This window comes from Hypanus sabinus, unplaced genomic scaffold, assembly GCF_030144855.1.
Source record: "Hypanus sabinus isolate sHypSab1 unplaced genomic scaffold, sHypSab1.hap1 scaffold_118, whole genome shotgun sequence".
In the NCBI taxonomy this organism is placed as follows: domain Eukaryota; kingdom Metazoa; phylum Chordata; class Chondrichthyes; order Myliobatiformes; family Dasyatidae; genus Hypanus; species Hypanus sabinus.
In genome coordinates this window covers 477,473-549,561 of record NW_026779240.1, presented here as the reverse complement: position 1 = coordinate 549,561, position 72,089 = coordinate 477,473, and the positions used below count along the sequence as shown (strand labels likewise).

General features: G+C 47.2%; 1 protein-coding gene across 1 annotated transcript; it reads right to left on the bottom strand.

Moving 5' to 3' along the window:
- Positions 1 to 51,248: 51,248 nt before the first annotated feature.
- LOC132386495 (NACHT, LRR and PYD domains-containing protein 12-like) lies at positions 51,249 to 68,661 on the bottom strand. The gene is made up of 8 exons (XM_059958787.1): positions 68,608 to 68,661; positions 68,430 to 68,495; positions 62,437 to 64,172; positions 53,129 to 53,215; positions 52,803 to 52,973; positions 52,477 to 52,647; positions 52,154 to 52,321; positions 51,249 to 51,992 (listed from the first exon to the last, which is right to left on the bottom strand). The coding sequence occupies exons 3-8, from the start codon at positions 64,170 to 64,172 to the stop codon at positions 51,833 to 51,835; spliced, it is 2,493 nt and encodes an 830-aa protein (XP_059814770.1). The 5' UTR covers positions 68,430 to 68,495; positions 68,608 to 68,661; the 3' UTR covers positions 51,249 to 51,832.
- Positions 68,662 to 72,089: the final 3,428 nt, after the last annotated feature.

The following is a 72,089-nucleotide window of genomic DNA, read 5'->3' as shown; positions in this document are numbered from 1 at the left end:
ACACACACACACACACGCACACACACACACACAGAAACACAGATACACACAAACACTTAAAAACACACATGCACTCACACACATGTAAACTTACATACATACATATACACTATGACATACACACGCACATACACACACGCGCATACAGATTCACTCGCTCACACACACACACACACTCTCTGTGCATTTCATACAGCATATACCAGTTTTTCCTCTCGTGCGACAGTGTGGGGTACATTCTGTATCTGACAGTCTCTGCCACAGTGTGAGACGGTGGGGTTTCAATTTGTATTTCTCAGTCTCTGCTATAGTGTGAGAGTGGGGATTTCATTCTGTATCTGTCAGTCACTGTTACAGTGTGAGAGTGTGGGTTTCATTCTGTATCTGTCGGTCTCTGCTACAGTGTGAGAGTGTGGTTTTCATTCTGTATCTGTCAGTCTCTGCTACAGTGTGAGAGTGTGTGATTCATTCTGTATCTGTCAGTCTCTGCTACAGTGTGAGAGTGTGTGATTCATTCTGTATCTGTCAGTCGCTGCTACAGTGTGAGAGTGGTTTTCATACTGTATCTGACAGTCTCTGTTACAGTGTGAGATTGTGGGTTTAATTATGTATCGGTCAGTCTCTGCTACAGTGTGAGAGTGTGGGTTTCGTTCTGTATCTGTCAGTCTCTGTTACAGTGTGAGAGTGTGGGTTTCATTCTGTATCTGTCAGTCTCTGATACAGTGTGAGAGTGTGGGTTTCATTCTGTATCTGTCAGTCTCTGTTACTATGTGAGAGTGTGGGTTTCAATCCGTATCTGTCAGTCTCTGTTACAGTGTGAGAGTGTGGGTTTCATTCTGTATCTATTAGTATCTGTTACAGTGTGAGAGTGTGGGTTTCATTCTGTATCTATTAGTCTCTGTTGCAGTGTGAGAGTGTGGATTTCATTCTATATCTGTCAGTCTCTGTTACAGCGTGAGAGTGTGGGTTTCATTCTGTATCTCTCAGTCTCTGTTACTATGTGAGAGTGTGGTATTCATCCTGTATCTATTAGTCACTGTTACAGTGTGAGAGTGTGGGTTTCATTCTGTATCTGTCAGTCTCTGCTACAGTGTGAGAGTGTGTGTTTCATTCTGTATCTGTCAGTCTCTGTTACAGTGTGAGAGTGTGAGTTTCATTCTGTATCTGTCAGTCTCTGTTACTATGTGAGAGTGTGGTATTCATTCTGTATCTATTAGTCTCTGTTGCAGTGTGAGAGTGTGGATTTCATTCTATATCTGTCAGTCTCTGTTACAGCGTGAGAGTGTGGGTTTCATTCTGTATCTCTCAGTCTCTGTTACTATGTGAGAGTGTGGTATTCATTCTGTATCTATTAATCTCTGTTACAGTGTGAGAGTGTGGATTTCATTCTGTATCTGTCAGTCACTGTTACAGTGTGAGAGTGTGGGTTTCATTCTGCATCTGTCAGTCTCTGTTACAGTGTGAGAGTGTGAATTTCATTCTGTATCTGTCTGTCTCTGATCGAGCGTTAACTGTGTCCTCTCAGTCCTGTAGCCGGAAGCTACTCTTTCAGTGGGAGCGGGTGTATTTTTTCTCTTAATTCTCAAATCTGGTAACTAATCTTAAAATAGTTGCTGTCTTCCCCGAGCTACTTTTGGAACAAGAGTCTCCTACGTTTGGTTTATGCTATAGTTGTGAGATAGAGAGTTCGTCAATGAATAATGTCAGTTGTCGCAGTACATTCAGGATAATAGAGTCATGGGCCAAACAGACCATTCGGCCCGTCTTCATTCTGCATGTTATTTCTTACTCAAACAGATACAGCCAAATAGAACAGCAACTGGTCTTTAATTGTCTGTGGCTTGGCAATGCAACTTCTTCAATGTTGAATGAAAATAAACACTTTAGATAAGTGCTGCAATTTAAATATATAAGTGCGTAAGTAAATTCATAAATTGTTAGATATAAAACAAACAGAGCCAGAATGTTTCATATTCCAGCAGCATGTATATCAATAGATTTCCCTCAACAATTCTAAATTGCTTCCTTCACCGAGTATCTTCTCTCTTAAGAGTTTGCCGATTCTTGTATCCGTCCCTCAAAGTGCACAACTGTGTGAGTTTGTTCCAGTGATGTCCCACTCATAAATGATGTGATATTCATTTTGATTTTCTTATGTTAGCTTCAGATTGGTCATCCATGTTTTATTGATTATACCGTGACAGCCTTGTTCAGTGGGGTACTGAGAGAGTTTGCGAGTAGGAATGTGAGGGAAGCTTAGGTTTCACATTTGAAATAATCCAGTGCTCCACATTGCAGCATGCGGCTGACTGATGAATTACTGAGAAACTGGCGTCTCTGCTCAGGCCCAAAACACACCCCACCCCGCCCCATTATGTGCCACCAGATATAAAACATCCCCGCTGTGTCACAGACGCTCTGTCCAGTTCCCCTTCAGCCCTGGGCGGCATCGATGTTTACGTCATTTAGATCAGCCTCCCCTGTATCATTCTTATTTTCGATACCTTGAGGTCCAAATGCAGGGGATCACTGCATCTCTTAAACTATCTCCTGCTATCATATTTGACCAACCAAAGTGCATCCTATCAGTGTCCCGTTGTAAGTTCTGTCAACCCACCGCGCTATCCACAATACCCCCAACCTTTGTGTCATCAGCAAATTCTCTAAGTTATCCCTCTACATCCTCATCCAGATCAATTATAAAAAAGCCCACTAAGAATAGGGGTCCCAGAACAGATCCCTGAGGCACACCACTGGTCACCGGCTTCCATATTGAATATGACCCGTCTACAATCACTTTTTGCCTTTTGTGGGCAAGCCAGTTCTGGATCCGCAAAGCCATGCCCCTTGGATCCCACGACTACTTACTTTCTCGATAAGCCTTGCATGGTGTTCCTTATCAAATGCCTTGCTAAAATCCATATACACTACACCTATGGCTCTACCGTCATCAATATGCTTAGTCACATCCTCAAAAATTCAAACAGGCTCGTAAGGCACGAACTGCCTTTGACAATGCAATGCTGATTACTCCGAATCATATTATGCCTCTACAAATGTTCATAAATTCTGCCTCTCAGGATCTTCTCCATCAACCTACCAACCACTGAAGTAAAACTCACTGGCCTATAGTCTCCTGGGCTCTCCCTACTCCCTTTCCTGAATAAGAGAACAATATCCGCAACCCTCCAATCCTCCGGAACCTCTCCCGTCCTCATTGATGATGCAAAGATCATTGCCAGAGGCTCAGCAATCTGCACCCTCGCTTCCCACAGTTCCCTGGGTGTACATCCCGTCCGGTCCCGGGAACTTATCCAACTAGATGCTTTCCAAAATCTCCGGCACATTCTCAAGCTTTTCAGTCCACTGCAAGTCATCCCTACAATCGCCAAGATCCTTTTCCGTAGTGAATACTGAAGCAAATTATTCTTTAACTACCTCCGTTATTTCCTCGTGTTCCATAAACACTTTTCCATTCTCACACTTGATGGGTGCTATGCGCTCACATCTTATCCTCCTGCTCTTCACATACTTGTGGAATACCTCGGGGTTTTCCTTAGTCCTGAATTATATGTGTTTTTGTTTTCTTTAAGCGGGTTTTTGATTTGTGGCCGCCTGCAACAAGACGAACCTCAAGGCTGTCTACTGTACACAGACTTTGATGGTAAATGTGCTCTGAACTATGAACAATGTTAGGAAGGCGTGCTGGCCTTCATTTGACTGGAATCGAGCTCAAACCTGCTGAGAAAATGTTGCAGATCTGTAACGCACAGGTTAGACCACACTTGAGATGTTGAGCTTAGGAAGAAGGTGGAAACGTTAAAGGGGGTGAAGAGCAGATTTACCAGGATACCACCTGGGCTACACGCGCGGTGTTGTACAAACAATAAGTGGTTGTGATTGGAAGGTGCTGCCTGCTCCTGTGGTAGAGATGGGGTCACCAGATGTCAAGTGTAACTGCACACACAGATAACGGGCGAGTCATGTGCAGACACCGAAACGATACAGGAAGCAAAGTTAACGAGACGGCTCATATAATAATCAGCGCAAAGCAGTTAAGGCCATAAGGACATTAAGAATAGGAGCAGAATTAGTCAAGTTGGTCGCTCGAGTCAGCTCCGCCATTTAATCATGGCTAATCCAATTTTCCTTTCAGCCCCAATGTCTTGTTTTTTTTTTTCTATCCATGACCTGCAGAATGAAGAATCTATCACTTTCCGTCTTAATTATACATAAAGACTTGGACTCTGCAATTACCCTTGGCAAGGAATTACAGGATTCAGCCCTCGCTGGCTAAAGCAATTTTTTTCTGTTTGCCGTTCTACAAGGACGCTCCTCTATTCTGAGGCAGCGTCTTCTGGCCCTAGACTCTCAAACCATAAAAAATTATCCATCCCACATCTATTCTGTCAAGATTTCCCCTTGGGGATCAATAAGGTATCTATCTACCTATCTATCTATCTATCTATCTATCTATCTATCTATCTATCTATCTATCTATCTATCTATCTATCTATCTATCTATCTATCTATCTATCTATCTATCTATCTATCAATCTATCTACCTATCTTTCACCATTCAATATTTCCAATGACGTTACACCTCGTTTTTCTGTTTTCCAGTGAATTCCGGGCCAGAGACTACAAACCCTCTTCATATGACAAGCCGTGAAATCCGGAAATCATTTTCGTAAACCAGGACTGAGCACTCTCTAGTTTCAGAATATCCTTTCTCACCGCAGAGTCTCAAATCTGCTCACAACACTCAAAGAGCAGCCCTAATAGTGCTTTATAAAGTCTCAATGTTATATTGGATCGGGCAAGTGACCTCCTTCTATAGCGCTCTCTGGGTTATTTCTGTGCTGGTCTGGGATACTGGTTTTCCAAAGAATGGCCCTCCCTCTTTCTTTCCTTTCCCCATTCGGTATCAGCCTATTCTCGCCCTTAACACTTTGCTAAACGTCACTTGTGCTGATGCAATCAACGTCGACTTTTCCTGCCGACGGGAAACTGCAGAACCTCGCGCGAAGCAGCACGAGGTCCAAATGGCGAAAGGCGTCCTCCCGAGGATTCACAAATACTGGATCCCGAGGGAGCAGTGTGCGGTCAGTTAGATGACAGGGGGTGGGCCAGAATGCCGAGTCATCCTCCCGAGGATTCACAGATACTGGATCCCGAGGGAGCAGTGTGCGGTCAGTTAGATGACTGAGGGTGGGTCAGAATGCCGAAAGGCATCCTCCCGAGGATTCTCAGATACTGGATCCCGAGGGAGCAGTGTGTGGTCAGTTAGATGACTGAGGGTGGGTCAGAATGCCGAAAGTCATCCTCCCGAGGATTCACAGATACTGGATCCCGTGGGAGCAGTGTGCGGTCAGTTAGATGACTGAGGGTGGGTCCAAATGCCGAAAGGCATCCTCCCGAGAATTCACAAATACTGGATCCTGAGGGAGCAGTGTGCGGTCAGTTAGATGACTGAGGGTGGGTCCAATTGGCGAAAGGCGTCCTCCCGAGGATTCACAGATACTGGATCCCGAGGGAGCAGTGTGCGGTCAGTTAGATGACTGAGGGTGGGCCAGAATGCCGAAAGGCATCCTCCCGAGGATTCACAGATACTGGATCCAGAGGGAGCTGTGTGCGGTCAGTTAGCTGACTGAGGGTGGGTCCAAATGGCGAAAGGCAACCTCCCGAGGATTCACAGATACTGGATCCGGAGGGAGCAGTGTGCGGTCAGTTGGATGACTGAGGGTGGGTCCAAATGCCGAAAGGCATCCTCCCGAGGATTCACAGATACTGGATCCCGAGGGAGCAGTGTGTGGTCAGTTAGATGACTGAGGGTGGGTCAGAATGCCGAAAGTCATCCTCCCGAGGATTCACAGATACTGGATCCCGTGGGAGCAGTGTGCGGTCAGTTAGATGACTGAGGGTGGGTCCAAATGCCGAAAGGCATCCTCCCGAGGATTCACAAATACTGGATCCCGAGGGAGCAGTGTGCGGTCAGTTAGATGACTGAGGGTGGGTCAGAATGCCGAAAGTCATCCTCCAGAGGATTCACAGATACTGGATCCCGAGGGAGCAGTGTGCGGTCAGTTAGATGACTGGGGGTGGGTCAGAATGCCGAAAGGCATCCTCCCGAGGATTCACAGATACTGGATCCCGAGGGAGCTGTGTGTGGTCCGTTAGATGACTGAGGGTGGGCCAGAATGCCGAAAGGCATCCTCCCGAGGATTCACAGATAATGGATCCCGAGGGAGCAGTGTGCGGTCTGTTAGATGACTGATGGTGGGTCCAAATGCCGAAAGGCATCCTCCCGAGGATTCACAGATACTGGATCCCGAGGGAACAGTGTACGGTCAGTTAGATGACTGAGGGTGGGTCAGAATGCCGAAAGTCATCCTCCCGAGGATTTACAGATACTGGATCCCGAGGGAGCAGTGTACGGTCAGTTAGATGACTGAGGGTGGGTCAGAATGCCGAAAGGCATCCTCCCGAGGATTCACAGATACTGGATCCCGAGGGAGCAGTGTGCGGTCAGTTAGATGACTGGGGGTGCGGGTGTGCTCTGGGTTGCTGTTCGTGTGGATGTTTCTGGAGGGTGGTGGGGTTCTGTGGTGGTTGAGCAATGGGCGTCTGCTAAGCGTGAGGAGTCAGATGGGTGCTGTGGGAGTGGCTGATGTGCGGTTATGTGCCCGTAGAATCAAGATTAGATACAGGGATATTGTTTTGCTGGTCAGGCCAGTGCGGGAGCGGAGATGCAGGCGCGGGGCTTGTGAGGGAGGGGGTGTGTGTCGACGGCCTCTGGGTCTGACGGCTGAGATATGGGCTGGCTGTGTGTTCAATAGAGGCCTGTTGGTCAGTGCCAAATCCCTGGGAGCCGTGGAGTCTGCTGGGTAGGAATAGCCGCAGTGTGAGCTGATGGGGAGGAGTGGAGTCAGCGAGAATGTGGGCGGTATGTGGTCATTGGAAAATCAGGAGTCAGTGGAAAACAACGTATTGGGATTTGTGTCCATCGGGGTCATATGGGCGGTTGACATTGAGTAGGGGCTGCTGGGGAGGGCTGTGATCACTGGGGATGTGGAAATATTTGAGGGCAGTGGGAAATGGTGAAGGTGTTGTAATGTCAGTTGTAACGCGGAGGAAGGATGGCGTCGCTGGGAACGAGTAGGTGTGTCGGGACATTCCGACTTGGGCCGTAAGTAGAAACAACCGGGTTTGTGTGGACCCATCCGGGACACTGCAGTGTCCGGCGTCACTGGGGACTGGTGCGGGAGTTGTGGTGTTAATCGGAACGTGAACGAGGTGTGCGGTCATTGGGATGTGTTGAGTTTCTGGTCATTGGGGGCGTGGAGCGACATCGGGTCAGTGGGAACAGCTGGGCGGATCTGCTCTTCTTTGGACTGTGGAGAAAGTATGCTGTCAGATAATCTACCGGGAGGGGGTAGCCAGTCGAGGTTGTTGGAGCGGTGTGGGGTCAGTGCGAACTTCGGGAATGAGTGGGGTCAGTGGGTAATCGGAGGTCGGTGCAGAGACTGTGTTCTGGTGCGGAGGTAAAGGGCTCAGAGGAGCTGTTGCTAATGAGCTCGGTCAGAGGAAGCGTGCGGAGGTGAGGGCTGTGGCGGCTGGGTGAGAGGTGGAGGCCGTGGAAGCTGGAGTTGAGTTACAGGTCGTGATGACTGTTTGGGAGGTGGAGACCGTGGATGTTGTTGCAGGAGCTGGAGGCCGTGATGACTGTATAGGAGGTAGTGTCCGTGGATACTGCTGAAGGCGGTGGAGTCCCTGCTGACTGGTTGGGGCTGTGGAGTCCCTGGTGACTGGTGGGGTGGAGGAGTCCGTGGTGACTGGTGGGGTGGAGGAGTCCGTGGTGACTGGTGGGGAGGTGGAGTCCGTGGTGACTGGTGGGGAGGTGGAGTCCGTGGTGACTGGTGGGGCGGTGGAGTCCGTGGTGACTGATGGGGACGTGGAGTCCGTGGTCACTGGTGGGGAGGTGGAGTCCGTGGTGACTGGTGGGGAGGTGGAGTCCGTGGTGACTGGTGGGGAGGAGGAGTCCGTGGTGACTGGTGGGGAGGTGGAGTCCGTGGTGAGTGGTGGGCTGGTGGAGTCCGTGGTGACTGCTGAAGGCGGTGGAGTCCCTGCTGACTGGTTGGGGCTGTGGAGTCCCTGGTGACTGGTGGGGTGGAGGAGGCCGTGGTGACTGGTGGGGTGGAGGAGTCCGTGGTGACTGGTGGGGAGGAGGAGTCCGTGGTGACTGGTGGGGTGGAGGAGTCCGTGGTGACTGGTGGGGAGGTGGAGTCCGTGGTGACTGGTGGGGAGGTGGAGTCCGTGGTGACTGGTGGGGCGGTGGAGTCCGTGGTGACTGATGGGGACGTGGAGTCCGTGGTCACTGGTGGGGAGGTGGAGTCCGTGGTGACTGGTGGGGAGGTGGAGTCCGTGGTGACTGGTGGGGAGGAGGAGTCCGTGGTGACTGGTGGGGAGGTGGAGTCCGTGGTGAGTGGTGGGCTGGTGGAGTCCGTGGTGACTGGTGGGGTGGTGGAGTCCGTGGTGACTGGTGGGGTGGAGGAGTCCGTGGTGACTGGTGGGGAGGTGGAGTCCGTGGTGACTGGTGGGGAGGTGGAGTCCGTGGTGACTGGTTGGGAGGTGGAGTCCGTGGTGACTGGTGGCGAGGTGGAGTCCGTGGTGACTGGTTGGGAGGTGGAGTCCGTGGTTACTGGTGGGGTGGAGGAGTCCGTGGTGACTGGTGGGGAGGAGGAGTCCGAGGTGACTGGTGGGGAGGTGGAGTCCGAGGTGACTGGTGGGGTGGAGGAGTCCGTGGTGACTGGTGGGGAGGTGGAGTCCGTGGTGACTGGTGGGGAGGAGGAGTCCGTGGTGACTGGTGGGGAGGTGGAGTCCGTGGTGACTGGTGGGGTGGTGGAGTCCGTGGTGACTGGTGGGGAGGTGGAGTCCGTGGTGACTGGTGGGGAGTTGGAGTCCGTGGTGACTGGTGGGGTGGTGGAGTCCGTGGTGACTGGTGGGGAGGTGGAGTCCGTGGTGACTGGTGGGGTGGAGGAGGCCGTGGTGATTGGTGGGGTGGAGGAGTCCCTGGTGACTGGTGGGGTGGTGGAGTCCGTGGTGACTGGTGGGGTGGAGGAGTCCGTGGTGACTGGTGGGGTGGAGGAGTCCCTGGTGACAGGTGGGGAGGTGGTCCGTGGTGACTGGTGGGGAGGTGGAGATCGTGGTGACTGGTGGGGAGGCGGAGTCCCTGGTGACTGGTGGGGTGGAGGAGTCCGTGGAGACTGGTGGGGAGGTGGAGTCCGTGGTGACTGGTGGGGAGGAGGAGGCCGTGGTGACTGGTGGGGTGGAGGAGTCCGTGGTGACTGGTGGGGAGGTGGAGTCCGTGGTGACTGGTTGGGAGGTGGAGTCCGTGGTGACTGGTGGGGTGGAGGAGTCCGTGGTGACTGGTGGGGAGGTGGAGTCCGTGGTGACTGGTGGGGAGGTGGAGTCCGTGGTGACTGGTGGGGAGGTGGAGTCCCTGGTGACTGGTGGGGAGGTGGAGTCCGTGGTGACTGGTCGAGTGATGGAGTCCGTGGTGACTGGTGGGGAGGAGGAGTCCGTGGAGACTGGTGGGGTGGAGGAGGCCGTGGTGACTGGTGGGGAGGTGGAGTCCGTGGTGACTGGTGGGGTGGTGGAGGCCGTGGTGACTGGTGGGGTGGAGGAGGCCGTGGTGACTGGTGGGGAGCTGGAGTCCGTGGTGACTGATCGGGAGGTGGAGGCCGTGGTGACTGGTGGGGAGGAGGAGGCCGTGGTGACTGGTGGGCAGGTGGAGTCCGTGGTGACTGGTGGGGTGGTGGAGGCCGTGGATGCTGCTGAAGGCGGTGGAGTCCGTGGTGACTGGTGGGGAGAAGGAGTCCGTGGTGACTGGTGGGGAGGTGGAGTCCGTGGTGACTGGTGGGGAGGTGGAGTCCGTGGTGACTGGTGGGGAGGAGGAGTCCGTGGTGACTGGTGGGGAGGTGGAGTCCGTGGTGACTGGTGGGGAGGTGGAGTCCGTGGTGACTGGTGGGGAGGTGGAGTCCGTGGTGACTGGTGGAGAGGAGGAGTCCGTGGTGACTGGTGGGGTGGAGGAGGCCGTGGTGACTGGTGGGGAGGAGGAGTCCGTGGTGACTGGTGGGGAGGTGGAGTCCGTGGTGACTGGTGGGGAGGTGGAGTCCGTGGTGACTGGTGGGGAGGAGGAGTCCTTGGTGACTGGTGTGGAGGTGGAGTCCATGGTGACTGGTGGGGAGGTGGAGTCCGTGGTGACTGGTGGGGAGTTGGAGTCCGTGGTGACTGGTGGGGAGGTGGAGTCCGTGGTGACTGGTGGGGAGGTGGAGTCCGTGGTGACTGGTGGGGAGGAGGAGTCCGTGGTGACTGGTGTGGAGGTGGAGTCCATGGTGACTGGTGGGGAGGTGGAGTCCGTGGTGACTGGTGGGGAGTTGGAGTCCGTGGTGACTGGTGGGGTGGGGGAGTCCGTGGTGACTGGTGGGGAGGTGGAGTCCCTGGTGACTGGTGGGGAGGAGGAGTCCGTGGTGACTGGTGGGGAGGTGGAGTCCGTGGTGACTGGTGGGGTGGTGGAGTCCGTGGTGACTGGTGGGGAGGTGGAGTCCGTGGTGACTGGTGGGGTGGTGGAGTCCATGGTGACTGGTGGGGAGGTGGAGTCCGTGGTGACTGGTGGGGTGGAGGAGGCCGTGGTGACTGGTGGGGTGGAGAAGTCCCTGGTGACTGGTGGGGTGGTGGAGTCCCTGGTGACTGGTGGGGTGGAGGAGTCCGTGGTGACTGGTGGGTAGGTGGAGATCGTGGTGACTGGTGGGGAGGTGGAGTCCGTGGTGACTGGTGGGGAGGTGGAGTCCGTGGTGACTGGTGGGGAGGTGGAGTCCGTGGTGACTGGTGGGGAGGTGGAGTCCGTGGTGACTGGTTGGGAGGTGGTGTCCGGGGTGACTGGTGGAGTGGTGGAGTCCCTGGTGACTGGTTGGGTGGTGGAGTCCGTGGTGACTGGTGGGGAGGTGGAGTCCGTGGTGACTGGTGTGGTGAAGGCCGTGGATGCTGCTGACGGCGGTGGAAGCCGTGGAGTCTGGTGTTGAGGTGGAGGCCGTGGATGCTGCTGAAGGCGGTGGAGCCCGTGGAGTCTGTTGTTGAGTTGGAGTAAGAGAAACTGGTTGTCCCGCGTGAGGATTAAAGGGAAATCGATCGGAATGTGTGTGCGCGGTTAGTGGAGATCTTGCTGTTGGAGTTGGTCAATGCAGGGACTGTTGAGAGACTGCGGAGTCAGAGATTAATAGGGCGGCGCGGCCACAGGGGTGCATCCTGTTGAGATGTGGTGAGACCACTGGGAAAAGCTGATGGGAAGGATCAGAGTCATTGCCATGTGTCGATCGCGAAAGGGCGGGTTCAGAAGGAGGGCTCAGGAAGGCGGTGTCTGGTCTTGCAGTGTGTGTAAAACGTGTGGGGGTGTCGGTGATTTCAATGCGAAGCGCCTGTGCTGATGGAATTGACAGTGGGTTTTCGTGTGGGAGGTTTGGGTTCAGGAGGAGTGGTTGTTGAGGAGACGTGTGGTCATTACGAACTGGTGGAAAAAGGATGCGTTTAATGAGACAGCGTGGTGAGGGGGAATGGTCAGTGGTGTAGAGATGGGGGTCAATAGGTACAGCTCGTACGGAAGCCGCTGGGTGACAGGAAGAGGCTAAAGGCGGAGCTGTGGTGTCTGTGGACGCTAAGAGATGCCGAAAGTCGGCCCCAGTAGCTACTCGGAGACACGCGGAGTCAGCGCAGGAGTGTTGTGCACGAGTCGTGTTTTATTATGGGGAGTCACAATCTTCAGCATTTAATTTAATCTGCCATATTTTCCGACATTCTTTTAACCTTCCCCCATCTCAGGGTTATGATCCCCCAAAGTTTTTCCGCTCCTCGTTCATGTTTATGAAAAACAAAATTCTCTTGCTACTGACATCTGAGGATGTTCAGTGTAAGTCTTTCACCAGTCCGGAGTAACAGCGACATCTTGTGGTTTGACTTTGTTTCCGTGGAGCCGCAGTTCCTGTGAATGCGCGGCATCAACTCGTTATGGCGATCTAGTTATCGACAGCGAGGCATGGAGCTCTAAAAAATGCATGATGAAGCTCACGTCACACCGAATCACACAGGGATATTTAATAACATCTCAACAGACTCTTGGTAAAAATATGGAGAATTATTAATTATATCTTCAGTCCCGCAGTAACTTCAGATAGAAATCACCTGTTTTGATTTTGGAGTTACAGTTTAAACTCCAGAACAAGTGTGGAGGACGTAACAAACATGTGGTGTGTCGTTGAAACAGAACAGACCATTGAAACCCTCGAATAAGAATTGAGCCATTCGGTTAATCTATTCCACTCGGCTAATCCATTATGAGTGATTTATTATCCTTTTCAAACCTATTCTCCTGCCTTCTCCCGAAAACATTTGACGCTCTGATTAACCAAGAAGCTACAAATCTCCGGCTTTAGTGTACCTAATGGCATGACCTGGAGAGCCGGCTGTGCCAATGAATTCCGCCCCCTGGCGAAATGAAACATTAAATCCTCATCTGTGTTCCAAATGAAGGTCACTCAATCTGAAGCCGTGAGGACCGGTCGCAGGCTCCCCACTGTTGGAAAACTCCTCTCCATACCTACTCTGTCAGGGCATTGCAGCACTCCAAAGGTTTCAATTAAATCCCCGCTCGTTCTGCTGATACCCGGAGATATCAATTCACTGTGATTGCTTACAACCCGGCACCTTGCCACACCGGACGCAGCAAACGGCTCACAGTTCAGTGCCATCACCGCACAGCATTCCGCGAAAATAAATGAACATCCAGAAAGTACGAAACAGGAAGTCAATGGCGCTATGAAGCATTTCGCAAACTTTTGCATTATCATGCCGTGACACCAGCAACATGGAGATTACATGGAGTGACCGCCATAATAATGGCTCGAACACAATGTAGGAATGGTGAAGATATATGTGGAATGTATGAAACGTAAAGTCCTTTATCTTGCTTCTAATATTCTGATGTTGGACATCATTACTGTAAAGAGTCAGAGCTGCAAACCTGCTGAAGCTCGGTCAACTTGTATTTATTGTATGAAAATACCGTCAGGCCAATACGAAATGTGTACCGACGTGGTGTCAAATCATCGACGAGTAGGGCCGAGGCAAAATCATATCTGATCCGTACACTGGGTCTTCGACGTTTGCTGAAACTAGATACCTAGATAACTGGATAACTAGTTAACTAGATAACTAGATACTAGAAACTATATACTAGAAACTGAAACAGACAGGAAAAAAGAGAGACAGTAAGTCTCACCTGTAACATGCTAATATAATCGGCAAAGAAGGAGTTTAACAGAAGGAAAATCTCCAAACACGAGAGAAAGCAAATGGATGTAGGGACTGGCAGACTCGTCCATGTCACTCCAAAAGTTTAGATAATGGGCACTTCTGTGTATTTGCAATCCCAGATATTGGGGTGATTTAATGTGCAAGTTAATATATATTTTAAAGAAGAGCTATCTCATAACACGAGCTATCTAATTGATAATAGAAATATAAGTGGATTTCTTCTGAAATAACGGACAGACAAAACTGCTGTGAGAAGTAGCGTTTTCAGGGAGTTCAATTCATTAATACGCTTGTAGAGCAGGTCTGATTATTTATCGAAATTGATAAATTATTTAACTCTTTCATGTGAGCGGTACAGGCTTCTGAAACATTTCAAAACTAAATTAGCCGGGGAGAGAAGAAGAGTTTTCACCTGCTCTCTGAATCTGGTCTGGGTCACTCCGTAGATAAATGTATTCGTGCAGCTGCTGAAATTCTGAATCAAAGTACCCACAAACCGTGCCTGAAAAAGCCGAATGGACGTTTCCACGTCTGTGTAGAGGCATCGCATGAGAATAAAGACCAGAGTGGTTGTCGCCCAACAGAGAAGGAAACTCGCCGACAGGCTGAAGAGCAGAATGATGGATTGTCTCCGACTCTCCATCTCCGGATCTCGCTGTTTCCCGCAATTTCCCCGTCCCTTCAGTCCCCTGCGGACTCTGCTCGCCGCCAGTATCTGACTGACGGTCAGAGCATTGAGGGTCAAAATGAGGAAGAAAGGAAGTAGCGGATTCAACAGACGGTCCACCCAATAAAACCCCTCAAACGATGGCGAGATAAGAAATACGGGCCTACTGAAACAGACCCAATCACCCCTCACCAACAAGGCTGCTCCTTCCATGTATATGAAATAAAATGGAATGTTCTTTAAACAGACACCGATAGATACCTCGCCTATCACCAAACCCGCAATTCTGGGGGTGCAGTATTTTGTTTTAAATTTAGCGGAGCAAATGGCCACAAAGCGATCGAAAGTGAAAGCGACAGTAAACCACACGGAACAGTCAACGGCCACGTGACACAGGACGTAGTGGACAAGGCAGAACGGAGCGTTGTCCAGGACTCCGTAATCAAATCCGTATGCTCGACCCATCTGGTAGAACAGGACTTCGATAATCACCACCATTAGATCCGCCGCAGCCATCGCCACCAGGTACCGCGTGACACATTTGGAGAGTCCACAGTTTCCCCGGCTGAGAATGATGATTGCCACAAGGTTAACTGCATTGTGACAAAAAAGTCAAAAATAAGAAAAAAGAAAACCAAACGCAATTTGTATAGGAATACAGCCATTATTTGTTCACTTGAAATAAAATCCATCGTTCATCACTGCTGGACATTATCAGAGGAAGTAATAAATACCCATCTACATGTGATTAGTTTCAACACCTGACCGCATCATAAAGCGGTTTACAGCAGAGCATGCTCACATTAATCGCCTCACGTCCACGGATGAAGCAGCGATGAATGATAGATCACAGAAACGCTCCCTTCAGTCCAATATCTCCATGCCCACCGACATGTCCATCTGAGCTGGTCTGGGCCAGTTTGTTTGCGTTTGGATCACATCTCTCTAAGACTTTCAAATTTGGCAGACTGCCCAGGTGTACTTTAAATAATGTTAATGACTCTGTATCGTCTATTTCCTTTGTCAGGCTGTTCAATACACAGAGCAACTTCTGTGTGAGAAAACGTCGCTCGGAATCATACTACATTTTTGCCCTCTGATCTTAAATATACCCCCTTTTGTTCACGATCACCCAACCACACGATGAACAGCAGTATCTATACATTACCATGGCTTAAAACACCTCTATTAAGCCATCCGCCAATCACCTGCCTTAAAGAATAAAATGCCGCTCTGCCGAATCTCTCCCTGTAACTCAGGCCACATTGTCCCTGCAGCATCTTTGTAAATACTGTCTGCACTCTTTTCACCGGACTTCTGCCTTTCCTTTACCAGGGCGACCAAGACTATTCACAGAACTCCAAGCGCGGTATCTCCAAGGAGAGGGGTAGTGTAATTGAAGTGCGCATCTACGCTTCTTTCCGAAAGTCTGAGTTACTATTCGATTGCAAGGTCAGATTCTGAAACCAGGAGCTTGCTGCCCAGCAACCTTCCCTCTGTTTTATTTTACTGCTTCGGGGAAAAACCATTGCTCTGAGCAGAACATTGTTACCCGGTCTTAAAAGTGCTCGGCACTTGTAATGTTTTTTTTAAAAATTGTAATATGCATGTCGAACAATGACAAAACATAACACACAACTCATGTAAACGCTGTCAGGCAATCACCTCTGACAGGGAGTACGCCAAACTGAAATGTTTTGACTGAACGGCGTTGGTGGTTTTTGTCTTTATTGTGACCATTTTTGACAGTGTTGTAACCTGAAATAATGACAACGCAAATGGGTTGAAGCTCTAAACCATTCCAATGTAAATGTGGTACATTTAGTATTTAGCACATTTATGGATTATGGTCGGTAGTACTGTTATTTTCAGAGTATTTCATATCGTATTAACAAAGATTTACAAAAAAATATTTACGGAGTGACCCATTCAGTCCTGGCGCAGCTGTGAACCCGCGCATCTGAGAAGGAACAGCGCTGACACCGAGAAACATAGATCCGAATTTGGAGACTGGAAACACTTGGGAATTTTCAAAAAGTAGAACATGGAACGTCCTATAATTGAACAGTACTGGGAGGGGAAAAATAGAAGGGGAACCTTTCAGAAAGATGGAAGAGAAATTTTTGAAGGAAATTGGTAAATTTGCACTTGGGCGCGCAGTCGCTGTAAGATGCGTGCGGGAGTGTTTGAGGAGCGATAAGAGTCTCTGGATCACAGCCGTGGCGGCGCATCGTTTATGGTGAAATGGAATCCCACCGCACGGCCCCGCCATTGGAATCCCTGTCTTTAGACGAGTCTCTTTCACCCTTCCCTAACAAGCCGGCCTCGGAGACGAAGCACACGACACTACTGAGTTGCTGTAAAGCCTCATTTGTTTCACAAATGTCCTTTAGGGATGGAGAATATTGGCCTTTATCTGGATCTTAGGTGACTGTAGACACAAGAATTCTGCGGATTGGTACGTCAAACCTTTGATAGTGAAAATTAGAGAGACGGTAATAATATCAGAATTGCCTGTGATGCTCACTTCCCGTGAACCTGAAGCAGAAATGGGAACAGAATTTCACAAGTTGAAATCAAAGCTATTTACTGCCAGTTTAAACGTTAATCTATTGCTCACGTGACACGGTTGGAAGAAATGAGTTCCGCTAATGACGGGAGGTTTTGCTGGACATGGGTTTTTTGTGTTGTGTCTGTACAGTTCGAGGTCTCACGTCACAAATGAGAAGAGTGCAGGCAGTTCCAGTGACAAGTCTGCATGACCCAGGTTAAGATATTAACAGGGCGCAGGAGACTGAGAGGAACGAGGCTGCATATTTAAGATTTTTAATAAAAACCGATTAAAATCACATCAGCTGTAGCTGAGAGCGGCAGGAGGTCTCTGCTTCCGTATAAGTAATCGAAAGGCACTTACCTGGGATGCCGACAATTAAAATCACTGCGTAACAAATAGCCCTTTCTTGGAGCATTGTTAATCCAGGACTGTTAGTATTTAAAGTTCTGTTCGGAGTGTTCCCAATTTCTAAATTTCATAAAAGTTGCAAATAGCCAGTAAATAAACTCAAACAGTTATAACAACGCCCAGAGAGCAAATTTCTTTCGCGCCTACATGGTAAAACTCTTCACATTTCACACGCTGTTGAGAGTCCACCGCGTCTGGATGTTTCTGTCCTCAATGTAGCTGAAGCTCAGAATGACGTACTTTTATAGAAAATCGGTCACCAATAATGAAAACAACTTGTACAGTGACTGGTGCTAATTACCGCTGGTTAGCAAAAATATCTCTGCTCAAACGAACCGTAATGCCAGTGGGGAAATAACACGCCTTATTTCATTGAACTGAACGCAACACCTGTCTTGAAGCCTCAAGAGACGGCCGATGCTGTGATCGCAACACCAGCTGCGATGTTGTCAAACTACTCAGTGTAATGACAGGACATTATCTCGCATTGCTGGTGACGACAGTAGTCTGTAATCCTGTGGGTGAGTCCACCTCATCAGCGCTGATTCCACTCTCACATTGCGAGTGGAGTCTCTGTCTTGTTCCTTCCCCGTGATGACACACCTTTCATGTGATTCACTGTCACTTTGCTTGCGGGGATTTAATTTTACTGGATATTTGCATGAATAATTTCTGGCGCAAACTCTCACTGTTTGCACTGTTACCGGAGTCAGTCGCAAACACAAATTTCGGCAAATATGCGGCGCGAAATGCAAACTAGTGACCCCAGCATTACAGATGTTGTCCACTGCTGTACCAGACAGAGAAAAACAGAAAATATTGTATCAACATCGGTTTTAATGCAAATCAGTAGCAGTGACGATATTAAATATGTTACAGAGTTACTAGATGATTTTCGAACTTCAGAAATAAATTGATTCGGGAAAAAAGTGTGTATAAACTGCTAAACAGAGATGAACTGCGTAATGGGGCATGAATACACGGACACAGTAAAGCATCGGGATAATTAAACCGAGCTATTCCTGAAGCACGATGTTTTCGTGCTTAGATAGAGAAACATGGAGAAGCAGGGGGCCGGGGGCTCTTTGGCATTTCATAAAACATCATTTACAACAGGCCAATTGCTTCACTTCCGCTACAGCACATCAGGAACAGAGTGACGGTTCAAGGAGAGACGCATTGGAAAGAAAGCCGCATTATGAACCAGCATCAGTAACTGAGCTTTCGGGCGTGCACGGGCTTCAGATTAGAACCGCGCAAATATCTGAGTGCCGGGGAAAGCGGATTGATGGTAAATCAGGGAGGATTCTGTCACTAATTGTCGAAGCCCTTTCTATGTGCATGAGAATAAAATGGTTAATTGTGTGCAGCGATTCCCTCCTTGGAGATCTGTACACCCATGGATTCTATGAAGAGTCGAGATAAAGTGTCTTGACCCGAAAGGCAACTGTCCATATTCCTCTCCTGATGCTGCCTACATGATAAGTTCCTCCACCATTGTGCCGGTCGCTCAGAGACTCAGTCACCGGAGTTTCTGAGCTTACTCAAGGCCAAATACAAAAGATAATTCCAAGTTGCTTTTTGGAATATAATATGCTGTTTTGCCAAATCCTTGCTTAACTGACTGACTTTGATGACATTAAGTTCGGTAGAGGGGCCGGTAGTGCTGAGGAAACAGAGTCTGCAGAGAGACTTGGATAGATTGGGGGAATGGGCAAAGAAGTGGCAAATGAGTTACAATGTCGGAAAGTGTACGTGCATGCACTTTAGTAGAAGAAATAAACGGGCAGTCAACTATTTGAATGGGGAGAGAATTCAAAGTTCTGAGATGCAATGGGACTTGGGAGTCCTCATGCAGGATACCCTTAAGGTTAACTTCCTGGTGGAGTCGTCAGTGAAGAAGGCGAATGCAATGTTGGCATTCATTTCTGGAGGGATAGAGTAAAGGAGCAGGGATGTGATGTTGAGGCTCTATAAGGGACTGGTAAGACCTCACTTGGAATACTGTGTGCTGTTTTGGGCTCCATACTTATGACAGGATGTGCTGACGTTGGAGAGGGTTCAGAGAAGATTCACTAGAATGATTCCGGGAATTAAAGGGTTAACATATGAAAAATGTTTGACCGCTCTTGGACTTCACTCCTTGGAGTACAGAAGAACGAGGGAGGACCTTATAGAAACATTTTGAATGTTGAAAGGCGTGGACAGGGTGTATGTGGCAAAATTGTTTCCCATGGTGGGGGACTCTATTACGAGAGGACATGACTTGAGGATTGAAGGGCGCCCATTCAGAACAGAGATGCGAAGATTTTTTTTTAACCAGAGGGTGGTGAATCCATGCAATTTGTTGCCACGGGCGGGAGTGGAGGCCAAGTCATTGGGTGTATTTAAGGCAGAGATTGATAGGTATCTGAGTAGTCAGGGCATCAAAGATGGTTAGAAGGCCTGGGAATGGGACTAAAGGGGAAATTGGATTAGCTCATGATGAAATGGCGGAGCAGACTCGATGGGCCGAACTCCGACTTCTGCTCCTTTGTCTTATGGTCATGGCCTTATGGACGACAATTGCACAAAAGTGCGGTAATTATTTCAGCCTACAGCAGACTATGAGAGAAATGGTCAGTGGTCCCATATTGATGCCTCGCCACACCCAGCCTGACGGGAGTACCCTTACCCCGCTGGGGGAACATCCCGCAGAGGCATTTGGTCACAAAGTCATCGAGCAGTACGGCACTGAAACAGGCTCTTCTGTTTATCCTCCAGCGCCGAACTGATCCTCCCCCTAGTCCCGTGGACACTGCACCTGGACCATGCCGTCCATAACCCTCCCATTCGTGTCGGAGCCAATCTCCTCTTCAATGTTCAAATCGATCCCGCAACCCCCATTTCCATTGGAAGCCCGTTCCACACTCTCGCTGCCTCAAGAAGATGTTCCGCCGCATATTGCCCGGATATATTTCACCGTTCACCGTAGCTCACTACTCTAGTCAAACCTCAGTGGAAAATACCTGCTTGTATTTACACTATCTATACCGTTCATCAACTGGAACATCTCTTAAAACTCTTCCCTATCACTACGACGCTTGGGGGAATGCGAACCTATTCCTAACCTATTCAATCCTTCCCTCCAACTCCCCTCCTCATGTCCCTTCTAATTTTTCTATATACTCCGTCAAGATTATTGATATTGATATTGTTCATGCAGGTTGGTGACCAGAACACATACAATACCCGATAGTAGGCATTATTAACGTCTTATACAACTTCAGCATAACATCACAGCCCCTGTACTCTTTGCCTCGATGTCTGAAGGCCGATGTGCCTGTAGTTCTTTACAAACCTATCTGTCTGCGACGCCACCTTCAAGGGATAATGGATCAGTCTTCCCAGGTCCCTCTGTTATACCGCAGTACTCCCCCCTTTTACAGTGTAAGTCCTATCACGGTTTGTCCTCCCAAAGTGATACACCACACTCTTACCTGTATTCAAGACCATCAGCCACTCTCGCTCTCTACCACTCATCCAATATCGGGATCATTCGCAAATCTGCAGAGTGAATTTATCAGACTGTCAGTGAGATCGTCGATCTATATAACACACAACAATGGGCCCAGTGCAACCCCTGCGGTACACCAGTATGTACAGGCCTCCAGTTAGAGAGGCCACTACCTACTACCACCCTCTGGAATCTGCCTCTAGGACAGGGTTTCCAATATTTTTATTGCATGGAGCCCAACGATTAACTGAGGGGTCCGTGGATACAAGGAAGGGAACCACTGCTGTAAGCCAATGTTGCTTCCAATTTACTACCTCATTCACAGTGCCAGAAGACGGAACAGCCGGACCAACCTCTCAGGCCCGACATTGACAAAAGCTTTTCTAAAGTCCAGGCGGACATGAGCCACTGCGATTCCTTCATCAGCTTTCCTGGTCACCTCCGCGAAAAACTTTGTAAGATTGGTGAGGCACAACCGAACACGCACAGACCTAAGAAGGCCCAGTCTAACCAAATATTTACATATTCGATCCCGTAGAATATCTGCTAATAAGGTACCCACTTCTGACGTCGTGTTCAAGGACTGAGTCCCAGTATCTTTCTTAAAGAACCGAATACATTAGCAGCCATCCAGTTCTCAGGCACCTGACCCGTGACAGACCTCGGCAGACCCAAATGCGGTGGAACCAACACGCCGGCAGATTGTGAGAATGTAAGCATGTTGAAATATTTGATTTTGAGTTATAGGCTAATGAGCCGTTTGCCTTTGGTTTGCTAATCTGGGCTTGGACTGCGCTATAAATCTCAGCTCTGAGTGCAGTTTTGATCCGTTTGCATGGCGGCCCGGTATGGGAACACCAATACCGCAGAACGGAAACACCTGCACAAGGTAGTGGATGCATCCCATCACATCACAGGAAAAGCCCCACACACCCGACAGGTGAAAACGCAAGAAACTAGCGACACATCTACAACGTGTGACGTCACAAGGAAGTGGAAAGCATAAACAAGAGCGTCCACCTTCCAGATGATTCTGTTTTATCCCGGCTGCCCTCGGATAGAGACGCAAGACCAGGTTTAGGAACAGTTCTTCACTCCTATCATCAGGCACCTGAAACAACGCGGATTACTTCACTCACCGCAAAACTGAACAGATTCCACAACCATGGACACACTTTCAATGACTCTGAAAGTCATGTTCTCCTAATATTGATGTGATGTATTCATCTATCAAATTATCTACTTCCCTGTCTATCTGACTTCTTATCGGCCTTTATTTATTTATTTATTTACTGTTTTTCTCTATTAATGACTCTCTCCGTTGGCCAGTGTTGAACGTGGATGATGCGACCGAGTTGTCTCCCTGATACACAAGCCAATATGCAAAGCCATTGCAACAGGACACGCAGAGCACGTTGTTGCCACGCAGCTGTTGCTCCGGACTTTTCCTCGTAGTTTGCTACCGCGGCTTTCCCCAGGACTGGGTATTGTCGTAGGTTTGAGAACAGAATTTTCCATCACGTGATGAGTGCCAACCCCGGCTGACAAGCCCCATCCGTCCGAAGCCATGGTGAGCCGCCTTTGCTCCTCATCCTGTCAATAGAAATGGTTCCGCCGGGCTTAGTAGTTAAACCTCATGTGAAGGTCAGGAGCTGGGCTTGTTCAGACGGGGTAGACAACCCAGAGGTTGTGTGAGAAACACGCCATTGAGAGATGTTTTGTGTAGTGGGAGTTAATCAGCATTACCAACCCCGTCTACAACACGCCTAATGAAGCTTTTCATTCTGATTACTCTTTAAGTTTTTTTTTCTCAGCTCAAGCTGGTCAAACTTGCGGCATGTGCACAGCCGAGGGCACTTATTTTCTTAATTGCGGGGAGTTTTAGGAGCAGTCTAGAGTTGTTTATTATTGCGGCTTTCTGGAGACTTACATAAATATTGCTGTGAAGGCCTAACTGTTTCAAAATACTGTATAGTGTGTTTGGGATGAGACCAGCTGTGAATATTACTATTGGGACAATGTATACTAGACAATGTATGCTCGACCGGTTCGGGAGGATTTAAACTAATTTGGCGAGGGTGGGAACCGGGGTGTTCGTGCTGACGATGAGGTACGAGGGGTGATTGACGGACGGGCGTCATGTATTGGCGCTATTTGTAAAAATGGACCGGCCTTAATGTAATTGTAGGATTCCGAATCTAAACCTGGATCAGGATTCCATTGATAGCTACATTTTATGAGTTAGCATTTTAAAGCAAGAACTTGGTGAATGACACTTGCCAGCTGATTTTACCTGTATCAGTAATCAAAGTGAGCTAATCTGCTGCAGGATCCTGTGCTGCGGTCGATTGTTTCTGCTTTCTCGTGACATTGCGGGCTTGAATTTGTTGTTCTTCTGTATTTTATATTGATTCAGAGTTCACCACCTTGTGTTACACCGTTCCTGGGAAAAGGACTCCAACTCTGATCCAAACCTTCAACGTTTCCTTGTCGACATCGACTGTTCAGATCGTCGGGATGTCCCCCGTGGAAGGTCATGTTATTCCATCGGATAACCTTCTGGTCTGAAGTGACAATGTTATTATTTTTCCTATATTGTACTTTCATTTAAGTTTAATGCTGTGGTCTCCATATCAGAATTCCACACGTTCGCGTTGATTACTAAACCTTGTCTTCCTTGATGAAAAGTTATCTTTCTATGTTTCATCTGGGTAGTGTGTAAACTTACTACTATGTCTGTTATTCCCCTTCCGCCTCTGTACGAGGTAAGTGCGCACAAGTGTACGCAGTGTTTTCTAAAATTTTCATTTCAGTTGTTACACTTTTTTATCAGTTTTCCAGATAGGGTTTGACAAACAAATATAATGTAATTGCAGCAAACCTGTGTGTTGCCTTTGTAATAGTTTCACTATTGAGCACTTTCTGGCGCATTGTCTTAAGCCCTGAAGTGGTATATTTCCATTTATCACGCCAATGATATAATTTGCTTGCATTTTTATATCTCAGGTGTTTATCTGCTTCATTTTCATCCATCGGGAGTATCGGACCTTGCTGCTCTACTCGCTCTATTGCACCTTTCATTGTGTTTAACGTTCTGCGGTTATCCAGTCCAAATGACATGATCTCTAGTGTGGGGCAGAATGAAATGATTTTTGTAGTCAACATAACCACATGAAAGCTTTCAGATATTCATTCGTGCTTGATTTAGAATTACGGAATCTATTATCAGTTATCTTTACATATTTTCACACCCTCACGGCATACATTCTGCTCTTCTGTGATTAAATTGTGATTATCTCAGTGTGTGTCGAATAGCTGCGGGATGCACGATGCGACAATTTTATATCCTGTTTTTAAACAGGTAAATTATTATCAATGGTATTATTTGTTTTTCCTTTTGCTCTCAGCTCCGGTTGCTAAACCCTGAGGCACGAGTAAACCTCACACACCTACTTCTCAATCCGTGTGAACTTTCCAGCCACTCTATTCGTGTAAACTATCATGGCGTTCTGGAGACTGACATCAATATTGCTGTGTAGGACTCATTGTTTAATGCTGCTATGTCCTGACTTTCGGATGATGGCAGATGTATCTGTCACAATTGAGAGAATGTGTTGCAAGGATTACCCATCAGCAATAATGATCAGTTGGGTACAGAAGGAGTTTGTATTTATTGATAAGTGCTTTTATTGTCGGGGCTAAATCAGCACGTGAACGTACACAACTACTAAGTTTCCATAAACCTGTAAAAATTGTCAAATAATCGAGACGATGATTGCCGGTGAAGAGTGGGGTTCCACAGGGATCCATGTTGGGATCGATTCTTCTTACGTTCTATGCCAAAGATGATTTCAATGATGGAATTTATCGGTTTTGGTTGCAATGTTTGCAGGCGATATGAAGAGAGGTGGATAGGCAGGGAGCATTGCGTAAGTAGAGAGGCTACAGAAGCATCTATATAGATGAGGAGAATGGCTAAGGAAATGGCAGATGGAAGGTAGTACCGTCTCTGGTCATGCACATTGGTAGGGAAAATGAAAGCATTGACTCTTTTCTAAACGGAGGGAAAATATAAACAGAAACTCAGGGGGAAAGGGACCCGGGAACTCCTGTGTGACAGTCCATAAAGGGGAAATTGCAGGTTGAGTCTCCGGTGAAGAATGGGTGCAATGTCAGCGTGGATTTCCAGAGAACCAAAATATAAAAGAAAGAAGATAATGCGCTCACTTTATAGAGAACTAGTGGGGCCTCAGCTGGAGGGTTATGAGCAGTTTTGGGCCCCTTATCTTAGATGTGTTTGACTGGAGATGGTTCAAATCAGTTTCACGAAAGTGATTCCAGGATTGGATGGCGTGCCATCTGAAACATGTTTGATCGCTTTGGGTCTGTATTCACTGGAATTCAGAAAAAAAAATAGGAGTGGCCTCATTGAAAACTATCGAATAGTGAAAGGCCTTGATAGAGTGAGTGTGGAGAGGATTTTACGGAAAGCAATCCTTTTAAAACGGAATTGAGGAAGCATTCCTTCAGCCAGAGAGTAATGAATCAGTGGAGTTCCTTACCACAGTCACCTGCGGATTCCAAGTGTTCCTGTATATTTAATGCAGTGTGACAGATTCCTGATTGTGCAGGACATGAGTGGGTGTGGGTGGAAGACAGAAGACTGGAGCTGAAAGGAAAATTGGATCAGCCCTGATGGAATGGCGAAGCACACTCGATGTAACAAATGATTTAATTCCACTCCGACAATTATGGTCTCATGGTCTTATGCCATTGAATATTAACTAGTTAAGCAGCCTCATGAGCGGCAACTTCTCACGGGCCTTCTGAAAATCCAAGTACACACGTTCTACGATTCTCCTGAAAATAACCTGCGTGTAACTTCTTAAAAAATTCCAGAAGATCTGTCCGGCAGGATTCTCATTTAAAAACCAAAAGATTGAATGAGTAAATAAATTCTTGGGAGATCCTCCGGTGCCATCAGTCTCCCCAGATGATCAGGTCTGCTTGGAAAGTAGATATACTAGATACGTGATTCCTTTTACCAGTAACTTCTGTGGTTGAATGAATCGGAGAAACAAAAAACAAGCGAAGTCAGAATTAGATCCTGGTTAGCACTGTTGAAAAATCATGATCAACACAACCCAGCTAATCCGAACGTGGACCCCGTCCAAAGTTCGGGCTATGGGACAGATTTGTGAAAGATAGGTGGAGGCGTCGGTAGGGCTGAGGAAGCAATGTGATTGCAGCAGGACACAGGCAAATTTGAAGAATGATCAAAAATGTGACGGATGGAATACAATATTGGGAAATGTACGATGGTGATTTTTGGCAAAAGGAACAATAGTGAACTATTATCTGATTGAGGAGAAGTTTCAAACAACAGAAGTACGGAAGAAAAAAATTAGTCCTCGGGCAAGACTCACAGAAGGTTAATTTACAGGAGAAGCTGTGTAAAGAAGGCAAATGTAATGCTAGCAGTTATTTAGAGTGAAGTGGAAGATATAAGCAAAGAGATAATCCGGGTAGTTTATAAGACCCTATTAGTCCGCACTTAGAGCATTTGGGACCCATATCTCGGAAAACATGTGCTGTCATTGGAGAGTACAGAGGTTGTTCAAGAAGATGATTCCGGGAATAAAGGGGTTAAGATATGAGGAGCGTTTGCCAGCCTTGGGCCTGTACTCCTGCACTGACCGAAGTTTAATGAATGCGGATGGTGGGGTTCCAAATCTCACTGAAACCCACTGAATTTGGGAAAGTCCAGATAGTGTGGATGAGGACTGGACATTTCGTTTAGTAGGGGCAGGCATAACAGAGGACACAGCCTCAACAATGAGGAGCGACCTTTTAGAGTAGTAAAAGAGAATTTTATTTAGTCAGAGAAGATTGCATCTGTGGAATTCTCTGGCACAGACAGCGGTGCGAGCCACGTCCGTGGGTACACTTAAGGAAGTTGCTGATCAGACAGGGAATTTTAGGATATGCCGAGGAGGCAGGTGCATGGGGTTGAGAGAGAACTGGCATCATCCATGATAGAACGATGGAGCAGACTTGATGGGCTGAATGGACTAATTCTGCTCCTATGTCTTATTGTCCTATACAATGAAGAATGACAGAAAATACTTATTACGTTCGGCCCCTATTTCTTTGCTCGATCGGCAGCATCATCTTCCAGCGGTACAAAATCAACTCGCCCCCTTTTACTATTTATATGTATGAACAGCTCTTGATAACTGATATTATTGGCTCACTTACTTTAATTTTTCATTTTATCCCTCCTGTGTTATATTTTTGCTTGTCTCCTGTTGGTTATGTAAAAGCTTTCCAATCCTCTAACTTTCCACTGTTTTCTTGTTTCCACTGACCCTGCTTTTGTTTTTATCAAAAACAGGAGAAAATCTGTGGATGCTGGAAATCCAAGCAACACAAACACAAAATGCTGTATGAACCTAGGAGGCCAGGCAGCAAATATGGGAAATAGGAAACAGTCGACGTTTCGGGCCAAGACTCTTCATCAGGATTGGGAACAAAGAGGATGAGACGTCAGAGGAAGAAGTATGGGGGTGAAAACGATCGAAAAAGTGGTCGGTGACAGATGAAACTGGGAGAGGGGGAACAGGGAAGGAAAAAAAACTTCTTAGGATATAATTTCCTTAACGATTCTCAAAAGATCATTGCTAATGCCTCCGCATCTCTTCAGCCACCACTTTCAGATCTCAGGGGTGTACACCATCTGGTCCCTGTGACCTATTTACCTTCAGACCATCTCCATTTCCCAAGAAACTTCCCCCGAGTAACATAACTTTACAATTCTGACCACTGACATCTGCAGCATCCATTTTCCTGCTAGTGTCTTTGAGAGATAAGAGTGATGTACAATACTTATTCCGTTCATCTGCCATCACCTTGCATCCCATTACCACCTTTCCAGCATAATTTTTTCATTGGTCTGATAAACATTTCCGAATCTCTTTTACACCATCTGTACCTTTAGAAAAATTGGTGTCTTCTTTAATATTACTGGCTAGCTCATCTATGTATTCCATCTTTTCCTCCTTAATTATTTTTGTTGCATTCTGTCGGTTTTTAAAAAGCTTCCCAATCTTCTATCTTCCGTGTAATTTTTGCTCTGTGCCCCCTCTTTCGTTTTTATATTGTCTTTGGTTTCTTTTATTAGCCACGGTTTTGTCACCTTACCTTTAGAATACTACTTCTTCTTTGTAATTTGCTTCCAGAAATTCCAGCCATTGCTGTTCTGCTCTCATCCCTGCCTTTTCAAATTCATTCTTTTGAAATCAATCTTGACCATTTTTTTCTCTCATGCCTCTTTATTCCATATCTGACTTTAGCTTCTCCTTCTCTAATGTCAGGGTGAATTTGATCATATTAAGATCACTTGCCCCTGAGGGTTCTTTGAAATTAAGTGACCTAATTAATTCCCGATCATTGAAATACCCAATCCAGAATAGTTGATCCCCAAGTGGGCTCAACGACGAGCTGCTCTAAAAAAGCATCTTGTGGACATTCTAGGAAATTCCTCCTCTTCAGACCAACACCATCCTAATTTTCCTAATCACCTGCATGACAACCCCCCATGACTATCCTAACATTACGCTTTTGGCAAGCGTTTTCTATATCACATTGTAATTTGTGGACCACATACTAACTACTTTTTGGTGGTCTCGAAACAATTCCCTTCAGGGATTTTGTTTTACATTTGCTCTTCTTTAATTCCACATACTGATACTCTACACCTTCCAACCCTGTGCCACCTCTTTCTCATGTTTTTATTTAATATTTTACCAACAGAGCTACACGACACTATAACCGGCTTGTTCTTTCAAGAAACACAAGTATCTGGGAAACAAGAGGATCTGCAGATGCTAGAAAAGTAAAGAACTACACACAAAGTGCTGGAGGAGCTCATCATTTCAGGCAGAACCTGACAGGGAATCAACATTTCGGGCCAAGATCCTTCACTGTGACTCTTGATTCCCACGTATCTGGAATATCAACAAGCAAACAAAATAGTAAGTAGTGCAAATAGGGAAAACCTTTGACAAAATTTAGTTCAAGGCTTAAGAAAACCTGGCAAACTGAGTTCAATAGTTAACAAATACAACAAAAGCAATGATCACTTTCATCAATACCGACATTGACTTTTTTTTAATAAAAAATAACTTGGTCCTATTTCAATCAGTAATATTTTCAAAGATAAATAAGAACTTTAGAAAACTTCAGAAAAGACTACTTAAACTCAAACACTACCTTGGACAGAAGGAGGAAGAGGAATAACACAAATGAAAAAAAAAATCACACAACAATCGGATAAAACGTTTAAGTATATATTTTCTTCAAAAATAAACAGGATTCAGCACTCCGAGTGTATATATGCAATATACACTTAAATGAGAGGCCAACTCAGAAAAATGAATAATCAATATGGAAAAAAACATTAACAAACCAAATGAGAATAACCCTCCATGGGAGACATCCCAACGATCTGAGCAGACAAGATGTTGAAAAGGAAGCATCGAGCACCTGACTGAGAGTTGGACACCTCTTCCCAGAAACAGAGGGACTTCTTGCAGAAATACGGGACAAGGTGTTTAACAACAAGCTCACAAGTACATGCAATACAAACAAACAAGGCAGTAAGTGCAGAAAATGCCAAGGGAAACCAGACACAATCCAAAATATTTCTAGAATCCTGCAGCAGTTTAACTCAATCTGATTACTTGTGCATGTAAAATCAAGTGGCAAATACCATTCACCAAAATCTTACTTTAAAATACAAAGACATGAATGACCTCCGTCAACTCATTAAGGCACCATAAATTCAAGCCATATACAGTTAGGGACAGAATCTCACAATTTATATTATAACCAATACATTACAACAGACAGGTTAATCTAAAATAACCATCCGGATATAATATTGCAGGATAAACAAGCAGGAACAACTCTTTCAATAGATATCACCATTCTCAACACACACGTGCCTCCACCAATGGGGAATCTCACAACAGGCATTGTCTGTGTTGTCAGTCAGACAACTGAATTATTTTACGTCAACTGAGCTTCCAAATCTTGCTACTCTTGTCATTTGCTGCCACACCCCGCTGCTGATTCCCTTCTCCTCATCATACATTCTTATCCCGACCATTGACCAGAGCCCCAAACTCTGCCCTGCTTCATTGAACATCCAACGGATGGTTTCCCATCCTGCTTTCAGTCTTTAGAGGAGAGTGGTGTTTTCGAACAACCCTTCAGAAGCAGGGGAATTGGCCCAAAATGTGGAAATGAGCACTGAATAAGGAGGTTAACTCCCAATGTCATTCTTCGTCAGCCCAGAGGTTTGAGGGGCGAAGAACATCTCAGACAGAACTGCAATCAGTGCGACTTCTTCAGTCAGTAGAAAATTCCTTCCGCCCATGACTGAAATGCGGGGACCGGACAGGTGGCTGTGGAAAAATTACCTTATACAGCTGTGATGTTTCTGCTGCTGCACCGTCGAGTCATCAGCCGGGACCACCCGTTTCCAGACGTTTCATCCCCTAACCCGGAACATCCTCGGGATGCTGGGACAGCAGAGGGTGATCAATCTTCTACCCCCCGATGGTCAGACCTCCAGCTACTATCGACCCTTCGCAGACAAAGTCAACTGGACGCTCTCTCGTCTGCTTGAGCCATGGTGTTAAAGGCAACAAGAAGCGAGAGTATCAAAATCGGAACATCAGAATTAACTATGAATTCAGAATTAATTCAGAATATTGGAATTAACTATACATTTTTGTCATTCGCGGGTGTGACAACAGCTTACCGGGAATTCCAACGGCTGAATTAACAGGGTAGTAAATGTTTTCTATCCGCCAGATTACTGGATATCCCATTTGAGTGACGCAGTGAACGCGATTGCTCTGAATTCCACAGATCGGCAAGAGGGTTATGGGGGAAGCCTAGGTATTTCTAAGGTAGGGACATGTTCGGCTCAGCTTTGTGGGCCGAATAGCCTGTATTGTTCAGCAGTTTTTCAATGCTTCTTATTTTCTAATGTGTTTAGTCACATCCTCAAAAAATTCAACCAGGCTCGTAAGGCACGACCTGCTTTTCACAAAGCCATGTTGACCATTCCTCATCATATTATGCCCCTCCAAATATTCATAAATCCTGTTCTCAGGATCTTCTCCATCAGCTTACCAACCTGTGAAGTAAGATTCACAGACCTATGATTTCCTAGGTTACCTCTGCTCCCTTTCTTGAATGAAGGAACAACATCCGCAAACCTCCAATCCTCCGGAACCTCTCCTGTTCCTATTGATGATTCAAAGATCATCACCAGAGGCTCAGCAATCTCCCTCCTCGCCTCCCACAGTAGACTGGCGGACGTCTCGTCCGGTCCCAGTGATTTATCCAACCTGATGCATTCCAAAAGCTCCAGCACGTCCTCGTTATTAATATCCACATGCCCAAGCATTTCAGTTCACTGTAAGTCATCACTACAATCACCAAGATCCTGTTCCGTAGTGAACACTAAAACAAAGTATTCATTAAGTATCTCTCCTATCTCCTCCGGTCCCTGACACACTTTTTCACTGTCTCACTTGATCGGTCCTGTTCTCTGACGTCTTTTGCTCTCGCTCTTCATATATTGGTAGAATGTTTTGGGGTTTTCCTTAATCCTGCCCGCCAAGGCCTTTCCATGGACACTTCTGGCTCTCTTAATTTGTTGCTTTAGCTCCTTCCTGCTAGCCTTATAATCTTCTTGATCTTCATGATTAACTAGTTTTCTGAAATTTCCGTATGATCTTAATTTCTTCTTGAACATATTGTCAACAGTTTTTGCACACCACTGTTCCTGTACACTAACATCCTTTCCCTGTCTCACTGGGGAACCTCTGCTGAACTCTACGGTAATATCCCCTGTACATTTGCCACATTTATTTATTTACTCCTCGTGGAGGGTCATAAGGCTCCAAAAAGGGTAACTCCAAACAGAGTTTGCAGACATAGTACGATTGAAAATTAATCTCGGCATGTCAGTGCGTGAAGTCCTCGTCTTCTGTAAAATATTTAAAAAATCCCTCTGATGGAAAGATTTGTATGCAATTGAATGTGTAAAAATAATTCATGTTCGACAATGAAAAAGCTAAAAATGCCAAGTGCCTCAACTACCATGTATTTGTGTGTGTGTGTGTGTGTGTGTGTGCGTGCGTGTCTATTATCATGAATAACCAATATTATTGCAAATGGAGACGGAGTGTCGCAGCGTGTGAAAATGCGACCACATAGTTTCAACGATCACCTTGGATCTTCACCCCGGAGTTCCGTTGTGCAACAATTTCGTTATGCGATGCTCCGTGCTTCCCATGGGCTTTGCATTTTCCTCCAATATTCAAAAGACGTGCTGTGATTCATTCAAGGTTCTTTCGTTAGCGGCCCCAATCGGGTGTTTGGTCGGGTTCCATTCAAAAGTTCATCATTTCCTGATCACATTTTGCATCATTTGTCAGAAGAACGTCACACGAATCTTGTGATTGTTTGACCTTGGAGCCTGATGATCTTGTGGATGTAACGAGAGATCTCCGGATGGTGGTGAGCTTTAGTGCAGTGTAAGGTCCAGAACTAACACAGACTAAAACGAAAAATTAGCAAGTTAGCAACAACCCATTCCAATGTGTAACTCACAGACTGAAGGACTAGAAATGTTACTTCCACTATTGAGCACTGAGTGCTCAGCACGAGGCCTTTAAGTACAGAGTTTCTACGAATGAATGCGGCGGTCAGTAACTGACAGTCAGGGACAGTGGCATCTCACCATACTCCAGGGAACTGGAGTGCCGAAACCTCGGTGCCGACCGCTGTTCTGCCTGGACAATGATAGTGGAGGTCTTCACTGGTTGTGGACTGCAGGGTACTCGATATTGATCCTCATTCACATGATTATTGTTATTTTCCATTAGTTTTTGCACTCCATGTCCAGCAAATAATGTATCATAAATGCAGATAAAACTGGGACAGATTGCCATCCACCGACTCGCTGACTAATGGATCATGAAGTTCAGTCGCCTTTGTAAATACCCTTGAAGTGACAATGAGATGGTAAACTGGGGTCATTCCCATGTCACAGGGTATCTATCTTATGGATATCGATGCAGTAACATTGAGAAAAGAGGCATTTCCATCTTTATAACGGCTTCACATTGTCCATCTCCTTGTGCAATCCGCTCGATGGAAGTCGCATAATCTGTCATAGCAGCAGGTGAACAGACAGGCCGACGGAAAGGCGAATAGATAGACAGGCAGCTAGATAGACAGTTAGATAGACAGCGGAACTGTCTAAACAAAGAAAGATATTTGTTCTTGCCATGTGCTCGTAGGAATAGAGGTTCTTATTCAGTAATTGATTAATGGGCACAATTTCTTTCGGTATTAGTTTTTGTTGGCGATCTGCGAAACCTGGGTACATTTTCAGACAAGGGAAATGTAAAATGGCAGACTTGTGGACAGAACAGCTTGTGGTCTGGTGGTCTACGCACACTGTTTGGTTTGAACCCGTCTGATTTCGATGTGCCAGCAAGCAAGTATCCAGATCACTGTTCTGGATCAAAGAAGCATAAAGTTTGAACTAACAAAATTGAAACTTCACAGAGAGATCTGATAAGGAAAGATATCGGAACAGGGGATTTCAGCAGCAGCCGGCGGCAACTTTGTGGAGACCAGCCACCGCAGGAATGGATAACCTCAAGTCGGAAAGTTGAAGATGACATCAGGTTCGAGAGGAACGCCTGGCCGACGTCGTCTCCTTTTCCCAGCGGTGACCATTCCTGTTATCTGACTGTTTCTGAAAGGTACTAGGAAGCTGATGGGAGTAATTGCAGGGATTTGTAACTCGGCCGCTTTCCACCGGGTGAATTTCACCCTCGAAGAACTCTCGGATGTTGGTTATGTGATTTACATGCCAGTGTACCACGTATAGCAGTGGCTCCATTTATTCCTATAAACAGAACGGCCTGTTCTGGCCATAGGCATTTGGCAATTTATGATCCATTGCTCTATCCGGTGTGAGTCACGTGACAGATATTATTCCAAAATCTGAAACAGAAACATAGACTGGTAGAACTCATCAAGTGAAACAGACTCCGTCAAGACAGAAAGTAGTTAATACTCACCCTCGGAACTGGGTCAGAAACGCAAGCGTGTCAATTTCCAACATGGAGATTACTGGGGGGGGGGGCGGTGAAAGATAAAGTACACCATGGGGATTTATTCTGTGGAGCGTGAAATATTGACTGTTCGTCAGGATTTTATTGTACAGAGGCGAGAAGGGGCGAGGACCTCACCTGAGAGGGCAGTTCAGCCGGCGTAGTGGTGTACAATTCCTCATTGGAAGGCATCCAGTTGGAAGATCGGTCCGTTCTTCCAGCTTTTGTTATGCCTCACGTTGACAGGGGAAAAGCCATAGACGGGGAAAATGTCCCCGAATATCAGTAGGTTAATCACTAACGCGTGATGAACCAGGGAGCAAAGGATCAACCACGTGGTCTGTTGGAAAATTATCGGTTGTCCGCGCATGCAAATCCGGTTTTATTTTTTCTTCCTCCCTGATGTAGTGGTGCCATCACTGTGAACATTGAAAGTGCAGCAGCCTATGTTGTCAGGTTTGGAACTCAATCACTGCGTCATTTCCTAACATCGGGAACGTCAACACTGCGCGCTAAAACTTGCCCTTCCACTAAACCTGTGCTCTTCGCTTCAGATGCATCTGATGTGGGGAAACGGTTACCACCGCTGACCAAATAAAAACTTCTGTATGAAATCCATTTCCCTCCTCTTCAAGGACAGAATGACGGATTCTCCGCTGATCTCTACAATGTTTTTTTTTTCCGGCACCTTCCTGCGGAAGTCTCTCTGCATCGGCTCCACTGCATCCACATCATTTACTGATGGCGAGCCGAACAAACGTTGAAAAACTCGAATCTCACCAATATTATATATCGTTACATCGGAACCTTCCCCGTCAGTGAAGGCGGGTATTTCCAATGTATTTATCACCACATTATCAATCCGCATCCTCGCCTTCATTGATGTTTGAAATTCCGTTTCCTTGTCCGTCTCTAATCAGCACTGTGGTGAACCCCGTCACTCTTGGTGAATATCCCAGCCCTACTCACATATGGAAGATAACCGCAACGTATCTCAATAATGACCACGACCCGACTTCGCGCTTCATTTGCCAAATCATTCATAATACCAGAATACCTGGGAACATAATTAGGCCATTCAGCCCATCGAGCCTGCTTGGCTGTTGGCAAACCATTAGCTTGTCCTGCAACCGGTATCGAGACACGTGACAGGATCTACTTGTGTGCTGTTTAGTCCAATCCGTTCAACGTATGAGCACATTGAGGTAGCAACACGGGGAATTAAAGCAGAAAATAGAATGTTGTGTTATGTTTCCAGTGAAAGTGTAGTTCAGATTGATAAACAAGTCAATGCGATTAGCACCACATTACTAATAACGTTACTAAATAAGTGTATCTGAAAATCAATTCCCATTGCTGGTGCAGATGTAATGACTGCAGAAGCCCCGTCGGTTTAAACATTGGTACAAATTCGAGGGCCATGTGTACGGTGATTGAGTTACTTTGCTGCATACGGATACGAACTTTGATGGGAGTTGGTTTAGCTTGTGAGCGAGTGCATCTATGTCATGCACACGGAGGAACTCAGCGGGTTCGGCAGCAAATAAGCAAATGAATAACCAGTTGACGTTTCGGACCGTTCCCCTTCAACCGGTCTGGAAAGGAAGCGGGTAGATGCCAGAATAAGATGTTTTGCTCCGGGGGGGGGGGGTGGAATCAGGAAAATCTGGATGGTGATCGGTGAAGGCAGGTGGGTAGGTTACAGGGACGAAGTAAGTAGCTTTGGCGTGATAGGTCGAAAATGGAAATGGCGAGAGAAGAAGGGAGCCGGCAGGTGAGGAGTGTGGATCATAGGTGAAAGGGAAGGCCAGGAGACACCATGAGAGGAGTCAGACAGCTGATCAGAAAGAGTAAGAGGTCCGAATGGGAAATGAAGAAGTGAGAAAACGAACTGAAAAATGTGTTAATTCGAAATATCCGTGTTTATTGATGAAAATGGCGGCGACCGAGGTGGAATGTAAGGTGTTATTCCCCCAGCCGGAGAGTGGCCTCGTCGTGGCTAAGCGGGCGACCATTGGCCGACATCCCGGACAGAGAATGGGGTTATGATTTGAAATGTTTGGACACTGGGAATATCTAATTTTCGTTGTCTCGGCCAGAGACGACAGCAGTTTATTCATTTCCATAGATACTGCCTGATCTGTTCAGTTCGCCCAGCATTTAGTGTGCGTTGCAATTAATATAATTAACAATCTGGATGCGATATTATTTTAAGGCTTTTTGCGATATTCCAGGAACGTGAAAACAGCATATTGTTTATTTTTTTTTTTCATTTCTATTGCAAGATCTACAACAGAGCCAAATCACAGAGTGAAACAGAGCAGCCAATAACAGTGCAGCTTTAGTCTATGATGACAATGTCTATGGAGTCTCGGAAAGGGCAAGATCAACAATAGAAATCATGAATTCGAGAGGTGAGCCTGAGAGTGTTTGGCAACAACATTCGCTGACTTCTCGAATCGTCGTTGCCTCGTCTTTGAGATTTTGCTGTTTCGTGTCAACCTCTCCATACCTCAACACAGTTGGGATTTTAATTGAATTACCTCATGTTTATTTTTACCCCCAGCTGTTGGAAGACACGTCAGCCTTGTGTGGTATTGAATATTCAGTGTGCTGGTGCGAGTATAAATGAATGACCCTGGAGATTCATCAGCTCAGAGTTTCCTCAGTGAGATCGCGGGCAGCTGGAAGACAGGCTGAATCTCACACAGAATGCTTGAAGTATTTTCCCGTGTGAGGAAGATATGGTTCATGATCATTGCCGTTATTGGTGATCCTGGTAAGAAGAGAGGCGACCGAATATTTGTTTTTCCGTGTGCGCGGTGTTTGGACTCGCTTGGTGCCCGACAGCGCTGTGATCCCGATGTATCAGAGAGTGCGGTACAGACGTTGTGGCAAAACTCTTTGCTCATTCAGAAGTTTCCTTGCATTTTAATTCGAGACCCCTCCCCCCCCCCCCGGTGTAAGTAAACCCGTAGTTGAAACAGATGTAAAGTGGAAGATCGGGGAGATTGGTTCATGTTGCCGTTTCATGGCAGGCCGTTTGGATTTATCAATGGAAAACGAAATTCCGATAATTCAGGGCGCTAGACACGCTGGGATTATTCCGCATCAATAACACAACAAGCTTTAAACTCCGTTTTGAAGGTATTGCACTGTGCTTGAAGAGCCTGCTGCAGGTTTGAAGGGAGCGCGTGAAGCAAATCCCCGATGAGATTCAGGGGAGCGCTATACGTCACTTGTGTCTCAGACTCCGAAACATCAAGTATGGTTTTGTGTGGGTTTCAGTGTACCAGTGTTTGCTTCCACGCCATGTTATCTGTGCAGTGAAGAGGAAGTTAAGAGTCAACCCAGATATGTCGGTAGAGGCCAGACGAGGAAGGCTCATGATCAGAACCTGAGGGAGCGGGGTTTCGCTCTATGGAGAGATTGTTAAAACTGAGGTGACAGGAAGTTGGAATAACCAACACTGAGAAAGCTGATGAAATGTCCAGGCTTTACAAATCTGTCGAAAACTTGACTGTGTGAGATTTATACTGATTTCTCCAAAGCGTCCGAGGCGATCAGTCGACATTGCCTTCTCCCCTGTACTGTTCCTCTTCCACTATCGACTACCGCACCCTTCCACCCATCATGTACTCGTGTGAGGCTTTGGGAACTCCCGCTTTACACCTTTGGAAACTCCAGAAATGAGTTCTCCGCAAAATTTAATTGTTCTCAATTTCCAGCTTATCTCCGTCCTGAGACCCACGGAGCGGTGAGACAGTATTTCACTCATACTTTCTGCTGTTCACCCAGTCAATTTAGTGGCGATAGTGATCCTGACTCGGTGAAAGTACGGCCTCTGCACCTGCACCACTCTCTACCTGGTGGCCATGGCAACGGCGGATCTACTGACCATCATATGTGATGTAACACTGTGGCAGATCAGTTATTATAGGAAAGATATCAATAAATTAGAGACAGTGCAGAGACGATTTACTAGGATGTTACCTGGGTTTCAGCACTTAAGTTACAGAGAAAGGTTGAACAAGTTAGGTCTCTATTCATTGGAGCGTAGAAGGTTGAGGGGGGATTTGATCGAGGTATTTAAAATTTTGAGAGGGATAGATAGAGTTGACATGAATAGCCTGTTTCCATTGAGAGTAGGGGAGATTAAAAAGAGAGGAAATTATTTGAGCGTTAGGGGGCAGAAGTTTAAGGGATGCACGAGGGGGTATTTCTTTTCTCAGAGAGTGATAGCTGTGTGGAATGAGCTTCCTGTAGAAGTAGCATAGCAGAGGCCAGTTCAGTTGTGTCATTTAAGGTAAAATTGGATAGGTATATGGACAGGAAAGGAGTGTAAGGTTATGGGCTGCGTGCGGGTAGGTGGGACTAGGTGAGATTAAGAGTTCGGCAAGGACTAGGAGGGCCGAGATGGCCTGTTTCCGTGCTGTGATTGTTATATGGTTATATGGTTATTATTACTTTCCCTGAACTTCCCTGGACATCAGCCCGTGTGCAGTGCGATCTCTGTCCTGGAAGAGTCAGCCACTCACTGTTCTGTCTGGGTTCACCGTCACTGTCACGTTTGATCGGTTTGTCGCCATCTGCTGGCAGAAGCGGAAAACAAAATATTGCGCTGGGAAAACTGCGGCTGTGGTTCTGATAACCACCGGCATTCTGATCTGCTTAACAATGTGCCCTACTTCTTGAGATATCATTTTCTGAAAGTGATTGTCCTATCCCCTGGGAATGTATTGGAAAGCCGGTTAGTATATGGACCACGGGTGGGTGGAATATAACTGTTTTTCTACCGTTCTAACGCCATTACTCCTGTTTGTGTTAATACTACTGTTCAACGTTCTGGCAGTCAGACACACTTTAGTGACCAGTTGCGTCAGTGAATTTCTTTGAACTTTGTAACTGGGCAGATGCGCGGTTTCGCTGTACGGGGAGAGTGATATAACATAGGTGTCGGGAACGGGGCCATAGCCATCTCTGAAAAGGTTGCCGATTTAAGCAGCCTTTACACGTCAGTGGAAACCCGATGCCAGGAGAGTTTAATTGATTTCTCTAGAACGCTCTCGGTGACCAGTTGACAGTGTGTCCTTCCCAAACACTGTTCCTCTTCCAGTACCGACTCCCCTGCTCCCTTTCACCCAACGTGCACGCGGTTGAGGCATCTCTGTCCAGTACTTTACGCCTTTTAAACCTCTAAAAATGAGCGGTCTGCGAAGTTTGATTGCTCTCAATTTCCCGCTGAGCTTTGCTCAGAGACCCACAGAGTGGTGAGACTGTAATTCACTCATTCTTTTTTTCTGTCTCTCCAGTGAATTTAGTGGCGATTGTGATCCTGTCCCGGGGAAAGTGCGGCCTCTCCACCTGCACCACGCGGTACCTGGTGGCCATGGCAGCGGCGGATCTACTAACCATCATCTTTGATGTCATATTGTGGCCGATAAGTTATTATTACTTCCCCGGGACTTTCCTGGACATCACCCCCGTATGCATTGCGATCGCTGCCCTGGGAGAGTCAGCTACTCACTGTTCTGTCTGGTTCACCGTCACTTTTACGTTTGATCGGTTTGTCGCCATCTGTTGTCAGAACGGGAAAAACGCGGCTGCGGTTCTGACAACAACTGGATTTCTGTTCTGTGTTAAAAATGTGCCCTAATTCTTTAGATATCGTCCTCTGAAAGTGATTGACAATATACCCTGGGACTGTCTAATAAAGCCGGGCTACTATACTGACCGCGGGTGGGTGGGATATAGCTGGCTTTCTACTGTTCTAATGCCATTACTCCCGTTCGTGTTAATAATACTGTTCAACGCTCTGACAGTCAGACACATTTTAGTGAATAGTCGCGTCCGTAAGGGGCTGAGGGGTCAGAGCAAGGCGGAGAACGGCAGTGACCCGGAGGTGGAGAGCAGGAGGAGGTCTGTGATCTTACTTCTCTCCATCTCCGGGAGCTTCATCATCCTGTGGTCGGTGTATGTTGCTGAATTCCTGTACTACATCAGTCTGGGATTGAATCAAAGTAATTACAACGAAACAGAATTCATATTTAAACACACCGGATACATGCTGATACTATTAAGTTGCTGCACAAACACGTTTATTTATGGGGTAACTCAGTCCAAATTCAGAGTGCAGTTTATCAGCGCAGTGAAATACCCGCTCGCGTCAATTGCTCAACTAATTAATAAACGTAATATATAAGCTCTTCTCAGTGGGGTCGGAGAGCTCTCATTCTTCACAATTCAACGGAGAACGTGGCGGCGGGGAGAGTAAATCTGCGGGGCGCCCGAGAGAAACACGGCACGTGAACAGAACCTACGTCACCCGCAGCCCGAGACATCCACCTCCGACCAATTACTAAACTCAAACTAGTTTTTATTTTTGTTTGTTTCACTACATCATCCGCTTCCGTCACAGCCACTCCAGTTCCCATCATGACGGAGCGCTTCGGGATCTGAGGTTATTGAAGACCAAATCGGTGAAAATGCAGCTCCTTTGTTACTTTAGACTTTTGTACTATAATGGAATGAAAACGACAATCAACAGTCTGCAGGAACTTACAGTAAACCTTACATTTGCCCTTCGCATTAGAAAGACCTGTTATGAAGAAATGTTTAACACTAGAGAGCAGGTGCATTCGCTTCATAATGCGAACTCTGCTTCAAGGATGGAATGTTTTCTCACTTCCTGATTTGTAATCAATTTCCGTCCGACCAAACTGCATGCTGAATCTCCTCTGCATTCAGCTCAGTGCAATGGCATGTTTATTATCACTTTTTTTTCATCAAAGCTGGTAAATCTTCAGATACTGACAGAGATAAGTACACCGATTTCTCAAGCGTTATAAACTTTCGGACCATTCTAGCGGTGTTCCGTATTGTGGCTTTATTGAGAGTTACATTGTGCCGGGCGGGCAGAATTGTTTAATGTTATCGTGTAGTGGCCTTGGGATGATACCGGTTGTGGACAATATTTACAGAGAAAAACAAGGACGTAAAGACGACAGCGGGACCGGAGAGGAAACTGGATGGTGGTACAAAAAGAGAGTGGGGGGGGGGTAGAGAGAAAAAGGAGGAATGGGGGGAGTTTGGGAAAGAGAGTGTCAGGAGGAAAGACGGGGAAGAGAAGCAGGAGAGATGAAAAGGCAGGGAAGGAATTGAGGGAAAACTCATGGATGTGGTTGAGAAATAAACGGAGAGCGACACACCGGGGGAAGAGTGTCACGTGGAGACGGTTAAGACGCAGGTAGCCAGAGGCAGAATCGGAAGGAGAGAGAGAGGCGAGAGAGCCGGGATAGAGGAATGCGGAGAGAAGGAGTGTGAGGGAAATACGGGAGCGACACACTGGAGGTGTGTCATTGGCAGAGGGAAAAAATGGGGGAGCGAAGCACTGAGGAAAGAGAGAGACTGGGAGCGAGAGAATCAGTTGCAAGAGACTGGGGAGAAAGAGATAAATTCTGGGAAAGAGAAATATTGCATGCAGCGAGAGTCTAAGGGGAGAGAGACTGGAGAGAGGGAGACTGGGGAGAGACGGGGAGGGAGAGAATGCGGAGAGAGAGAATGAGGAGAACGAGATTGGTGAGAGGGTCTAGTGGGGAGAGACGGGGAGAGAGACAGGGATTGAGTGTCTGGGGAGAGAGAGAGAATGGGGAGAGATCGAATGGGAAGAGAGAGAGTTGGGAGAAGGACTAAGGGAGAGAGAGAGACGAGGAAGAAAGAGACATGGAAGGGAGAGAGTGGGGAAACAGGGACTAGGGGATAGAGAGGGGGGAGAGAGAGAATGTGGAGAGAGAGACTAGGGAGAGAGACGGGGAGAGAGGAAATCGAATGGGAAGAGAGAGAGTGGGGAATCAGGGACTAGGGGACAGAGAGGGGGCAGGGACAGATAGACCGGTGAGAGGGACTAGCCGAGAGAGATACGGGGAAGAGTGAGAGAAGATGGAGAGAGAGAATGGGGAGAGAGAGAATGGGAAGAGAGAGAGAGAATGCGAGGAATGAGACTGCGGAGGGAGACTGCTGAAACACTGTGGGAGAGAGAGGGTAAATGAGTGAGAGACTGGGGAGAGAGACGGGAGAGATAATGGCGAAAGGAGATTCTGGTGGAGGGAGAGGCAGAGAGAGACTGGGAAGCGAGTGAGTAGAGAGACTGGAGGTGAGAGGAATTGGTAGAGAGAGGGACTGGGGAGAGAGACACTGGTGGAGAGGGAGAACTGGTGGGGGGGGAAGAGGCGTCAGCGGGAAAGACCAGGGAGGGAGGATGAGGGGACAGGGAGAACAGAGGGAGACAGACTGAGGGAAAACTCAGAGAAAGAGAGAGTAAGAAGGGAGAGGGAGACTGTGGTGCAGGAGTCAGTGCAGAAAAACTGGGAAAAGAAACACGGGAGAGACACAGGAAGACTGAATTAAACTGGAGAGAGAGGGAGAGAGATTGTGCGTTGATGACGGGTTGAAAAATGACGAAAGGGAAAGGGACCCAGGAAGAGAGAGACTTGAGCAGCGGGACTTAATGAGAGACACTGAGGGAAAGAAAGAAATGTGAGTGACAGCTACTGGATGTGAGAGCGGGAATATCGTTAAAGAGTGAAAGAAAGTGAGAGTGAAAGGAGAAAGACGGGGGGAGAAGTAGAGATAGAAGATAAAGTGTGTAGAAAGAGTCAGACTGTGTGCGGAGAGAGGGGAGATGGCCGGAATAGACATGGGAAAGACGGACGGGGAATGAAAGACGCGATGAGAGGAGGAGATGTTATCACCAATCCACACAGACTGTGGTCTTCATATTAGGAAGCTGCGGATCCAATTGCAGAGGGAGGTACAGATGCGCAGGAACTGCAACTTCTCAATCAGGAATGTGGGAATGATACTATTAAATGCTGAGCTATAGTCGATGAACAGCAACATGTATTGTCCAGGTGGTCTGAGGGCGTATGAAGAGCCATTGAGATTGCATCTGCCGTTGACCTGTTGTGGCGATAGGCAAACTGCAGTTTGTCCAGGTCCTTGCTGAGACAGGAGTTCAATCTGGTCTTGACCAACCTCTGAACGCGTTTTATCACTGTAGATGTGAGTGCGACCGTGAGATGGTCATTAAGGCAGCTCACATTAATCTTCTGAGACACTGGGATAACATTTGCCTTTTTGAAGCAAGTGGAAATTTCCGCCCGCATCAGTGAGAGGTTGAAAATTTCCTTAAATCCTTCCGGCAGTCGGTTGGCGCAAGTTTTCAGAGCCTTACCGGGAACTCCATCGGAACCTTTCAGCTTGTGAGGGTTCACCCTCTTTAAAGGCAGCCTAACATCGGACTCTGACACAGAAATTACAGGGTCATCAGGTGCAGTAGGGATCTTCACACCTGTACTTTTATTCTTCCTTACAAAGCGCGCAGAGAAGGCGTTGGGTACATCTGGTAGTGAAGCATCGCTGCCATTCATGCTATTGGGTTTCACTTTGTAGGAAGTAGTGCCTTGCAGACCCTGCCAGAGTTGCCGTACATCCGATGTCGCCTCCAACCACGTTCGAAATTGCCTCTTTTTCCTTGAAATGGCCCTCCGCAAATCATACCTGGTTTTCTAGTACAGGCGCGGGTGGCCAGATTTAAATGTCACTGATCTAGACTTCAACAGACGGTGTACCCTCTGTTTCATCCACGGCCTTTGGTTTGGGATTGTTCAGTAATTCTTTGTAGGAACATACTCATCCACACAGGTTTTAATGTAGTCTGTAAGAACTACACCATACTCAGCCAGGTTTGAAGATGAATCGCTGGATACAGTCCAGCTCACCGATTCAAAGCAGTCCTTTAGGCGCTGCTGCGCTTCCCTGGTCCAAACGTTCTTGGTCCTCACTCGTGGTGCTGTGGTCTTCAGTCTCGGCCTATACTCAGGCAGCAGAAGTACAGCCAGGTGATCAGACTTCCCGAAGTGAGGGAGTGGGACCGCACGGTAGATGGTGGTGTAAGAGTGGTCCAGTGTGTGGTTTCCTCTGGGACTGCAAGCGATCTGTTGATGGTAATTGCTTGGTGATTTTGTCAGTCTGGCCTGGTTAACATCCCCCAAATCGCCGGTGAAGGCGTTAGGGGGCGCTTTTTTGTTGATCCGATTGCTTCTTCCTTATGCCACCGAAAGTAGGGTTCACACCTATGAAGTTTGTGACTGAAATGTCTGTTCTCTCTCTTCTCTCTGACAACCTGGAAACTAGTGGAGTGATGGTCATTGGTCACGAACGAATTCCCCACTGACACAGGAGCGACGTAAAACGTCTCGTCCCCTCACAAGTGATCGAGTGTAACGGTCTGACTTTCAGTATCATCTTCATTTCACTTCTCAAAGCTGTCCCGGAGGCACATAACACATTTGACCCGATCTACATTGGTGGCACTTCGGCAGTCTTGGGCAATATTTGGGAGGAATTCTACAAGTATTACTACTACTTCTATTATTATTGCTATTATAGTGATTATTATTCGTATACCTATCTCCGAATTCCACACGTATTCTCACCTCTACTTCCTGCTGACGACTGGGTGTCCTGGTGTTCTGTCCCTGGTATTATGGATTGCCCTACCCGCAATAATGGATCGCTCGTCATATTATTGTCGGCCTCTGAATCTAAAACAGGTCACGGATTGTATTTATAGTAATGTATGGCACCTTTTATGAGTTTGCCTTTTAGAGCAACATTTTGGCGAATGATGTTTACCTCGTGATTGTGTCCGTGTCAGTAACCAGATGATAAGCTCGGGCACGGGAGGTTGCTCACGAAGGTTCAGTCGCTCGGCATTCACGATGAGGTAGTAAATGGGATCAGACATCGGCTTTGTAGTGGAAGCCGGAGAGTGAAGGGAGATTGTCGCATCTCTGACTGGAGGCCTGTGACTCCTACAGTGCCGCAGGGAGCAGTGCTGGGTACGTTTTTGTTTCTCGTCTCTATCATTCATCTCTATCATGTGGTTTACTGGAAATCTGCGGGTGACAACCTGATTGGAGGTGTAGTGGACAGCGAGGAAGGCTGTAATGACTTACAGCGGGATCCGTACCAGCTGGAGAAATGAGCTGAAAATGGCTGAAGGAATTTTACGCAGACAAACGCGAGGAGTTGCTCTTCGGTGGAACTGACCCGGGGAGGTTGAAAGGTCGGGCACTGAGGAGTGCGGTAGAACAATGGGAACTGGGAATGCAGGTCCATAATCTGTTGAAAGTGGCGTCACTGGTAGATAAGGTTGTAAAGAAAGCTTTGGGCACAACTGGTCATCATGTATCAAAGAGTTAAGTACAGGAGATGGGATTTCGCGCTGAAGTAGTATGATACATTTTTGAGGAAATTTACAAGGATGTTGCCGGGTCTGCAGTTCATTCTGTTCCATTGATTAACAGTTTCGTCTGTCGTGATACTTTCTTCATTTTACATATTCATACTACACGCTGCGTCCGCAAAGGAAACAGCATTATGAAGTTCCCCATGCACCCAATAGACAATAGACAATAGGTGCAGAAGTAGACCATTCGGCCCCTCGAGTCTACACCGCTGTTCTGAGATCATGGCTGATAATTCACAATCAATACCCAGTCCCTGCCTTGTCCCCATATCCCTTGATTCCCCTATCCATCAGATATCTATCCAGCTCCTTCTTGAAAGCATCCAGAGAATTGGCCTCCACCGTCTTCCGAGGCAGTGCATTCCACACCTCCACAACTCTCTGGGAGAAGAAGCTCTTCCTCAACTCTGTTTTAAATAACTGACCTCTTATTCTCAATCCATACCCTCTGGTACTGGACTCTCCCAACATCTGGAACATATTTCCTGCCTCAATCCTATCAAATCCTTTAATTATCTTAAACGTTTCAATCAGATCCCTTCTCAATCTCCTCAATTCCAGCGTGTACAAGCCCAATCTCTCCAATCTCTCTGCGTAAGACAGCCCTGCCATCCCAGGAATCAACCTAGTGAATCTACGCTGCACTTCCTCAATTGCCAGAATGTCCTTCCTTAAACCTGGAGACCAAAACTGTACACAATATTCCAGGTGTGGTCTCACCATGGCCCTGTACAAATGCAAAAGAACATCCTTGCTCTTGTATTCAATTCCCCTTGTAAGAAAGGCCAACATTCCATTTGCCCTCTTCACTGCCTGTTGCACTTGCTCATTCACCTTCATTGACTGGTGAACTAGGACTCCTAGGTCTCTTTGCATTTCTCCCTTACTTAACTCTACACCGTTCAGACAATACTCTGCCCTCTTGTTCCAGCTTCCAAAGTGCATAACTTCACATTTATTCACATTGAATGACATCTGCCAAGTATCTGCTCACTCACTCAGCCTATCCAAGTCTCCCTGTATTCTCCTAACGTCCTCTTCGCATGTCACACTGCCACCCAGTTTAGTATCGTCAGCAAACTTGCTGATATAGTTTTCAATGCCCTCATCTAAATCATTGACATAAATAGTAAAGAGCTGTGGTCCGAATACAGACGCTGACGTCACTAGCGCCTGCGCAGTTCCCCCTCCTCCACAGGTATTGACCAGGTAGGCTTAAATCTAACCAACAACACTGTCGAATTCTCTGAGCTCTCAGCTGAATCACAAGCTGTAACTTGCTCCCGATTCAAAACCCCTCATACAATCTCTTCTCCCTCCTGCCGTCTAGGAAAAGGCTCCGAAACATTCGGGCTCTCACGATCATACTATGTAACAGTTTCTTCCCCCAAGCTATCAGACTCCTCAATACCCGAAGCCTGGACTGACACCTTGCCCTACTGTCCTGTTTATTATTTATTGTAATGCCGGTACTGTTTCTGTGCACTTAATGCAGCCCAGTGTAGGACTGTAATCTAGTATAGCTTTCTCTGTGATTTGTTTAATTACGTAGTTCAATCTAGTTTTTTGTACTCTGTCATGTAAACCATGGTCCTGAAAAACGTTGTACCAGCAGTTATGGTCGAAATGGCAACAAAGTTTGACTTGACTTGACTTGATTTTCATCCTTCTGCTTTCATTTCAATTCATTTTCGGGTACTTCATATCAGAATACATTGATTCCCGTATTTGTCTGCCTGTCTGACTGTCTCTCCCTTTCTTTTTTCTCACTGCCTCTAAATCTTTCTGTATAACAACCCTTCTCTCTCCTCGCACTTCCTCTCGTGGGAAATTCTGGGGTTTGGGATGGAGAGAAAGGGACTGCGGCATCAGGAAGAAAGAGGGCGAGGGAGAGAGTGAGATAGAGAGAGAGAGAGAGAGAGAGAGGGAGTTACAGAGAGAGAGAGAGAGAGACGGGAGAGGAAGAGCTGTAGTCTGGAGCGGGTTTGAGAGTCTGAGGCAGAGACGGGGTGAGGAGAGATTGCAGAAGGACCCTGGAGGAAGAAAACCCAGCCTAATTACCATCAGCAGATATATTTCGATTCTCTAATGGTTATGATTTTATGTTGTTTTTTGTATGCCTGCAAGAAAATGGCATTTTCGGCTCAGTGTGGGCCGAAGGGCCTGTATTGAGCTGTAGGTTTTCTACATTTCTGTGTTCTATGTTTCTAAACTGAATCTCAGAGCTCTTTCTGGTGACATAGATGTGCTTTCATAAAAAAATTGCTAACATTGACAGAGAGTTGGAGAGAGTGAGTCTGGGAGAGAGAGAATCTGGGAGGGCGGAGAGAGAACGACTAGGAGGGCGGATAGTGAAATGGTGAGAAAGGCCATTGAGGGAGAGGGAGAGACCAGGTTGGGAGATAGACCAGGAGGAGAGGGAGATAAGTCATAGATGAGAGAGCAGCCGGGGTGTGGGAGAGATTTGGGATGAGGCCAGGGAAAAAGAGATGGGGCGAGGTGGAGTGGGGGAGGGTAGAGAGACTGGGGGCCTAAATGTAGGAAGATGGTTGGAAGAGACGGGTGGGAGCAAGAGAGCAGGAGATGAAGAGAGTGATGGGGACCCGGTAGAAAGGAAATAAAGGGCATTGAGGGGGTGGAAGGAGGATAGGGTGGGGAGAGAGTTAGGGAAATAGATGGAGAGAGAATAGGGTACAGAGAAGTGAATGTGGGAGAGGGAGGCTGAGGGAGTGGGGAATAGAAGATGGTAGGGTGATAATGATTTTATTCATCTCGTCTTGTCTCCCCACCTTTTCTTTCTCCCCTCTCCTCGTCAATCTGATCCCTTCCTCTCATACACCATCCGCAGAGAATAGTGCTGATCCACGCTAACCAGCCCGCATCACCGGTCCTCGCCTCCATCTCCAGCGAGCCAGCGCCCACTCCTGCCTTAGACGGGCCTCAGTGACGTCACGTTCCCCAGTCTACAAGGCAGTCCGAAGGATTCTGGCCGAACCACCTGAGGACATGTTGAAAAATTATTGAAGCGGGACTTTGGAGACGCTGGTGGTGGGGTCAGGGGTTATCGGTTCCAGCCTCTTCCTCCCCATGGTGCCCCACAGTTACAGCTCCCTTGTAATGGGTCGCCCTCTCCCATCTTCGCCATCCCGCCACTCCTGAAACACTCCGCTCTCTATTCCCTCGCTGTCCCCTCTATTACCATCCATATCAACTTGGCTGACGACCATTTTATGATGGTTACCATTGGCAACCGTTCTGCCAGCATCGTAGAATGTATCACACACTTCTCCACACCTTCCACTCATTTCCTTCCCTGTTTATTCAAGCTCAACTGCCCACCCTTCCTCGCCTTTCACTCGGTGCCCGCTGTTACATCTCTCCATTTAACCTTCCGCAGACAGCCATTTTGTGACAGAGTGAGACCGTCCCTCCCTGTCCTAGCTCTTCCCCTCCCTCCCCGTCCCATCACTCCTGCTCCCCTCCTGTCGTTTCACTCCTCGCCCCGTCTGGATCTTCTCCATGTCGGCCACCAGTTTGTGACAGGAACTTTCGCCCCTGCCCTTTCCGTCCCCTATTGAGTCAATGACTTCGCCACGCTCACCGTCTCATCAGTCCACTCCTCGTCCCATCACTCCTCTTCCTCCCAAACCCCTCACCTTCCTCCCCAAAACCCTCACGTATATGCGTATGTGTGAATGTCTGAGATATATACATTAGTTTATTCAATGACAAAATTATTAGAATTAAAGCATATACACAATACCCAGGACTGTTCGAAACGTAAATTAAAATACTGCTATTACAATCAATAACACACTCGATCCCAGGATTGTATCCATGGGCACCGCATGTTCCTTCGCCATAGATTCTGAGTGTGACAGTGGCCATTGTAAGTCAGTGTCTCACTCCATCCCTGACGGCCACATTAACCAAGGATTCGTCCATTTTAAAACAGCGCGACCCTCCCTCTCTTGTGCTCACTTCTACCAAAGCCGTCACTCCCTCCCCAGCGGCCATTTCAAGTGAAGCGTCGGCCATTTGAAATCAACTTGTCCTTCACTCCTTCTCTGATGCGCACTTTATCCAAGGCGTCGTTCCCTCCTTGGTCCCCTTTCAACCCGGCCGAGCATGGTCTCCTTCAGTCACCACATTTCTCCCTCCTTGGTCCCGTTTCAACCCGGCCGAACGGGGTCTCCCTTTTCCTCAACAAAATTAACGACGGTGGCGGAATTTTCAATAGACCATTCACGCCCTCCCTACACGGCGCTCACTTTAAACAAGGTATCACTAACCCTAAACTGCCTCGTCAGACAGTTGAAGCGAAGCAGTGGCCATTTCATATCAGAGCGTCAGTTTCTCACATTAGTTCATTTTACATCGACCCATTACTCCCTCTCTATTCTCAGTGTGCCACTGTCTCCATTTCGGCCATTTTACGCGGTGCGTCTCTCCCTCCCTGTCGGCCATTTGAAGTCTGTCCATCTCTCTCTCCCTGTCGACCATTGTAACAATGAAATTAGGGTCTAATTCTTTATCATATATACCAGGGTCTATATCAGGGTCTATCGGGCCGCCACTCCCTCCGACTTGTCATTTTCTGGGGTCCATTTTCTCACGGTGCATCCCTCACTCCCCCCGCCCCCGGAGACCGTTTTCAATTCGCACTTCACTCGCCTGGTGGCAATATCATGTTGGTGCATCACTATGTCCCGGTAGTAATTTTATTTTCTGGTTTTAATCCAGAATCCTATTTTTTAGTCAGCAGGTAACTCCCTCCCTGGTGATAATTTTCAGTCAGTGCACAATCCCCACCCTGTCGGTCATTTTAACTCCGCCTGTCACTCCCACTTTCTTGTCAGTGTATCACTCCCTCCCTGCCGGCCCTGAGAAACGTGGTGACCACGGACATCTTAATTCCGCCCATCGCCCCCTCCCTGGCGCCCATTGTCACTCAGCCCATCACTTTCTCCCCGGAGACCATTTCAGTCAACATTTCACTCCATCTCTCGGGACCATTCTAAATCCTTCTGTCGCTCCCTCCCTATTCACCATTTTCAATCAGGAGCCCCTCGCAGGACAAACACTCTCGACCACCCTCCACTCGATTGCGCGGACTGTTTATCACAAATAATAAATATATCCCAAACAACAGAGACCGATCCGACTTCCTCATCTCCGGATCCTGCGCGTCATCGCTCCGAGTGTCGTGGAGAGAGGAGGATACAGACACCAGGAAACGTGTGCGGTAATATTCCCGGTATTGATACAGAGAACCGACACCGTGCGCAGTAAAATTTTCCGTGTGGAGACAGAGATCGGGAACCGTGTCTGGCAAAATTTCCAGTTTGGGATATGGAGACCGGGAACCGTGTTCGTGTGTGCCACCTGGACACCGGGAACCAGGAGTAATGAATGACCCCGTGTTGGGACACTGAAACCATAAATCTCTCTCTCACGCACCCCACCCCATTTGCAGGAAGACCTGCCGAAGGTCCTTCCTTTCGATCGTATCCACCGTCTCCGCCAGAAGTGAGAACCTCTTCAGTTTTACAAAGTCGTCAACATCCTCACGACCCTCGATTTTCCTTGTAATTAATAAACCATCGGCGTTCTCGTCAAATTCCCTAAACGCAGCCCTGAGTTCTGTCAAACACTGAATTCAGGAGTGCCCGGCAATTTCCAGGTTCACAGACCCGTTGGAAATGAACTGGAAGGGGTGCCATTGGGAGTCAGATGGTGACAGTGAATAGGAAGGGGTGGGGCCCAGATGAAATGTTCGGTCGATGGAAACGAATGGGTAGGGGTGCGTCCCGTTCGGAATGCGGATGATTGGAGTGAATGGGAAGGTGAGTGTGCGGAGGGAGATTTACTCTGCGTCTGACCCCGGTTTGTGCGATGGGACGGTGTGGAGGGAGCTTCACCCCGTGTTTAACACCGGTATTTCATCCCCAGTCCCTCTAGTACTACGGAGTTTAGTGTTGTCACGTCTGATATTACAGTCGATTTTAACTGTCGCCCGGGGGGGGGGGGAGGGGGCGAGAGGGTGTTAGTTAGCCAGCAAGGAGCTTTGGTGGAGATGAGATCCTGGGCATCCGACCTCACTCAGCCTGGAGCTGAGACGCTACTGTGTCAGTGTGAGGAGCTCCGACCCACTGTTGCAGTGCACAGGGCGCGGGGGCAGCAGAAACCTCAAATCTAACTCGAGTCCGACACCAGGACAGAAAGTTACAGCGGTTTATTGACTTCATCATGAAAAATGTAAATTAAACAATGTGTGAGCTGCTGATGTGCGGGAATAAATAAGCTACTCCCGACTCACTCACAGTCACACACAATTAACTGACCGGCGACAACGAGTGACAGGTTAAGTATTCAGTCCCGTCTTTTAGCGTCACTCTGTATCGGGGTACCGATGATAATAAAATCACAATTTAGGGCCGTATTCGAGATCGCTGCAGATTCAGGGTCACTGCCGAGGGATTTGTCCATTTAACATCATTATATCTGCCAGACTGTGAATTCATCGTTCTCAGCAAAGGGAGTAAAGGGATTCTTTCCCGGGATAATCCCACCCCGGGACACCGGTGTCCCGGATTGAGGCCCGGAATACGGGCTTTTTCTGTCTGTGTAAGTCCCCGGGGTCTCAGGTGGGGGAGTTTCGACCCCGCACATCCGGCGGAATCTGCGCCGCAGAACAGCAGGCGGAAATACGTCAATGCGGGATGGCTTCCGATGACACTGAGCTCTGGACTGCAGTCGGTTCCATTAAAACCGTTGGGAATTACCCCCGGCGCGCGGCCATTACAGGTAAAGGCGGTAGTTAAAGGGGAGGGGGAGTTAAAGGGGAGTGCGGGGAATCAGCCAAAATGTCCCCATCCCGCGGGCGCGGATGTTTACAGTCCACTCTCAGTCCGGGTCTGGGTTCCTGCAAAGATCTCAGTTCCTTCTCGCCAGTCCGACTGAACCGATTCTCCCCCAGCCTGAAACAGATGGAAGAATAAAGATGAAATAAACTGATTACACAACAGAGTCAGTAACAGGGGACAAGGGTTAATATTTCAACACTCACAGACAAATATCACCAGAAAACCCGCGGATCCGCTGATATTTTATCACATTGAACATTAACACAAACACTCACCAGATCCGCTCCAGACTCGGGAGGGTCAGTATGAGGTGGCGGAGAGCGGGGACAGATCGGTCTGTCAGCGAGTTGAATACCAGGTCCAGCTCCATCAGTGATGGGTTTGTACTGAGAGCGGAGACGAGATCCTCGGCACCAGAATCCGTGAGACCGACACTCCACAGCCTGGAGATGACAGAGTGTGAGGGTGAAGAACATAGAGAGACAGGAGACGGTACAAATCCCCAGTGTTTATCAGTAACACAATTACTGATCACATTAATGTTCAGTGTCAGACACCCAGTGACTGTAAACACAATCTCCCACAGTCTTGTACTTACCGCAGTATCTGTATTTTACACTCCGGGTTCCTCAGAGCCGCAGACACCAGTTTCACTCCTGAATATCCCAGTTGATTATGACTGAGGTCCAGCTCTGTCAGTGATGGGTTAGTACTGAGAGCGGAGGCGAGATCCTCGGCACCAGAATCTGTGAGACCGACTTCCCACAGCCTGGAGATGAGAGAGAGTGAGGGTGAAGGACACAGAGAGACAGGAGACGGTACAAATCCCCAGAGTTTATCAGTAACACAATTACTGATCACATTAATGTTCAGTGTCAGACACCCAGTGACTGTAAACACAATCTCCCACAGTCTTGTACTTACCGCAGTATCTGTATTTTACACTCCGGGTTCCTCAGAGCCGCAGACACCAGTTTCACTCCTGAATATCCCAGTTGATTATGACTCAGGTCCAGCTCTGTCAGTGATGGGTTAGTACTGAGAGCGGAGGCGAGATCCTCGGCACCAGAATCTGTGAGACCGACTTCCCACAGCCTGGAGATGAGAGAGAGTGAGGGTGAAGGACACAGAGAGACAGGAGACGGTACAAATCCCCAGAGTTTATCAGTAACACAATTACTGATCACATTAATGTTCAGTGTCAGACACCCAGTGACTGTAAACACAATCTCCCACAGTCTGGTACTTACCACAGTTTCTGTATTTTACACTGCGGGTTCCTCAGAGACTCAGACACCAGTTTCACTCCTGAATCTTCCAGTTTGTTATAACAGAGTCTAAACACAAAAAAACAAATTGATGAATAAAGTAAATCAAACCGTAGGTTTGCGCGAATTTCTCTCACTCGGATATTTCAGGAAACATTAAACCCTTCAGCAAATCACTGACCGGAGTTCCCCTCAATGTCAATGTCCCTCACTGACCAGCTCCAGGGTATTCGATGAATGTCAGTAATTTAGTCTGTCGATGTGACCCTGTAAACTCCACATATTCTGTCCCATTCCCAATGGAGAGAAAATGCAGAAATGTCAATACAACACAGTGAAATAGACCCACCCGAGCTAAAGGGATGTGGAAGAGAGATCCCACAGCAGGAATGTATGGGGAAGAGAGATCCCACAGGAGGAAGGGGGATGGGGAAGAGAGATCCCACAGGATGAATTGGGATGGGGAACAGAGATCCCACAGGATGTGGGGACATGGAACACAGGACCCAAAGGAGGAAGGGGTTGGGGAGGAGAGATCCCACAGGAAGTAAAGGGGTGGGGAAAACAAATCCCACAGGCGGAAAGAGAATGTGGAAAAGAGATCCGACAGGAAGAGGAGAGGAGGGAACGGAGTTCATACAGGAGGAAAGGAGATGGGGAAGAGAGATCCCAGAAGTGGAAAGTGTATGGGGAAGGGAATCACACAGGATGAAGGGGGATGAGGAAGAGTGATCCACCACCAGTAATTTGATGGGGAGGAGAGAGCTCACAGGAGGAAGGGGGATGGGGAAGAGAGATCCCACAGGAGGAAGGCGGATGGGGAAGAGAGATCCCACAGGATGAAGGAAGATGAGTAATACAGATGCCACAGATAGAGGGGAATGGGAACAGAGGCCCAACAGCAGGAAGGGGAGGGTGAAGAGAGAGCCCACAGGAGGAGGTCGGATGGACTGGCTGTCATAAATCAGGAATGGGGATGTAGAAGGGAGATCCCACAAGAAGTGTGAAAGGCTCAATACCAGGAAGTGGGATGGTGAAGATAGATCCCACAGGAAAAGGGATGGGGAAGAGAGATCCCACAGGTGGAAGGAGCATGAGTAGAGGGATCCCACATGAAGATGAGGGAAGGGGAAAAGAAATCGCACCGATGGATGAGGGATGGGGAGGAGAGATCCCACAGGAGGAAGGAGCGTGGGGAATAAAGATCCGACAGAAGTAGGATGAACGGGGAAAAGAAATCATAGAGAAGGATTAGTGTGCAAACTTAAAGTACAGGGTATTGGGGGAATGGTATTGATTTGGATAGAGAATTGGTTGGCAGACAGGAAGGAAAGAGTGGAATAAACAGGACCTTTTCAGAATGGCAGGCAGTGACTAGTGGGGTACCGCAAGGCTCAGTGTTCGGACCCCAGTTGTTTACAATATATATTAATGATTTAGACGAGGGGATTAAATGCAGCATCTCCAGGTTTGCGGATGACACGAAGCTTGGTTGCGGTGTTAGCTGTGAGGAGGATGCTAAGAGGATGCAGGGTGGCTTGGACAGGTTAGGAGAGCGCGCAAATTTATGGCAGATGCAATTTATTGAGTATAAATTTGAGGTTATCCACTTTGGTTGCAAGAACAGGAAAACAGATTATTTTCTGAATGGTGGCTGATTAGGAAAAAGGGAGGTGCAACGAGACCTGGGTGTCATTGTACACCAGTCATTGAAGGTGGGCATGCAGGTACAGCAGGCGATGAAAAAGGCAAATGGTATGTTGGCATTCATAGCAAAAGGATTTGGTTACAGGAGCAGGGAGGTTCTACTGCAGTTGGACAAGGCCTTGGTGAAATGCACCTAGAGTATTGTGAGCAGTTTTGTTCCCCTAATCTGAGGAAAGACATTCTTGCCACAGAGGGAGTAAAAAAAAGTTTCACCAGATTGATTCGCAGGAGGGCAGGGCTTTCATCTGAAGAAGGACTGGATGGACTAGGCTTATACTCGCTGGAATTTAGAAGATTGAGGGGGGATCTTATTGAAACATATAAAATTCTAAAGGGATTGGACAGGATAGATGTAGGAAGATTGTCCAGAACGAGGGGTCACAGTTTAAAGATAAAGGGGAGACCTTTTAGGACCGAGATCAGGAAAAACTTCTTCACACAGAGAGTGGTGAATCTATGGAATTCTCTGCCACAGGAAGCAGTGAGGCCTATTCATTGGCTATATTTAAGAGGCAGTTTGTTATGGCCCTTGTTGCTAAAGTGATCAGGGGGTCTGGAGAGAAAGCAGGTACAGGGTTCTGAGTTGGATGATCAGCCATGATCATACTGAATGGAGGTGCAGTCTCGAAGGACCGAATGGCCTACTCCTGCACATATTTGTTATGTTTCTATGTTTCTAAGACGGGAATGGGAACAAAGGCCCAACAGCAGGAAGGAGGATGGTGAAAAGAGAGCCCTCAGGAGGAGGTCGGATGGAAGAACGATCAAAAGCAGGAAGGGGGATGTGGAAGGGAGATCCCACAAGAAGTGGGGTGATGGGAACAGAGGCCCAATAGGAGGAAGGGGGATGTGGAAGGGAGATCCCACAGGAAGTGGGGTGATGGGAGCAGAGGCCCAATAAGAGGAAGGGGGATGGGGAAGGGAGATCCCAGAGGACTAAAGAGGATGGGAAAGAGAGATCCCACAGGAGGAAGGAGCGTGGGGAAGAGAGATCGAACAGGAGGATGGTTGGTGAGTAGGACAGATACCTCAGGAGGCATGAGGAGGGGAAAGTGAGATCCCACATCAAGAGGGGACATGGAACAGAGGTCCCACAGGAGGAAGAGGGACGGGAAGGGAGAGCCCACAGGAGGAAGTCGGATGGACAAGTGATCCCAAAGAAGGAAGGTGGTTGGGGAAGGTATATTCCACTAGAGCAATGGGTATGGGGAAGAGAGATCCCACTGGAGGAAGGGGGATGGGGAAGAGAGATCCCACTGGAGGAAGGGGGATGGGGAAGAGGGATCCCACAGGTGGAAGGGGGATGGGGAAGAGAGTTCCGACAGGAAGAAGGGAGTTGGGGAAGAGAGATCCCACAAGAGGAGGTCGGATGGACTAGCGATCCAAAAACAGGAAGGGAAGTGTGGAAAGAAGATTGGGGGATGGGAACAGAAGCCCTGCAGGAGGACGGGAGATGGGGAATGGAAATCCTACAGGAGCAAGGTAGTGGGGAAGAGAGATTCCACAGGAGGAAGGGTAATGGGGAATAGAGATTCCACAGGTTAAGGAGTATGGGGAAGAGAAATCCTCGCAGGAAGACGGAGGATGGGGAAGACAGATCCCAGAGGAGGAAAGTGAATGGGGAAGGGTAATCCCACAGAAGGAAGGGGGATGGGGAAGAGAGATCCCACAGGAGGAAGGGGTTTGGTGAAGACAGATCCCAGAGGAGGAAGGGGGATGGGGATGAAAGATCGCACAGGAGGACCAGTGCATTTTGAAGAGTGATCAGGCAGGAGGATGGGGGATCTGTTGGGGAAGTGAGACTCCACGGGAAGTTGGGGGATGGGAACAGAGGCCGCATAGCTGGAAGGAGGATGGGGCAGTAATCCCACGGGCGTAAGGTGGTTGGGGAAGAGAGATCCTATAGGAGGAAGGGAAATAGCGAAGACAGATCCGACAGGAGGAAGGTGGATGGGGAAATATCCCGCAGGAGGAAGTGGGATGAGGAAGAGAGATCCCACAGTAGGAGGTCGGATGGACTAGCATCCAAAAACAGGAAGGGGGATGTGGAAGGGAGATTCCACAAGAAGAGTGGGGGATGGAAAAAGACGTTCTACAGGAGGACGGGGGATGAGGAAAAGAGATCCCACAGGAGGAAGGGGATGGCGAAGAGAGATCCCACAGAAGGAAAGTAAATGGGGAACAGGGATTCCACAGGAGGAAGGAGTATGGGGAAGAGAGTGGCAGATGCAACTTATTGTGGGTAAATGTGAGTTTATCCAATTTGGTTGCAAGAACAGAAAAATAGATTATTATCTGAACGGTGGCCGATTAGGAAAAGGGGAAACGCAACGAAATCTGGTTGTTATTGTACACCAGTCATTGAAGTTGGGCATGCAGGTACAGCAGGCGATGATAAAGGCAAATGGTATGTTGGCATTCATAGCAAAAGGATTTGAGTACAGGAGTAGGGAGGTTCTACTGCCGTTGTACAAGGCCTTGGTGAAACCGCACCTAGCGTATTGTGTGCAGGTTTGTTCCCCTTATCTGAAGAAAGACATTCCTGCCACAGAGGGAGTACAAAAAAGGTTCACCAGATTGATTCCTGTGATGGCAGGACTTTCACATGAAGAAAGACTGCATCGATCAGGCTTATACTGACTGGAATTTAGAAGACTGAGGGGGGATCTTATTGAAACGTATCAAATTCTGAAGGGATTGGACAGGATAGATGCAGGAAGATTGATTCCGATGTTGGGGATGTCCAGAACGAGGGGTCACAGTTTAAAGATAAAGTGGAGGCCTTTTAGGACCGAGATCAGGAAAAACTTCTTCACACAGAGAGTGGTGACTCTGTTGAATTCTTTGCCACAGGAAACAGCTGAGGTCGGTCCATTGGCTATCTTTAAGAGAAAGTTTGTTATGGCCCTTGTTGCTAAAGTGATCAGGGGGTCTGGAGAGAAAGCAGGTACAGGGTTATGAGTTGGATGATCAGCCATGATCATACTGAATGGAGGTGCAGGCTCGAAGGACCGAATGGCCTACTCCTGCACATACTTGTTATGTTTCTATGATTCTAAGACGGGAATGGGAACAAAGGCCCAACAGCAGGAAGGAGGATGGTGAAAAGAGAGCCCTCAGGAGGAGGTCGGATGGAAGAACGATCAAGAGCAGGAAGGGGGATGTGGAAGGGAGATCCCACAAGAAGAGTTGGACATGGGGAAAAGAGATCCCACAGGAAGTGGGGTGATGGGAACAGAGGCCCAATAGAAGGAAGGGGGATGGGGAGGAGAGATACCACAAAAGGAACGGGGATGGGGAAGAGAGATCCCACAGGACTAACGAGGATGTGAAAGAGAGATCCCACTGGAGGAAGGAGCGTGGGGAAGAGAGATCCGTCACGAAGAGGAGGGACGGGGAAGAGAGATCATACAGGAGGATGGTGGGTGAGTAGGAAAGATACCTCAACAGGTATGCGGAGGGGAAAGAGAGATCCCACATCAAGAGGGGACATGGAACAGTGGACCCACAGGAGGAAGGGGAATGGGAAGGGGGAGCCCACAAGAGGAAGTCAGTTGGACGAGTGGTCCCAAAGAAGGAAAGTGCATTGGGAGCTATATTCCATTAGATCAAGGCGTATGGGGAGGAGAGATCCCACAGGACGAAGGGAGATGGGGAAGCGAGTTCCGACAGGAGCATGGGGCATGGGGAAGAGAGATCTCACAAGAGGAGGTCGGATGGACTAGCGATCCAAAAACAGGAAGGGGGATGTGGAAGGGAGATTCCACAAGAAGAGTGGGGTATGGTAAAAGAAGCCTCACAAGAGGACGGGGTATGGGGAAAAGAGATCCCACAGGAGGAAGGGGATGGCGAAGAGAGATCCCACAGTAGGAAAGTAAATGGGGAACAGGGATTCCACAGGAGGAAGGAGTATGAGGAAGAGAGATCCCACAGCAAGATGGGGGATGGGGAAAAGAAATCCCACCTGAGGAAGGGGTTTGGGATCAGGAGCCCCACATGATGAAATGGGATGGGGAGGAGAGATCCGACAGTAAGAGGAGGGACTGTGAACATAGATCATACAGGAGGATGGGGGATGAGTAGGAGAGATTTCTCAGGAGTTATGGTGATGGAAAGAGAGATCCGACATCAAGAGAGGACATGGAACAGAGGACCCACAGGAGGAAGGGGGATGGGAAGAGACAGCCTACAGGTGGAAGTCGGATGGACCAGTGATCCCAAAGCAGGAAGGTGGATATGGAAGGTATATTCCATTAGAGTAAGGGGTATGGGGAAGGGAGATCCCATGGGAGCGAAGGTGATGGGGAAGTGAAATCCCACAGGAGGAAGGGAGATGAGGAAGAGGGATCCCACAGGAGGGTGAGGGTTGGGAAATAGAGATCCCACAGGAGGAAGGAGCGTGGGGAACAGAGATCCAAAGGAAGAGGAAGGACGGGGAAGAGTGATCATACAGGCAGATGGGGGGTGAGTAGGAATGATACCTCAGGAAGAATGGAGATTGGAAAAAGAGAGCCGTCAAGAAGAGAGGACATGGAACAGAGGACCCACAGTAGGAAGGGGAATGGGAAGAGACAGCCTACAGGTGGAAGTCGGATGGACGAGATATCCCATAGAAGGAAACTGGATGGGGAATGGATATCCTATTAGAGGGTGCAGTATTAGGAAGTGCGATACCACTGGAGGAAAGGGAATGGGGAAGAGAGATCCACAGAAGGAAAGGGGTTGCGGAAAAGAGATCCCACCTGAATAAGGGGTATGGGGATGAGAAATCCCAGAGGAGGATGTCGGATGGAGAAGACAGATCCCACTGGAGGAAGGTGAAAGAGGAAGGGTAATCCAACAGGAGGAGTGGGGATAGGGAAAATAGTTCCAACAGCAGGAATTCGATGGGGAGGAGAGACTCACAACCGGAAGGGGCTGGGGAAGGGGGATCGCACAGGAGGATCAGAGCATTTTGAAAAGAGATCAGCCAGGAGGATAGGCAATCAGTAGGAGAGATCCCACAGAAGAGGGATGGGGAAGGGGGGGATGGGGACAGAGGCCGCATAGCTAGAAGGGGGATGGGGCAGAGATTCTACTTGCGTAAGTGTGTTGGGGAAGAGAGATCCCACAGGAGAAAGTGGGATGGGGAATAGGGATCTCATAGGAGGAAGAAGCATGGGGAAGAGAGTTCCGACAGTTGGAAGGGGATGGGAAAGAAGGCTCCCACAGGAGCATGGGGATGAGGGCTCCCACAGGAAGATGGGGATGGGGGAAGACAGATCCCAGAGGAAGAAGCTGAATGGGGAAAGATCCCACTGTAGGAGAGAGGTTGGGGAAAATAGTTCCAAAGGCAGGAATTTGATGGGGAGGAGAGAGCTCACAGCTGGAAGGGGGAAGGGGAAGGGCAGGACGAGCAGACCCCACAGGAACTGGGGGGTTGGAACAGAGGCCGCATAGGTGGAAGGGGTATGGAGCGGAGATCCCACGGGCGAAAGAGGGTTGGGGAAGAGAGATCCCATAGGAGGAAGTGGGGTTGGCGAAGAGATCCCACAGGAGGAAGAAGTATGGGGAGGAGAGATCCCACAGGAATATGGGGGATGGGGAAGAGAGATCCGACAGGAGGTAGTGAGATGGGTAAGAGAGATCACACCGGAGGAAGGGGTTTGGGAACAGGAGCCCCACATGACGAAGGGGGATGGGGAGGAGAGAGCCCACAAGAGGAAGCATGTTGACATAGAGAGATCCCACAGGAGCAAAGGGAATGGGAAGAGAGATCCGAAAGTAAGAGGAGGGGCTGGGAAGAGAGATCATACAGGAGGATGGGGGTTGAGTAGGAGAGATTCCTCATGAGTTATGGGGATGGGAAAGAGAGTTCCTACATCAAGAGGGGACATGGAACAGAGGACCCACAAGAGGAAGTCGGATGGACGAGTGTCCCCAAAGCAAGAAGGTGGATGGGTATATTCCATTAGAGTGAGCGTGGGGAACAGAGATCCGAAGGATGAGGAAGGACGGGTTAGAGAGATCATACACGCAGATGGGGAGTGAGTAGGAAAGATACCTCAGGAAGAATGGGGATGGGAACGAGAGGGCCGTCAGGAAGAGGGGACATGGAACAGAGGACCCACAGGAGGAAGGGGAACGAGGAGAGCCCGCAGGTGGAAGTCGGATGGACGAGAGATCCCAAAGGAGGAAGGCGGATGGGGAATAGATATCCCATTAGAGGAAGCAGTATGGGGAAGAGCTATCCTACGGGAGGAAATGGGATGGAGAAAAGAGATCCCACCGGAATTAGAGGGATGGGGATGACAGATCACACGGGAGTAAGGGGTTTGTGAAAGGAGGAAGGTGAATGGGGAAGGGTAATTCCACCGGAAGAATGGGGATAGGGAAGAGAGTTACAACAGCAGGAGGTTGATGGGGAAGAGAAATCCCATGGAAGGAAGTGGGATGGGGAAGAGAGATACCACAGGAATAAGAGGATGGGGAAGAGAGATCCCACAGGTGAAAGGGAGATGGGGAGAGTGATCCCACCGGACGAAGGGGAATGGGGAAGAGAGATCTCACAGCCGGAAGGGGGATGGGTAAGAGAGAACCCACAGCCGGAAGGGGAAGGGAGATCCTACAGAAGGAAGGAGGATGGGGAGGAGAAATCACACAGGAAGAAGGGTGATGGGGAAGAGTGAGCGCAGATGAAGAAGGGAGATGTGGAAGAGAGATCACACAGGAGGAAGGGTTTATGGAAGAGAGAACCTACAGTAGGAAATTGATGGGGAAGAGAGATCCCTCAGGGGGATGTGGGGTGGAGAAGAGAGTTCTCACAGGACGATGGGGGATGTGTTGAGAGATCCCACAGGAAGAAGGAAGATGGGGATAAGACATCCTACAGGATGAAGGGGGTGGGGTAAAGACATCCCACAGGAGAATTAGGAAAGTGTAACAGCGAACCCTCAGGTGAAATGGCGATGGGGACTTGATCCCAAGGAATGGAAGGGCGATTGGGATGAGAGGTCCCACAGGAGGATTCCAAGAGTAAACGATAATCCTCCAAGACGAGAGGATGCAGAAAATATTTGGGTGTGTGTGTCGGTTCTGAACAGAGGCCCAGAGGAGATGCGCCTTCGCTCTTTGCGTATCTGGAAGTAAGCAAATTTACACACGGGGAAGGGCAGTGGGAGGACAATCTCACGATGGTACCTCTTTCCTTCTCACTGGGACAGTCTGCTGACGGTCTCTTGTCCCTCACCGGGAAGGAGATGTGAATAACCGACCCACCTGCTTCAGTCAGTGTCGGTCTGGGTGTCAGTAACAGTGAGAAGGATCATTGTCAATGGACGTGTCACAGGCAGCGAGAATCACGGCCATTCCTGTGATTTACTACCATTAAACCAATGGTTGTTGTTCACTGATCTGATAAAGTCTCCAACATCCCTTCAGAAGGAACCACAGAACCTTCCCTTCTTGTGGAATTACTGACCAATCCCCTGGACATTTGTCACAATTCTTAATCTAATTTACTACAAATTCACCGAAATTCCTTTACATTGAAACAACACAATGAGGCAGTTTCACAGTTCAGAATGAGAGATAAATCAAGTTACGTCAGCTTCCGGCACTTGTGCAGCCCTGGCCCCAGCGGCTGGATTCCTTCACACTGAATGTGGCAGCTGTCCAGGTCGAGTAGCTTTATTGTGTCACAGAATCCGATGGCATGAGACAGGACCGCACAGTCAATCGGGTTCAGTGTCATTCCACTGAATGAAAGCGTTTCCACAGATCCCAGTGTGGCCTGAGCCAGTCCACGATTCTGAGACTCAAACAGGTAGTGCAATGTGTTCAGGAGGCTCCTTTTACGAGCTTCAGTCCCAGTGTTTCCAATCCGGCGTTTAACCTCCTCCTTCACCCAGTCAATCACCCGGCAGGTTGTTTGATGAGGAAATGGACCCAGAAACTCCTCCAGGCTTCGAGCTGTCATTGGGTTGGAGAGACCAGCAAGAAAACGGAGAAATACCTCAAATTGCCCATCTGAAATGCTGTAGGCTTCAGTGAGGAATATCAGGATATCCCCGGGATGTGGATTCAGGTATTGGGCGACTGCAGCTACAAACTCTTGGATGGTGAGGTGTGGGAATGTGTACAGCACACTCCAAGCGGAATCCTCTCTCTCTAAAAGCTCCATCAGGAACCCGGACAGGAACTGGGAAGGCTGCAGATCGTACTTGATCAAATCTCCATCTGTAAACACAATCTTCTTCTCGGACAGTCCACTGAAGGCCATCTGACCAACCCTGTAAAACACATCACGGGGGTTCTCAATCTCACGGCCGTGGTTTTTCAGGATGTTGTAAATATAGTAGGAGTACAGTTGGGTGATGGTCTTGGGAATTCGCTGTGGTTCCCTGAATCTTTGTGTGAAGAAAGGGCCCAGTGCCAGAGCGAGGATCCAGCAGTAGGAGGGGTTGTAGCTCATGGTGTACAGGATCTCGTTCTCCTTCACATGTTTGAAAACAGCTTCCGCCACCGTCTGATCTTCAAAATGTCTGACGAAATATTCCTTCCGTTCCTCACCAACAAATCCCAGGATTTCAGCCCAGACACTGATCTTCGCCTTTTCTAATAAATCTAACGCCGTGGGACGGGTGGTCATCAGCACTGAACACCCCGGGAGCAGCTTGCCCTGGATTAAACTGTACACAATTTCAGACACCTTGCACTTGTATTCAGGATCTGTGCATGTGAACTGAGGTTCTGTGTCTCCCCGACTGTCAGCAAAATCAATTTTTTCATTGAATTCGTCCAAACCATCGAATATAAACAGCAGTCCCTGTGGATACTTCCAGACCTCTCTCAGGATATTCCCAAAGTAAGGATATTGATGCAGAATCAGTTCCTTCAGGTTTATTCTGCAGTTAATGGTGTTTAAAACCCGAAATTTGAAACTAAATACAAACTGGAACTGTTGGTATATTTTCCCAGTGGCCCAGTCGTAAACAATCTTTTGTACCATTGTTGTTTTCCCGATACCTGCGACTCCGGTCACTGCTGCCGAACATGCAGGCTTGGTATTACTCCGGGAAAAGCTGCTCTGGAACAACTGATCAATCCGGATTTTTTCCAGCTCTCCGCGGAGATGTTTCTCTCTACACTTCTCGTGGTCTCTGCCTCTTGCCATCAGTTCATGTTCAACCAGTCTCCGATCTCGAACAGTAGAAATGACCGTGAGCTCAGCGTATCGATCAACCAGCTGGAAAACCTTCACCTTCTCCCTCATCAGGATCGTGTTCACTCTCAGTGTTTCAGTTTGTGCCCGCAGTCTCCATGTGTTTCTGTTGAACATCTTCCATCGGAACAGAGAACATTGTCAAAATGTTAATTGCCTCAACTGACAAAGAACTTTATAAATGCATTTCAACATTCTGTGTTTGAGATTACATGAATTAATTCAATGCTTCCATGGATATTAGGACAGAAAGTAAAGTTCTGTTCAGAGGCAGTGGAATTGACAGCGATGGATGTCCCAGAAAAAAGTCAAAACCTCATATTCTGATATTAATTAATCTTCAAGTGACCGTTCCCCTGATATCTTATCGTACTTCTGACTGCACTTCCGTTACAATAACATTTGACTATATTTAAAGCATCTTTAGCAGACGATGAACACAAAGGAACTGCAGAGACTGATACAGCTTGTCACCAGAGGTGTCACAGGAGTTGCCAAACCGCGTTGAATACAACGTAAGACTGCCTTAGGGGCTCCAGCTCCAGATTTTTCCCCACTGGGTTTACTCAAAAGTTTCCCCCATGAGGGGTATAGCGAGAGATTTTCTTCTCCTCCTTCTGGATGAGCGGCCAATCACGGCCGACGAGCCCGAATTATAACCATATAACCATATAACAATCACAGCACGGAAACAGGCCATCTAGGCCCTCCTAGTCCGTGCCGAACTCTTAATCTCACCTAGTCCCACCTACCCGCACTCAGTCCATAACCCTCCACTCCTTTCCTGTCCATATACCTATCCAATTTTACCTTATATAACACAACTGAACTGGTCTCTACTACTTCTACAGGAAGCTCATTCCACACAGCTATCACTCTCTGAGTAAAGAAATACACCCTCGTGTTTCCCTTAAACTTTTGCCCCCTAACTCTCAATTCATGTCCTATCGTTCGAATCTCCCCTACTCTCAATGGAAACAGCCTATTCACGTCAACTATCAATCCCTCTCAAAATTTTAAATACCTCGATCAAATCCCCCTTCAACCTTCTACGCACCAATGAATAGAGACATAACTTGTTCAACCTTTATCTGTAACTTAAGTGCTGAAATCCAGGTAACATCCTAGTAAATCGTCTCTGCACTCTCTCTAATTTAGTGATATCTTTCCTATAATTCAGTGACCAGAACTGTACACAATATTCCAAATTTGGCCTTACCAGTGTCTTGTACAATTTTAGCATTACATCCCAACTTTTGTACTCAATGCTTTGATTTATAAAGGCCAGCGTTCCAAAAGCCTTCTTCACCACCCTATCTACATGAGACTCCACCTTCAGGGAACTATGCACTGTTATTTCTAGATCTGTTTGTTCCTCTGCATTCCTCAATGCCCTACCATTTACCCTGTATGTTCTATTTGGATTATTCCTGCCAAAATTTAGAACCTCACACTTCTCAGCATTAAACTCCATCTGCCAACGTTCAACCCATTCTTCTAACCGGCATAGATCTCCCTGCAAGCTTTGAAAACCCACCTCATTATCCACAACATCTCCTACCTTAGTATCATCGGCATACTTACTAATCCAATTTACCACCTCATCATCCAGATCATTTATGTATATTACAAACAACATTGGGCCCAAAACAGATCCCTGCGGCACCCCGCTAGTCACCGGCCTCCATCCCGATAAACAATTATCCACCACTACTCTCTGGCATCTCCCATCTATTGCCCGAAGCGACTGGTTGTCAGGTGGCAGTAACCCGCATTTGTCCTTTCTACTATCGGAAGAAATGCCTCTACCAAGCTTAGTTGCTAAGCCACACGTGAAGGCCAGGAGCTGGACCTGATTGTCAGAGGCTGTGAGTCGCACGGCACTGGGAGCATTTAATAGGTATTGGGAGCGTAACATTCTTAACCAACCAATCAGCTCTGTGTTATTGACAACAACTTGGCAATTAGGTCTTTTACAGTCACACGTACCAAGATACAATGAAAAAGTTTATGGATGCGACCCAAATAGATAATATCATCGCGTCGGTGCAATCAGGTCCTACAAGGAAAAACGGAAAAGAATAGTGCAGAAAAACAGTGTTTCAGTTGCCGACAGAATGCAGTGCAGGCAGACAATAAGGTACAAGGCCAAAGGATCGTTGGCAGGTCAGATTTTTTTGTATGGTTTTGAACTATTGTCCTAAACTGTAGAATTCAACACTTAAAACGACAGTACTGCAGAAAATTCTGAGGCAGATATATATAACTAGCGAGACCAAGATTTCTGCAAGTACTGTGTAAGGGATGTAGACTCAATTAGTCACTTTTAAGCACCAGCGTAAAACTTCTTTAAAAATTTGAACCTTGCTTGTAATTGATATTATTTTGTCTTTTATTTTCTAGTTTTCACTTTATCCCATTATAAGGCAATTTGAACGGCATTCCCCCGATGAAAGGTTCTTAATAAATAACTTAGTATTAATTTTCTTTTTTCTTAACTCAGAATGGCAAATCCTGAGCTACAGGCATATCCAAGCACATTCATTTCTCAATTGATAGAAAATTTCAGATTACTCTTGTGGTGTATACTATCATGGCTTTCGTAAGGTTTACATGAACATTGCTGTGTGGAGCTTATTCTTTAATACTATTGTGTAGTGCTGTTTGAATGATGCCAGTTATCGATATTATTATCGGGACAATTTATACTGTGTTCCACAGTCTTTCAATTTCCTTTTTTAATTCAGCATATTTCTAAAGTTTTTCATTAATTGATTTCTGTAAGTTATGTGTGTTTGGAATGGCTATATCTATTTAAAAAGTTGTTTTTGCTGGTTTATCCTGTAGAAGTATAGCCGGACAGTTATTATGAGTTGTCCTATCTGTAATAATGGATCGGTCACGGTGGATTTCTCGGACTCTAACTCTAAAAGTGGAGCAGACTTGTATTTATACTGAGGGATGATGTTTTTCGTCAGTTGTGGTTTAAGCAAGATTTTGGTGAAAGTTGTCTACCAATTGATTGTCAGTGCTCAGACTGAGTAAAACTACTGCAGGATCCTGTAATGTGATCAATTGTTTCTGGCTTCTCTTGTAATTTTCACCATTTATCATCTTGAACCTGTTGGCCTTTATTTCTTGTTATTGATAACTAGATGTGTTAACCACCTGTTCCTGTATGCTCCCTTCTGTTTCTGGGAAGAGGTCTCCAACTCTGAGCCAAGCGCTCAACGCTTCCTTGTCGACATCTAGTGCGCTCAGACCGTGGGGATGTCTTCCGTGGGGAGTCAGACTCTTCCATTCTTAGAAGGTTAACGTTCTTCTATTATAATTCTTTCTTCATTTTTATGGGTTATGTTTTCATTTCCGTTCAGTGATGTGTACCCCTATCAGAATTGCACATTCTTGTACGGAGTGCTGAACCCTGCTTGCGTTGATGAAAATATATCATTAGAGCAAATTGTAGGTTTCAGAAAGGGTAAGATGAGGAAAGACGACACACCAATCCTCACAGATGGATCTGAAGTGGAGAGTGTGGTCAATTTCAAAATCCTGGGTGTCAATATTTCCGAGTATCTGACCTGGACCCAATATATTGATGTAGATACAGAGAAGGCACGACAGTGGCCATATTTCATCAGGAGTTTCCAACTTCATTCGAGTATTTCTACAGGTGTAACTTGCAAAGCATTGTAACATTCGGTGACATGTGCTAAAAGTAGATGTTTGATAAACTTTATTTGTTTACTCTGGTGGTAGAATAGAGATCTGGCTGAGGTGTACAAGTTTGAGAGATCAGAGTTTGGGTCAACAGCCTTTATTCTGTTTGTTTATTTTTACATAAGACTAGTGTCTAATACCAGAGGGCCTTTGGTTAAGGTGAGATGGGGTAAATTTACTGCAATTGTGGGTAGTTTCCTGCACAGACTTGTAGGTGCCTGTAATTTACTGTGTGGGTCATGTTGGAGGCAACAATGTTATAGATGCTCCTAGATATACATGAATGTGCAGGAAATGCAAGCAAATGGTCAATAATATAAGAAAAATTACCGAAGTATTTTTTTCTTTCTCAGATTTATAAAGAATAAAAAAAGGATATCGGACCGCTGAAAAATGATGATGTAGATGCAGTAACAGGTGTAAATGAAATGTCAGACAATCTCTGTGGAGGTCAATAGCGAATTGTACATCTCCCTATAGGTGCTGCCTGGCCTGCTGCGTTCCACCAGCATTGTGTGTGTGTTGCTTCAATTTCCAGCATCTGCAGATTTCCTCGTTTCAGCGAATGCTTAATGGCAAATTTTGATTCCCAGATTTTGCGAAGTCGCAGACTAACATTTGAGGCGTGATTTGAACTGTGCATTCATCACTCACCTATCAGTTGAGTGGGTAACTCAAATAACCCTTGGGCAATGTTCATGTATTCCTGTGGATCAGGACCTGTTTAAATATATATATAAAAAAAAACATCCATGGAAACAGAGCCAAAATAATTAAATAACTAACATTTATTTCAACGTAACTTAGTGTTCAGTGTATGTTTTTAACATACCTCGCTCCTGTATTTGCCTCAGTATTCTGTCCAACTTCGGTAACTCAGTCCTCAAAGTCAGAAAGGATTCCCACATCGCCCTGCGGGCCCGGGAGCCTTTGCCCATCACCAAACTGAGGAGGAGTCTGGAACTCTCTGCCCGGTTTCCCTTCTCTGTCAATTCAGTAACTTTCTACAAAAGGAAAACAATGAACTTATTATGGAGCAGATGGTCAGACATGGAGTATGTTGAGGAAAATATATGTTCATGGCCCCACTAGCTTCAGAACAGATGCAGGCACTGGCCTGCTGTCTCATCCTTACCGTGTTCAGTCATTAATAGAGAAACAGGAACTGAAGGAAATTCTAAATCAATATTGTGTAAGATTAAGGATTCACTGACACACTGCAGTAGATGCAATGTGATTAATTTACTCGATTTGTCAATGTGCAGCAGTACCTCAACAAGATGTGATAAGAAGAACGGAAGAGAGGGGAGAGCGAGAGAGCAAAAAATAAAGCATGTTAGGAATCACTGAATCATGTCTAAAAGCAGTTCATAGTCGGGTGCTCACATCCAAGGATAATTATTGAATCGAATGGATAGGCAGGTAGCTGAAGGGGTTGGGTTTACTATGGTGTCATTAAAAATGAAAAGTCCTGAGAAAGAGGTGATATCGGACTGGACGATGTAGATGTTAAGAGACTGCATAGGTAAAATGACCCTGATGGAAGTTATATACAGGCCTGTTAATAGTAGCCAGGATGTGAGCTATGGGGGAGAGCAGACGCCTGTATAAATATGAATGATAAAGTTGTCTTTGGTAGCTTGGAAAATCAGTTCGGTGCTGAATCCTGTGTCAGGGAAATTGTAGAATGCCTATGAAATGGCTTAAGCTTATGATTGAGCCCACTGTAGGAAAAGCGGATCTGTATTTTGTGTTGTGTATTGCACAAGATTTGATTAGGGAGCTTAAGGTAACTAAACCCTTAAGAGGCAGTGATCATGAAATAAAGGAACTCGCACTGCAGTTTGAGAGGGAGAAGGTAAAGTTAGATGTATCAGTATTTCAGTGGAATAAAGGAATTGCAGAAGCATGAGAGGAGCAGGGCAAAAATAAATTCGAAAATGACACTAACAGGGACAATGGCAGAGCGGGAATGACTGAAGTTTCTCGGAGCAATTCAGAAGGTGCAGGACAAAGGATCACAAAGATGAAGAATTATTCTAAAGGGAGGATGATCAACCGTAGCTGACGAGGTAGTCAAAGCAGCACAAAAGCAAAAGAGAGGGCACAGAATATTACACAATATATAAGAAAGCTCGAGGACTGGGATGTTTTTACAAATCAACAGAAGGCAATTAAAAGCCGTAAGTAGAGAAAATATGAAATATGAAGGTATACTAGCGAATAATGTAAAATAGTTTAGCAAAAGGTCCGTCTGATATATGAAAAGTGAAAGAGAGGAAAGTGCATATTGGGCCTCTGGGAAACGACAGTGGAGAGGTACTGTCAGGGGAGAAGGAAATGCCAGAAAGTATTAGTAAGTATATTGCGTCAGTCTTCACTGTAACAAACACTAGAACGTGCCAGATATTTGAGAATGTCAGGTGGCAGAAGTGAGTGTATTTGCAATTATTAAGGAGAAGGTGCTCGGGAAGCAGGAAGTTCTGAAGATAGATGAGTCCAGACCATCTGCACTCGATTGCTTCTGAAAGAGAAGGCTGAAGAGATTGTGGAGACATTAGTAATGATCCCTCCAGAATCATTAGATTTTGGAATGGTTTCGGAGGACCGACCATTTTATATTATAGGCCAGTTAGTCTGATCAGTATTTGGGAAGATGTCAACAGTCGATTATTGAGGATAAGTTTTCGGGGTATTTGGACGCACATGATAAAAAAAAAGGCCAAAATCCATGGAAGGGATCTTGCCTGACAGACGTGTTGGAAGTTTTTGAGAGAACAGCTTACCGGGTCGACAACGGAGAGTCCGAGCAAGCTGTTTACTTGGACTCCCCGAGGTCCTTTGACTAGGTGCCGCACATAACACCATTTAACAAGACAGTAGGACAAGAAAGACAAGTGTATGGATAGAGGGCCCATGTTATTCACCAGACAGAATTTGTCTGACTGTCAGGAAGCACAAAATGGGAACAAATAGGGCGTTTTCTTGGTGGATGTTGGTGACTAGAGGTGTTCTACAGTGGCTGGTTTTGGGATAGTTTCTTTTTCTATTATGCTGATGTTTTGATGCTTTACGGCCCAGACTGCGCGCGTTACGAAGATATCGGGAGGGAAGCAGGGAGGACAGGCACAGACGGAAAACAATGGACAAATCAGTGGCAATTGGAATTTAGTATAGGGAAGTACATGGCCATACACTTTCGCAGAAATAATGACGATGTAGACTATTTTTGAGAGTTGTAAACTGTCTCAGGAGACCTAGTGCGGTGTTTCCTGCAGTTTGAGTCGATGTTAGGAAAGGCAAAAACAAAATGTTAGCATTCATTGGCACTGACAGCTGCGGAGACCAGGTCATTGGGTATATTTAAAACAGAGGGTGGTTCCTTCTTGATTAGTCAGGTCAGCAAAGTTCACTGGGAGAAGTCAGGGCAATGGGGTTGAGAGGGATAGTAAATCACCCATGATGCAATTGCGGAGCAGAATCCATGGTCCTAATGACCCATTTGTGCTCAGATGCCTTATGGTCTTATGATGAGTAAAGACAACAGAACATTTTAAGTCAAGGAATGTTGTGAACAAAGTGGATGAGGTTAAAGCGTGGATTAGTACTTGGAGATATGATGTTACAGGGACTTGGATGTTTCAAGGACAGGAATGGTTACTTCAAGTGCCGGGTTTTAGATGTTTCAGAAAGGACAGGCAGGGAAGCAAAAGAGGTGGGGACATGACACTGTTGATCGGAGACAGCGTCACGGCTGCAAAAAAGGTGGACGTCATGGAGGGATTGTCTGTGTCTGAGTGAGTCTCTGTGGGTGGAGGTTAGGAACAGGAAGGTGTCAATAACTTTACTGGGTGCTTTTTATAGGCCGCCCAATAGAAACAAGGATATCGAGGAGCAGATAGGGAAACAGATCCTGGAGAAATGTAATAATAACAGAGTTGCCGTGATAGGAGATTTTAATTTCCAATATATCAATTCGCATCTCCCTAGAGCAAGGGGTTGACATGGGGTGAAGTTTGTTATGTGTGTTCAGGAAGGCTTCTTGATTCAATATGTAGATGCACCTACAAGAGGAGAGGCTGTACTTGATCTGGTATTGGAAAATGAACCTGTTCAGGGGTCAGGTCTCTCAGTGGGGCAGCATTTTGGAGATAGTGATCATAATTCTATCACCTTTGCAATAGCATTGGAGAGAGATAAGAACAGACAAGACAGAAAAACGTTCAATTGGAATAAGAGGAATTATGAGGCTATCAGGCAGGAAATTGGAGGCTTAAATTGGAAACAGGTGTTCTCAGGGAAATGTCCGGAAGA

What these genes read in the sequence shown, in the direction of transcription:
- LOC132386495 (XM_059958787.1), bottom strand. Translation starts at nt 64,172, where the DNA reads ATGTTCAACAGAAACACATGGAGACTGCGGGCACAAACTGAAACACTG. An exon ending in CACAAGTGCCGGAAGCTGAC is followed by an intron (nt 53,216 to 62,436) that starts GTAACTTGATTT and finishes TTTTGTGTTTAG; the next exon opens with ACTCTGTTATAACAAACTGG. An exon ending in TGTAAAATACAGATACTGCG is followed by an intron (nt 52,648 to 52,802) that starts GTAAGTACAAGA and finishes TCTCATCTCCAG; the next exon opens with GCTGTGGGAAGTCGGTCTCA.